Below are 72,089 nucleotides of genomic sequence, written 5' to 3'. Positions count from 1 at the left end.
AGCCATCTGTATGAACATGGAAATATCTACACCGCTATCTGTATGAACATGGAAATATCTACACCGCTATCTGTATGAACATGGAAATATCTTCACCGCCATCTGTATGAACATGGATATGTCTACACAGCCATCTGAATGAACATTTAAATATCTACACCGCCATCTGTATTAAGATGGAGATATCTACACAACTATCTGCATAAACATGGAAATATCTACACCGCTATCTGTATAAACATGGAAATATCTACACCGCTATGTGTATAAACATGGAAATATCTACACCGCTATCTGAATAAACATGGAAATATCTACACCGGTACCTGTATAAACATGGAAATACCAGCACCGCTATCAGTATGAACATGGAAGTTTCTACACCGCCATCTGTATGAACATGGAAATATCTTCACCGCCATCCGTATGAACATGGAAATATCTGCACCGCCATCTGTATGAACATATGAATATCTACACCGCCATCTGTATTAAGATGGAGATATCTTCACCGCTATCTGTATAAACCTGGAAATTTCTACACCGCTATCTGTATAAACATGGAAATATCTACACTGCTATCTGTATAAACATGGAAATATGTACACCGATACCTGTATAAACGTGGAAATATCAGCACCGCTATCTGTATGAACATGGAAATATCTACACCGCCATCTGTATGAACATGGAAATATCGTCACCGGCATCTGTATGAACATGGATATATCTACACAGCCATCTGTATGAACATGGAAATATCTTCACCGCCATCTGTATGAACATGGATATGTCAACACAGCCGTCTGGATGAACATGGAAATATCTACACGGCTATCTGTATGAACATGGAAATATCTACACCGCTATCTGTGTAAACATGCATACATCTTCACCGCTATCTGTATAAACATGGAAATATCTACACCGCTATCTGTATGAACATAGAAATAGCTACACCGATATCTGTATGAACATGGATATATCTACACCACTATCTGTATGAACATGGAAATATCTACACCGCCATCTGTATGAACATGGAAATATCTTCACCGCCATCTGTATGAACATGGATATATCTACACAGCCATCTGGATGAACATGGAAATATCTACACCGCTATCTGTATGAACATGGAAATGGCTACACTGCTATCTGTATGAACATGGAAATATCTACACCGCTATCTCTATGAACATGGAAATATCTACACCGCTATATGTATGAACATGGAAATATCTTCACCGCCATCTGTATGAACATGGATATATCTACACAGCCATGTGGATGAACATGGAAATATCTACACCGCTATCTGTGTAAACATGCATACATCTTCATCGCTATCTGTATAAACATGGAAATATCTACACCGCTATCTTTATGAACATGGAAATATCTACACCGCTAACTGTTTGAACAGGGAAATATATACACCGCTATCTGCATGAAAATGGAAATATCTACACCACTATCTGTATGAACATGGAAATACATACACCACTATCTGTATGAACATGGAAATATCAACACCGCTATCTGTATGAACATGGAAATATCTGCACCGCTATCTGTATGAACATGGAAATATCTACACCACTATCTGTATGAACATGGATATATCTACACCGCTATCTGTATGAACAGGGAAGTATATACACCACTATCTGCTTGAAAATGGAAATATCTACACAGCTATCTGCATATACATGGGAATATCTACACAGTTATCTCTTTACACATGGAAATAACTACACCGCTATCTGTATGAACATGGAAATATCTACACCGCCATCAGTATGAACATGGAAATATCTGCAGCGCCATCTGTATGAACATTTAAATATCTACACCGCCATCTGTATTAAGATGGAGATATCTACACCACTATCTGCATAAACATGGAAATATCCACACCGCTATCTGTATAGACATGGAAATATCTACACCGCTATGTGTATAAACATGGAAATATCTACACCGCTACCTGTATAAATATGGAAATATCAGCACCGCTATCAGTATGAACATGGAAGTTTCTACACCGCCATCTGTATGAACATGGAAATATCTTCACCGCCATCCGTATGAACATGGAAATAACTGCACCGCCATCTGTATGAACATATAAATATCTACACCGCCATCTGTATTAAGATGGAGATATCTACACCGCTATCTGTATGAACATGGAAATAACTTCACCGCCATCTGTATGAACATGGATATATCTACACAGCCATCTGGATGAACGTGGAAATATCTACACCGGTATCCGTGTAAACATGCACACAACTTCACCGCTATCTGTATAAACATGGACATATCTACACCGCTATCTTTATGAACATGGAAATATCTACACCGCTAACTGTTTGAACAGGGAAATATATACACCGCTATCTGCAAGAAAATGGAAATATCTTCACCGCTATCTGTATGAACATGGAAATACATACACCGCTATCTGTATGAACATGGAAATATCTACACCGCTATGTGTATAAACATGGAAATATCTACACCGCTATATGTATAAACATGGAAATATCTACACCGCTACATGTATAAACATGGAAATATCAGCCCCGCTATCTGTATGAACATGGAAATATCTACACCGCCATCTGTATGAACATGGAAATATCTTCACCGCCATCTGTAGGAACATGGATATATCTACACAGCCATCTGTATGAACATGGAAATATCTACACCGCTATCTGTATGAACATGGAAATATCTACACCGCTATCTGTATGAACATGGAAATATCTTCACCGCCATCTGTATGAACATGGATATGTCTACACAGCCATCTGAATGAACATTAAAATATCTACACCGCCATCTGTATTAAGATGGAGATATCTACACAACTATCTGCATAAACATGGTAATATCTACACCGCTATCTGTATAAACATGGAAATATCTACACCGCTATGTGTATAAACATGGAAATATCTACACCGCTATCTGTATAAACATGGAAATATCTACACCGCTACCTGTATAAACATGGAAATATCAGCACCGCTATCAGTATGAACATGGAAGTTTCTACACCGCCATCTGTATGAACATGGAAATATCGTCACCGCCATCCGTATGAACATGGAAATATCTGCACCGCCATCTGTAAGAACATAGATATATCTACACAGCCATCTGTATGAACATGGAAATATCTACGCCGCTATCTGTATGAACTTGGAAATATCTACACCGCTATCTGTGTAAACATGTATACATCTTCACCGCTATCTGCATGAAAATGGAAATATCTACACAGCTATCTGCATATACATGGAAATATCTACAAAGCTATCTCTTTACACATGGAAATAACTAGACTGCTATCACTATAAACATGGAAATATCTACACCGCCATCTGTATGAACATGGAAATTTCTGCACCGACATCTGTATGAACATATAAATATCTACACCGCCATCTGTATTAAGATGGAGATACCTACACCGCTATCTGTATAAACTTGGAAATATCTACACTGCTATCTGTATAAACATGGAAATATCTATGCCGCTTTCTGTATAAACAAGGAAATATCTACACTGCTACCTGTATAAACATGGAAATATCAGCCCCGCTATCTGTATGAACATGGAAATATCTACACCGCCATCTGTATGAACATGGAAATATCTTCACCGCCATCTGTAGGAACATGGATATATCTACAAAGCCATCTGTATGAACATGGAAATATCTACACCACCGTCTGTATGAACATGGAAATATCGTCACCGCCATCTGTATGAACATGGATATATCTACACAGCCATCTGTATGAACATGGAAATATCTTCACCGCCATCTGTATGAACATGGATATGTCTACACAGCCGTCTGGATGAACATGGAAATATCTACACCGCTATCTGTGTAAACATGCATACATCTTCACCGCTATCTGTATAAACATGGAAATATCTACACCGTTATCTTTCTGAACATGGAAATATCTACACCGATATCTGTTTGAACATGGATATATCTACACCGCCATCTGTATTAAGATGGAGATATCTACACCACTATCTGCATAAACATGAAAATATCTTCACCACTATCTGTATAAACATGGAAATATCTACACCGCTATCTGTATGAACATGGAAATATCTACAGCACTATCTGGTTGAACATGGAAATATCTACACCGCTATCTGCATGAAAATGGAAATATCTAAACAACTATCTGCATATAAATGGAAATATCTACACAGCTATCTCTTTGCACATGGAAATAACTACACCGCTATCTCTATAAACATGGAAATATCTACACCGCCATCTGTATGAACATGGAAATATCTACACCGCCATCTGTATTAAGAAGGAGATATCTACACCGCTATCTGTATAAACATGGAAATATCTACACCGCTATCTGTATGAACATGGAAATATCTACACCGCTATCTGTATAAACACGGAAATATGTACACCGCTACCTGTATAAACATGGAAGTATCAGCACCGCTATCGGTATGAACATGGCAATATCTACACGGCTATCTGTATGAACATGGAAATATCTACACCGCTATCTGTATAAACATGGAAATATCTACACTGCTATCTTTATGAACATGGAAATATCTACACCGCTAACTGTTTGAACAGGGAAATATATACACCGCTATCTGCATGAAAACGGAAATATCTACACAGCTATCTGCTTATACATGGAAATATCTACACAGCTATCTCTTTACACATGGAAATAACTACACCGCTATCTGTATGAACATGGAAATATCTACACCGCCATCTGTATGAACATGGAAATATCTGCACAGCCATCTGTATGAACATTTAAATATCTACACGGCCATCTGTATTAATATGGAGATATGTACACCACTATCTGCATAAACATGAAAATATCTACACCACTATCTGTATAAACATGGAAATATCTACACCGCTATGTGTATAAACATGGAAATATCTACACTGCTATCTGTATAAACATGGAAATATCTACACCGCTACCATTATAAACATGGAAATGTCAGCACCGCTATCAGTATGAACATGGAAGTTTCTACACCGCCATCTGTATGAACATGGAAATATCTTCACCGCCATCCATATGAACATGGAAATGTCTGCACCGCCATCTGTATGAACATATAAATATCTACACCGCCATCTGTATTAAGATGGAGATATCTACACCGCTGTCTGTATAAGCATGGAAATATCTACACCGCTATGTGTATAAACATGGAAATATCTACACCGCTACCTGTATAAACATGGAAGTATCAGCACCGCTATCGGTATGAACTTGGCAATATCTACACGGTTATCTGTATGAACATGGAAATATCTACACCGCTATCTGTATGAACATGGAAATGTCTTCACCGCCATCTGTATGAACATGGATATATCTACACAGCCATCTGGATGAACATGGAAATATATACACCGCTAACTGTATAAACATTGAAATATCTACACCGCTACCTGTATAAACATGGAAATATCAGCACCGCTATCAGTATGAACATGGAAATATCTACACCGCCGTCTGTATGAACATGGAAATATCTTCACCGCCATCTGTATGAACATGGATATATCTACACATCCATCTGTATGAACATGGAGATATCTTCACCGCCATCTGTATGAACATGGATATGTCTACACAGCCGTCTGGATGAACATGGAAATATCTACACCGCTATCTGTGTAAACATGCATAAATCTTCACCGCTATCTGTATAAACATGGAAATATCTACAGCGCTATCTGTATGGACATGGAAATATCTACACCGCTATCTGTTTCAACATGGAAATGTCTACACCGCTATCTGCATGAAAATGGAAATATCTACACCGCTAACTGTTTGAACAGGGAAATATATACACCGCTATCTGCATGAAAATGGAAATATCTACACAGGTATCTGCATATACATGGAAATATCTACACAGCTATCTCTTTACACATGGAAATAACTACACCACTATCTGTATGAACATGGAAATATCTACACCGCCGTCTGTATGAACATGGAAATATCTGCACAGCCATCTGTATGAACATATAAATATCTACACCGCCATCTGTATTAAGATGGAGATATCTACACCGCTATCTGTACAAACATGGAAATATCTACACCGCTATCTGTATGAACATGGAAATATCTACACCGCTCTCTGTATGAACATGGAAATATCTTCACCGCCATCTGTATGAACATGGATATGTCTACACAGCCATCTGGATGAACATGGAAATATTTACACCGCTATCTGCATGAACATGGAAATATCTACACCGCTAACTGTGTAAACATGCATACATCTTCACCGCTATCTGTATAAACATGGAAATATCTACACCGCTATCTGTATAAACATGGAAATATCTACACTGCTACCTGTATAAACATGGAAATATCAGCACCGCTATCTGTATGAAAATAGAAATATCTACACCACTATCTGTATGAACATGGAAATACATACACCCCAATCTATATGAACATGGAAATATCTTCACCGCCATCTGTATGAACATGGATATATCTACACAGCCATCTGGATGAACATGGAAATATCTGCACCGCTATCTGTATGAACATGGAAATATCTACACCTCTATCTGTATGAACATGGATATATCAACACAGCCATCTGGATGAACATGGAAATATCTACACCGCTATCTGTGTAAACATGCATACATCTTCACCGCTATCTGTATAAACATGGAAATATCTACACCGCTATCTTTCTGAACATGGAAATATCTACACCGCTAACTGTTTGAACAGGGAAATATATACACCGCTATCTGCATGAAAACGGAAATATCTACACAGCTATCTGCTTATACATGGAAATATCTACACAGCTATCTCTTTACACATGGAAATAACTACACCGCTATCTGTATGAACATGGAAATATCTACACCGCCATCTGTATGAACATGGAAATATCTGCAGCGCCATCTGTATGAACATTTAAATATCTACACCGCCATCTGTATTAAGATGGAGATATCTACACCACTATCTGCATAAACATGGAAATATCCACACCGCTATCTGTATAAACATGGAAATATCTATGCCGCTTTCTGTATAAACAAGGAAATATCTACACTGCTACCTGTGTAAACATGGAAATATCAGCCCCGCTATCTGTATGAACATGGAAATATCTACACCGCTACCTGTATAAACATGGAAATATCAGCACCGCAATCAGTATGAACATGGAAGTTTCTACACCGCCATCTGTATGAACATGGAAATATCTTCACCGACATCCATATGAACATGGAAATATCTGCACCGCCATCTGTAAGAACATAGATATATCTACACAGCCATCTGTATGAACATGGAAATATCTACGCCGCTATCTGTATGAACTTGGAAATATCTACACCGCTATCTGTGTAAACATGTATACATCTTCACCGCTATCTGCATGAAAATGGAAATATCTACACAGCTATCTGCATATACATGGAAATATCTACAAAGCTATCTCTTTACACATGGAAATAACTACACTGCTATCTCTATAAACATGGAAATATCTACACCGCCATCTGTATGAAAATGGAAATATCTGCACCGACATCTGTATGAACATATAAATATCTACACCGCCATCTGTATTAAGATGGAGATATCTACACCGCTATCTGTATAAACTTGGAAATATCTACACTGCTATCTGTATAAACATGGAAATATCTATGCCGCTTTCTGTATAAACAAGGAAATATCTACACTGCTACCTGTATAAACATGGAAATATCAGCCCCGCTATCTGTATGAACATGGAAATATCTACACCGCCATCTGTATGAACATGGAAATATCTTCACCGCCATCTGTAGGAACATGGATATATCTACAAAGCCATCTGTATGAACATGGAAATATCTACACCGCTATCTGTATGAACATGGAAATATCTACACCGCTATCTGTATGAACATGGAAATATCTTCACCGCCATCTGTATGAACATGGATATGTCTACACAGCCATCTGTATGAACATTTAAATATCTACACCGCCATCTGTATTAAGATGGAGATGTCTACACAACTATCTGCATAAACATGGAAATATTTTTCCGCTATCTGTATAAACATGGAAATATCTACACCGCTATGTGTATAAACATGGAAATATCTACACCGCTATCTGCATAAACATGGAAATATCTACACCGCTACCTGTATAAACATGGAAATATCAGCACCGCTATCAGTATGAACATGGAAGTTTCTACACCGCCATCTGTATGAACATGGAAATATCTTCACCGCAATACGTATGAACATGGAAATATCTGCACCGCCAACTGTATGGACTTATAAATATCTACACCGCCGTCTGTATTATGATGGAGATATCTACACCGCTATCTGTATAAACATGGAAATATCTACACCGCTATCTGTATAATCATGGAAATATCTACACCGCTATCTGTATAAACATGGAAATATCTACACCGCTACCTGTATAAACATGGAAATTTCAGCACCGCTATCTGTATGAACATGGAAATATCTACACCACCGTCTGTATGAACATGGAAATATCGTCACCGCCATCTGTATGAACATGGATATATCTACACAGCCATCTGTATGAACATGGATATATCTTCACCGCCATCTGTATGAACATGGATATGTCTACACAGCCGTCTGGATGAACATGGAAATATCTACACCGCTATCTGTGTAAACATGCATACATCTTCACCGATATTTGTATAAACATGGAAATATCTACACCGCTATCTGTATGAACATGGAAATATCTACAGCACTATCTGGTTGAACATGGAAATATCTACACCGCTATCTGCATGAAAATGGAAATATCTAAACAACTATCTGCATATAAATGGAAATATCTACACAGCTATCTCTTTGCACATGGAAATAACTACACCGCTATCTCTATAAACATGGAAATATCTACACCGCCATCTGTATGAACATGGAAATATCTACACCGCCATCTGTATTAAGAAGGAGATATCTACACCGCTATCTGAATAAACAAGGAAATATCTACACCGCTATCTGTATGAACATGGAAATATCTACACCGCTATCTGTATAAACACGGAAATATGTACACCGCTACCTGTATAAACATGGAAGTATCAGCACCGCTATCGGTATGAACATGGCAATATCTACACGGCTATCTGTATGAACATGGAAATATCTACACCGCTATCTGTATAAACATGGAAATATCTACACTGCTATCTTTATGAACATGGAAATATCTACACCGCTAACTGTTTGAACAGGGAAATATATACACCGCTATCTGCATGAAAACGGAAATATCTACACAGCTATCTGCTTATACATGGAAATATCTACACAGCTATCTCTTTACACATGGAAATAACTACACCGCTATCTGTATGAACATGGAAATATCTACACCGCCATCTGTATGAACATGGAAATATCTGCACAGCCATCTGTATGAACATTTAAATATCTACACGGCCATCTGTATTAATATGGAGATATCTACACCACTATCTGCATAAACATGAAAATATCTACACCACTATCTGTATAAACATGGAAATATCTACACCGCTATGTGTATAAACATGGAAATATCTACACTGCTATCTGTATAAACATGGAAATATCTACACCGCTACCATTATAAACTTGGAAATGTCAGCACCGCTATCAGTATGAACATGGAAGTTTCTACACCGCCATCTGTATGAACATGGAAATATCTTCACCGCCATCCATATGAACATGGAAATGTCTGCACCGCCATCTGTATGAACATATAAATATCTACACCGCCATCTGTATTAAGATGGAGATATCTACACCGCTGTCTGTATAAGCATGGAAATATCTACACCGCTATGTGTATAAACATGGAAATATCTACACCGCTACCTGTATAAACATGGAAGTATCAGCACCGCTATCGGTATGAACTTGGCAATATCTACACGGTTATCTGTATGAACATGGAAATATCTACACCGCTATCTGTATGAACATGGAAATGTCTTCACCGCCATCTGTATGAACATGGATATATCTACACAGCCATCTGGATGAACATGGAAATATATACACCGCTAACTGTATAAACATTGAAATATCTACACCGCTACCTGTATAAACATGGAAATATCAGCACCGCTATCAGTATGAACATGGAAATATCTACACCGCCGTCTGTATGAACATGGAAATATCTTCACCGCCATCTGTATGAACATGGATATGTCTACACAGCCGTCTGGATGAACATGGAAATATCTACACCGCTATCTGTGTAAACATGCATACATCTTCACCGCTATCTGTATAAACATGGAAATATCTACAGCGCTATCTGTATGGACATGGAAATATCTACACCGCTATCTGTTTCAACATGGAAATATCTACACCGCTATCTGCATGAAAATGGAAATATCTACACAACTATCTGCATATAAATGGAAATATCTACACAGCTATCTCTTTGCACATGGAAATAACTACACCTCTATCACTATAAACATGGAAATATCTACACCGCCATCTGTATGAACATGGAAATATCTACACCGCCATCTGTATTAAGAAGGAGATATCTACACCGCTATCTGCATAAACATGGAAATATCTACACCGCTATCTGTATGAACATGGAAATATCTACACCGCTATCTGTATAAACACGGAAATATGTACACCGCTACCTGTATAAACATGGAAGTATCAGCACCGCTATCGGTATGAACATGGCAATATCTACACGGCTATATGTATGAACATGGAAATATCTACACCACTATCTGTATGAACATGGAAATATCTTCACAGCCATCTGTATGAACATGGATATATCTACACAGCCATCTGGATGAACATGGAAATATCTACATTGCTATCTGTATGAACATGGAAATATCTGCACCGCTATCTGTATTAACATGGATATATCTACACAGCCATCTGGGTGAACATGGAAATATCTACACCGCTATCTGTATGAACATGGAAATAGCTACACCGCTATCTGTATGAACATGGAAATATCTACACCGTTATCTGTATGAACATGGAAATATTTACACCGCTATCTGTATGAACATGGAAATATCTTCACCGCCATCTCTATGAACATGGATATATCTACACAGCCATGTGGATGAACATGGAAATATCTACACCGCTATCTGTGTAAACATGCATACATTTTCACCGCTATCTGTATAAACATGGAAATATCTACACCGCTATCTTTATGAACATGGAAATATCTACACCGCTATCTGTTTGAACATGGAAATATATACAGCGCTATCTGCTTGAAAATGGAAATATCTACACTGCTATCTGTATGAACGTGGAAATATATACACCGCTATCTGTATGAACATGGAAATATCTACACCGCTTTCTGTATGAACATGGAAATATCTACACCACTATCTGTATGAACATGGAAATATCTTCACCGCCATCTGTATTAACTTGGATATATCTACACAGCAATCTGGATGAACATGGAAATATCTACACCGCTACATGTATAAACATGGAAATATCAGCCCCGCTATCTGTATGAACATGGAAATATCTACACTGCCATCTGTATGAACATGGAAATATCTTCACCGCCATCTGTAGGAACATGCATATATCTACACAGCCATCTGTATGAACATGGAAATATCTACACCGCTATCTGTATGAACATGGAAATATCTACACTGCTATCTGTATGAACATGGAAATATCTTCACCGCCATCTGTATGAACATGGATATGTCTACACAGCCATCTGAATGAACATTTAAATATCTACACCGCCATCTGTATTAAGATGGAGATATCTACACAACTATCTGCATAAACATGGAAATATCTACACCGCTATCTGTATAAACATGGAAATATCTACACCGCTATGTGTATAAACATGGAAATATCTACACCGCTATCTGCATAAACATGGAAATATCTACACCGGTACCTGTATAAACATGGAAATACCAGCACCGCTATCAGTATGAACATGGAAATATCTACACCGCTATCTGTATGAACATGGAAATAGCTACACTGCTATCTGTATGAACATGGAAATATCTACACCGCTATCTGTATGAACATGGAAATATCTACACCGCTATCTGTATAAACATGGAAATATCTACACCGCTATATGTATGAACATGGAAATATCTTCACCGCCATCTGTATGAACATGGATATATCTACACAGCCATGTGGATGAACATGGAAATATCTACACCGCTATCTGTGTAAACATGCATACATCTTCACCGCTATCTGTATAAACATGGAAATATCTACACCGCTATCTTTATGAACATGGAAATATCTACACCGCTAACTGTTTGAACAGGGAAATATATACACCGCTATCTGCATGAAAATGGAAATATCTACACCACTATCTGTATGAACATGGAAATACATACACCACTATCTGTATGAACATGGAAATATCTACACCGCTATCTGTATGAACATGGAAATATCTGCACCGCTATCTGTATGAACATGGAAATATCTACACCACTATCTGAATGAACATGGATATATCTACACCGCTATCTGTATGAACAGGGAAGTATATACACCGCTATCTGCTTGAAAATGGAAATATCAACACAGCTATCTGCATATACATGGGAATATCTACACAGCTATCTCTTTACACATGCAAATAACTACACCGCTATCTGTATGAACATGGAAATATCTACACCGCCATCTGTATGAACATGGAAATATCTGCACCGCCATCTGAATGAACATATAAATGTCTACACCGCCATCTGTATTAAGATGGAGATATCTACACCGCTATCTGTATAAACATGGAAATATCTACACCGCTATGTGTATAAACATGGTAATATCTACACCACTATCTGTATGAACATGGAAATACATACACCTCTATCTGTATGAACATGGAAATATCTAAACCGCTATCTGCATGAACATGGAAATATCTGCACCGCTATCTGTATGAACATGGAAATATCTACACCACTATCTGTATGAACATGGATATATTTACACCGCTATCTGTATGAATATGGAAATATCTTCACCTCCATCTGTATGAACATGGATATATCTACACAGCCATCTGGATGAACATGGAAATATCTACCCCGCTATCTATAGGAACATGGAAATAGCTACACTGCTATCTGTATGAACATGGAAATATCTACACGGCTATCTGTATAAACATGGAAATATCTACACCGCTATCTGTATGAACATGCAAATACCTTCACCGCCATCTGTATGAACATGGATATATCTACACAGCCATCTAGATGAACATGGAAATATCTACGCCGCTATCTGTATGAACATGGAAATATCTACACAGCCATCTCGATGAACATGAAAATATCTACACCGCTATCTGTGTATACATGCATACACCTTCACCGCTATCTGTATAAACATGGAAATATCTACACCGCTACCCGTATAAACATGGAAATATCTACACCGCTATCTCTATGAACATGGAAATATCCACACCGCTATCTGTATGAACATGGAAATAGCTACACCGCTATCTGTATGAACATCGAAATATCTACACCGCTATCTGTTTGAACAGGGAAGTATATACACCGCTATCTGCTTGAAAATGGAAGTATCTACACAGCTATCTGCATATACATGGGAATATCTACACAGCTATCTCTTTACACATGGAAATAACTACACCGCTATCTGTATGAACATGGAAATATCTACACCGCCATCTGTATTAAGATGGAGATATCTACACCGCTATCTGTATAAACATGGAAATATCTACACCGCTATGTGTATAAACATGGTAATATCTACACCACTATCTGTATGAACATGGAAATATCTACACCGCTACCTGTATAAACATGGAAATATCAGCACTGCTATCAGTATGAACATGGAAGTATCTACACCGCCATCTGTATAAACATGGAAATATCTTCACCGCCATCTGTATGAACATGGAAATATCTGCACCGCCATCTGTGTGAACATATAAATATCTACACCGCAATCTGTATTAAGATGGAGATATCTACACCGCTATCTGTATAAACATGGAAATATCTACACCGCTATGTGTATAAACATGGAAATATCTACACCGCTATCTGCATAAACATGGAAATATCTACACTGCTACCTGTATAAACATGGAAATATCAGCACCGCTATCTGTATGAACATGGAAATATCTACACCGCCATCTGTATGAACATGGAAAAATCTTCACCGTCATCTGTATGAACATGGATATATCTACACAGCCATCTGTATGAACATGGAAATATCTTCACCGCCATCAGTATGAACATGGATATGTCTAGACAGCCGTCTGGATGAACATGGAAATATCTACACCGCTATCTGAATGAACATGGAAATATCTACACCGCTATCTGTGTAAACATGCATACATCTTCACCGCTATCTATATAAACATGGAAATATCCACACCGCTATCTGTATGAACATGGAAATATCTGCACCGCTATCTGTTTGAACATGGAAATATCTACACCGCTATCTGCATGAAAATGGAAATAACTACACTGCTATCTGCATTTACATGGAAATATCTACACAGCTATCTCTTTGCACATGGAAATAACTACACCGCTATCTCTATAAACATGGAAATATCTACACCACCATCTGTATGAACATGGAAATATCTGCACCGCCATCTGTATGAACATATAAATATCTACACCGCCATCTGTATTATAAAGGAGATATCTACACCGCTATCTGTATAAACATGGAAATATCTACACCACTATCTGTATGAACATGGAAATACCTACACCGTTACCTGTATAAACACGGAAATATGTACACCGCTACCTGTATAAACATGGAAGTATCAGCACCGATATCGGTATGAACATGGCAATATCTACACGGCTATCTGTATGAACATGGAAATATCTACAACGCCATCAGTATGAACATGGAAATATCTTCACCGCCATCTGTATGAACATGGATAAATCTATACAGCCATCTGGATGAACATGGAAATATCTACACCGCTATCTGTATGAGCATGGAAATATTTACACCGCTATCTGTATGAACATGGAAATATCTACACAGCCATCAGGATGAACATGGAAATATCTACACCGCTATCTGTATGAACATGGAAATACATACACCGCTATCTGTATGAACATGGAAATATCTACACCGCTATCTGTATGAACATGGAAATATCTACACCGCTATCTGTATGAACATGGAAATATCTTCACCACCATCTGTATGAACATGGATATATCTACACAGCCATGTGGATGAACATGGAAATATCTACACCGATATCTGTGAAAACATGCATACATCTTCACCGCTATCTGTATAAACATGGAAATATCTACACCGCTATCTTTAGGAACATGGAAATATCTACACCGCTAACTGAACAGGGAAATATATACACCGCTATCTGCATGAAAATAGAAATATCTACACCACTATCTGTATGAACATGGAAATACATACACCCCTATCTGTATGAACATGGAAATATCTACACCGCTATCTGTATGAACATGGAAATATCTACACCGCTATCTGTGAACATGGAAATATCTTCACCGACATCTGTATGAACATGGATATATCTACACAGCCATCTGGATGAACATGGAAATATCTGCACCGCTATCTGTATGAACATGGAAGTATCTACACCTCTATCTGTATGAACATGGATATATCTACACAGCCATCTGGATGAACATGGAAATATCTACACCGCTATCTGTGTAAACATGCATACATCTTCACCGCTATCTGTATAAACATGGAAATATCTACACCGCTCTCTTTATGATCATGGAAATATCTACACCGCTAACTGTTTGAACAGGGAAATTTATACACCGCTATCTGCATGAAAACGGAAATATCTACACAGCAATCTGCTTATACATGGAAATATCTACACAGCTATCTCTTTACACATGGAAATAACTACACCGCTATCTGTATGAACATGGAAATATCTACACCGCCATCTGTATGAACATGGAAATATCTGCAGCGCCATCTGTATGAACATTTATATATCTACACCGCCATCTGTATTAAGATGGAGATATCTACACCACTATCTGCATAAACATGGAAATATCCACACCGCTCTCTGTATAGACATGGAAATATCTACACCGCTATGTGTATAAACATGGAAATATCTACACTGCTATCTGTATAAACATGGAAATATCTACACCGCTACCTGTATAAACATGGAAATATCAGCACCGCTATCAGTATGAACATGGAAGTTTCTACACCGCCATCTGTATGAACATGGAAATATCTTCACCGCCATCCGTATGAACATGGAAATATCTGCACCGCCATCTGTATGAACATATAAATATCTACACCGCCATCTGTATTAAGATGGAGATATCTACCCCGCTATCTGTATGAACATGGAAATATCTTCACCTCCATCTGTATGAACATGGATATATCTACACAGCCATCTGGATGAACGTGGAAATATCTACACCGGTATCTGTGTAAACATGCATACAACTTCACCGCTATGTGTATAAACATGGAAATATCCACACCGCTATCTTTATGAACATGGAAATATCTACACCGCTAACTGTTTGAACAGGGAAATATATACACCGCTATCTGCATGAAAATGGAAATATCTACACCGCTATCTGTATGATCATGGAAATACATACACCGCTATCTGTATGAACATGGAAATATCTACACCGCTATGTGTATAAACATGGAAATATCTACACCGCTATCTGTATAAACATGGAAATATCTACACCGCTACATGTATAAACATGGAAATATCAGCCCCGCTATCTGTATGAACATGGAAATATCTACACCGCCATCTGTATGAACATGGAAATATCTTCACCGCCATCTGTAGGAACATGGATATATCTACACAGCCATCTGTATGAACATGGAAATATCTACACCGCTATCTGTATGAACATGGAAATATCTACACCGCTATCTGTATGAACATGGAAATATCTTCACCGCCATCTGTATGAACATGGATATGTCTACACAGCCATCTGAATGAACATTTAAATATCTACACCGCCATCTGTATTAAGATGGAGATATCTACACAACTATCTGCATAAACATGGAAATATCTACACCGCTATCTGTATAAACATGGAAATATCTACACCGCTATGTGTATAAACATGGAAATATCTACACCGCTATCTGTATAAACATGGAAATATCTACACCGCTACCTGTATAAACATGGAAATATCAGCACCGCTATCAGTATGAACATGGAAGTTTCTACACCGCCATCTGTATGAACATGGAAATATCTTCACCGCCATCCGTATGAACATGGAAATATCTGCACCGCCATCTGTAAGAACATAGATATATCTACACAGCCATCTGTATGAACATGGAAATATCTACGCCGCTATCAGTATGAACATGGAAATATCTACACCGCTATCTGTGTAAACATGTATACATCTTCACCGCTATCTGCATGAAAATGGAAATATCTACACAGCTATCTGCATATACATGGAAATATCTACAAAGCTATCTCTTTACACACGGAAATAACTACACTGCTATCTCTATAAACATGGAAATATCTACACCGCCATCTGTATGAACATGGAAATATCTGCACCGCCGTCTGTATGAACATATAAATATCTACACCGCCATCTGTATTTAGATGGAGATATCTACACCGCTATCTGTATAAACTTGGAAATATCTACACTGCTATCTGTATAAACATGGAAATATCTATGCCGCTTTCTGTATAAACAAGGAAATATCTACACTGCTACCTGTATAAACATGGAAATATCAGCCCCGCTATCTGTGTGAACATGGAAATATCTACACCGCCATCTGTATGAACATGGAAATATCTTCACCGCCATCTGTAGGAACATGGATATATCTACAAAGCCATCTGTATGAACATGGAAATATCTACACCGCTATCTGTATGAACATGGAAATATCTACACCGCTATCTGTATGAACATGGAAATATCTTCACCGCCATCTGTATGAACATGGATATGTCTACACAGCCAAATGTATGAACATTTAAATATCTACACCGCCATCTGTATTAAGATGGAGATATCTACACAACTATCTGCATAAACATGGAAATATCTACACCGCTTTCTGTATAAACATGGAAATATCTACACCGCTATCTGTATAAACATGGAAATATCTACACCGCTACCTGTATAAACATGGAAATATCAGCACCGCTATCAGTATGAACATGGAAGTTTCTACACCGCCATCTGTATGAACATGGAAATATCTTCACCGCCATCCGTATGAACATGGAAATATCTGCACCGCCATCTGTAAGAACATAGATATATCTACACAGCCATCTGTATGAACATGGAAATATCTACGCCGCTATCTGTATGAACATGGAAATATCTACACCGCTATCTGTGTAAACATGTATACATCTTCACCGCTATCTGCATGAAAATGGAAATATCTACTCAGCTATCTGCATATACATGGAAATATCTACAAAGCTATCTCTTTACACACGGAAATAACTACACTGCTATCTCTATAAACATGGAAATATCTACACCGCCATCTGTATGAACATGGAAATATCTGCACCGCCGTCTGTATAAACATATAAATATCTACACGGCCATCTGTATTTAGATGGAGATATCTACACCGCTATCTGTATAAACTTGGAAATATCTACACCGCTAAGTGTATAAACATGGAAATATCTACACCGCTAAGTGTATAAACATGGAAATATCTACACCGTTATCTGTATAAACATGGAAATATCTACACTGCTACCTGTATAAACATGGAAATATCAGCACCGCTATCAGTATGAACATGGAAGTTTCTACACCGCCATCTGTATGAACATGGAAATATCTTCACCGCCATCTGTATGAACATGGAAATATCTGCACCGCCAACTGTATGAACTTATAAATATCTACACCGCCATCTGTATTAAGATGGAGATATCTACACCGCTATCTGTATAAACATGGAAATATCTACACCGCTATCTGTATAATCATGGAAATATCTACACCGCTATCTGTATAAACATGGAAATATCTACACCGCTACCTGTATAAACATGGAAATATCAGCACCGCTATCTGTATGAACATGGAAATATCTACACCACCGACTGTATGAACATGGAAATATCGTCACCGCCATCTGTATGAACATGGATATATCTACACAGCCATCTGTATGAACATGGAAATATCTTCACCACCATCTGTATGAACATGGATATGTCTACACAGCCGTCTGGATGAACATGGAAATATCTACACCGCTATCTGTGTAAACATGCATACATCTTTACCGCTATCTGTATAAACATGGAAATATCTACACTGCTATCTGTATGAACATGGAAATATCTACACCGCTATCTGTTTGAACATGGAAATATCTACACCGCTATCTACATGAAAATGGAAATATCTACACAACTATCTGCATATAAATGGAAATATCTACACAGCTATCTCTTTGCACATGGAAATAACTACACCGCTATCTCTATAAACATGGAAATATCTACACCGCCATCTGTATGAACATGGAAATATCTACACCGCCATCTGTATTAAGAAGGAGATATCTACACCGCTATCTGTATAAACAAGGAAATATCTACACCGCTATCTGTATGAACATGGAAATATCTACACCGCTATCTGTATAAACATGGAAATATGTACACCGCTACCTGTATAAACATGGAAGTATCAGCACCGCTATCGGTATGAACATGGCAATATCTACACGGCTATCTGTATGAACATGGGAATATCTACACCGCTATCTGTATAAACATGGAAATATCTACACCGCTACCTTTATGAACATGGAAATATCTACACCGCTAACTGTTTGAACAGGGAAATATATACACCGCTATCTGCATGAAAACGGAAATATCTACACAGCTATCTGCTTATACATGGAAATATCTACACAGCTATCTCTTTACACATGGAAATAACTACACCGCTATCTGTATGAACATGGAAATATCTACACCGCCATCTGTATGAACATGGAAATATCTGCACCGCCATCTGTATGAACATTTAAATATCTACACCGCCATCTGTATAAAGATGGAGATATCTACACCACTATCTGCATAAACATGAAAATATCTACACCACTATCTGTATAAACATGGAAATATCTACACCGCTATGTGTATAAACATGGAAATATCTACACTGCTATCTGTATAAACATGGAAATATCTACACCGCTACCAGTATAAACATGGAAATGTCAGCACCGCTATCAGTATGAACAAGGAAGTTTCTACACCGCCATCTGTATGAACATGGAAATATCTTCACCGCCATCCGTATGAACATGGAAATATCTGCACCGCCATCTGTATGAACATATAAATATCTACACCGCCATCTGTATTAAGATGGAGATATCTACACCGCTGTCTGTATAAACATGGAAATATCTACACCGCTATGTGTATAAACATGGAAATATCTACACTGCTACCTGTATAAACATGGAAGTATCAGCACCGCTATTGGTATGAACTTGGCAGTATTTACACGGTTATCTGTATGAACATGGAAATATCTACACCGCTATCTGTATGAACATGGAAATGTCTTCACCGCCATCTGTATGAACATGGATATATCTACACAGCCATCTGGATGAACATGGAAATATATACACCGCTATCTGTATAAACATTGAAATATCTACACCGCTACCTGTATAAACATGGAAATATCAGCACCGCTATCAGTATGAACATGGAAATATCTACACCGCTATCTGTATGAACATGGAAATATCTACACCGCTATCTGTATGAACATGGAAATATCTACACCACTATCTGTATGAACATGGAAATATCTACACAGCCATCTGGGTGAACATGGAAATATCTACACCGCTATCTGTATGAACATGGAAATATCTACACCGCTATCTGTATGAACATGGAAATATCTACACCGCTATCTGTATGAACATGGAAATATCTTCACCGCCATCTCTATTAACATGGATATATCTACACAGCCATCTGGATGAACATGGAAATATCTACACCGCTATCTGTGTAAACATGCATACATTTTCACCGCTATCTGTATAAACATGGAAATATCTGCACCGCTATCTTTATGAACATGGAAATATCTACACCGCTATCTTTTTGAACATGGAAATATATACAGCGCTATCTGCTTGAAAATGGAAATATCTACACTGCTATCTGTATGAACGTGGAAATATATACACGGCTATCTGTATGAACATGGAAATATCTACACCGCTTTCTGTATGAACATGGAAATATCTACACCGCTATCTGTATGAACATGGAAATATCTTCACCGCCATCTGTATGAACTTGGATATACCTACACAGCCTTCTGGATGAACATGGAAATATCTGCACTGCTATCTGTATGAAGATGGTAATATCTACACCGCTATCTGTATGAACATGGATATATCTACACAGCCATCTGGATGAACATGGAAATATCTACACCGCTATCTGTGTAAACATGCATACATCTTCACCGCTATCTGTATAAACATGGAAATATCTACACCTCTATCTTTCTGAACATGGAAATATCTACACCGCTAACTGTTTGAACACGGAAATATATACACCGCTATCTGCATGAAAATGGAAATATCTACAGAGGTATCTGCATATACATGGAAATATCTACACAGCTATCTCTTTACACATGGAAATAACTACACCACTATCTGTATGAACATGGAAATATCTACACCGCCGTCTGTATGAACATGGAAATATCTGAACAGCCATCTGTATGAACCTATAAATATCTACACCGCCATCTGTATTAAGATGGAGATATCTACACCGCTATCTGTACAAACATGGAAATATCTACACCGCTATCTGTATGAACATGGAAATATCTACACCGCTCTCTGTATGAGCATGGAAATATCTGCACCGCTAACTGTGTAAACATGCATACATCTTCACCGCTATCTGTATAAACATGGAAATATCTACACCGCTATCTTTATAAACATGGAAATATCTACACTGCTACCTGTATAAACATGGAAATATCAGCACCGCTATCTGTATGAACATGGAAATATCTACACCGCTATCTGTATGAACATGGAAATATCTACACAGCCATCTGGATGAACATGAAAATATCTACACCGCTATATGTGTAAACATGCATACATCTTCACCGCTATCTGTAAAAACATGGAAATATCTACACCGCTACCTGTATAAACATGGAAATATCAGCACCGCTATCTGTATGAACATGGAAATATCTACAACGCTATCTCTATGAACATGGAAATATCCACACCGCTATCTGTATGAACAAGGAAATAGCTACACCGCTATCTGTATGAACATGGAAATATCTACACCACTATCTGTATGAACATGGAAATATCTACACCGCTATCTGTTTGAACAGGGAAATATATACACCGCTATCTGCATGAAAATGGAAATATCCACACAGGTATCTGAATATACATGGGAATATCTACACAGCTATCTCTTTACACATGGAAATAACTACACCGCTATCTGCATGAACATGGAAATATCTACACCGCCATCTGTATGAACATGGAAATATCTGCACCGCCATCTGTATGAACATATAAATATCTACACCGCCATCTGCATTAAGAAGGAGATATCTACACCGATATCTGTATAAACATGGAAATATCTACACTGCTATCTGTATAAACAAGGAAATATCTACACCGCTATCTGTACAAACATGGAAATATCTACATCTCTACCTGTATAAACATGGAAATATCAGCACCGCTATCGGTATGAACACGGAAATATCTCCACCGCTATCTGTATGAACATGGAAATATCTACACCGCTATCTGTATGAACATGGAAATATCTTCACTGCCATCTGTATGAACATGGATATATCTACAATGCCATCTGGATGAACATGGAAATATCTACACCGCTCTCTGCATGAACATGGAAACATCTACACTGCTATCTTTGTAAACATGCATACATCTTCACCGCTATCTGTATAAACATGGAAATATCTACACCGCTATCTGTATGAACATGGAAACAGCTACACCGCTATCTGTATGAACATGGAAATATCTACACCACTATCTGTATGAACATGGAATTATCTACACCGCTATCTGTATGAACATGGATATATCTACACAGCCATCTGGATGAACATGGAAATATCTACACCGCTATCTGTATGAACATGGAAATATCTACACCACTATCTGTATGAACATGGAAATATCTACACCGCTATCTGTTTGAACAGGGAAATATATACACCGCTATCTGCATGAAAATGGAAATATGTAAACAGCTATCTGCATATACATGGAAATATCTATACAGCTATCTCTTTACACATGGAAATAACTACACCGCTATCTGTATGAACATGGAAATATCTACACCGCCACCTGTATGAACATGGAAATATCTGCACCGCCATCTCTATGAACATATAAATATCTACACTGCCATCTGTATTAAGAAAGAGATATCTTCACCGCTATCTGTATAAACATGGAAATATCTACACTGCTATCTGTATAAACATGGAAATATCTACACCGCTATCTGTATAAACATGGAAATATCTACACCGCTACCTGTATAAACATGGAAATATCAGCACCGCTATCGGTATGAACACGGAAATATCTACACCGCTATCTGTATGAACATGGAAATATCTACACCGCTATCTGTATGAACATGGAAATATCTTCACTGCCATCTGTATGAACATGGATATATCTACACAGCCATCTGGATGAACATGGAAATATCTACACCGCTATCGGTATGAACATGGAAATATCTACACAGCCATCTGGATGAACATGAAAATATGTACACCGCTATATGTGTAAACATGCATACATCTTCACCGCTATCTGTATAAACATGGAAATATCTACACCGCTACCTGTATAAACATGGAAATATCAGCACCGCTATCTGTATGAACAAGGTAATATCTACACCGCTATTTCTATGAACATGGAAATATCCACACCGCTATCTGTATGAACATGGAAATAGCTACACCGCTATCTGTATGAATATGGAAATATCTACACCACTATCTGTATGAACATGGAAATATCTACACCGCTATCTGTTTGAACAGGGAAATATATACACCGCTATCTGCATGAAAATGGAAATATCTACACAGCTATCTGAATATACATGGGAAGATCTACACAGCTATCTCTTTACACATGGAAATAACTACACCGCTATCTGTATGAACATGGAAATATCTACACCGCCATCTGAATGAAGAAGGAGATATCTACACCGCTATCTGTATAAACATGGAAATATCTACACCGCTATCTGTATCAACATGGAAATATCTACACCGCTATCTGTATAAACACGGAAATATGTACACCGGTATCGGTATGAACATGGCAATATCTACACGGCTATCTGTATGAACATGGAAATATCTACACCGCTATCTGTATGAACATGGAAATATCTTCACCGCCATCTGTATGAACATGGATATATCTACACAGCCATCTGGATGAACATGGAATTATCTACACCGCTATCTGTATGAACATGGAAATATCTACACCGCTATCTGCATGAACATGGAAATATCTACACAGCCATCTGGATGAACATGGAAATATCTACACCGCTATATGTATGAACATGGAAATACATACACCGCTATCTGTATGAACATGGAAATATCTACACCGCTATCTGGATGAACATGGAAATATCTACACCGCTATCTGTATGAACATGGAAATATCTTCACCGCCATCTGTATGAACATGGATATATCTACACAGCCATCTGGATGAACATGGAAATATCTACACCGCTATCTGTATGAACATGGAAATAGCTACACCGCTATCTGTATGAACATGGAAATATCTACACCGATATCTGTATAAACATGGAAATATCTACACCGCTATCTGTATGAACATGGAAATATCTTCACCGCCATCTGTATGAACATGGATATATCTACACAGACATCTGGATGAACATGGAAATATCTACACCGCTATCTGTATGAACATGGAAATATCTACACAGCCATCTGGAGGAACATGAAAATATCTACACCGCTATCTGTGTAAACATGCATACATCTTCACCGCTATCTGTATAAACATGGAAATATCTACACCGCTACCTGTATAAACATGGAAATATCTACACCGCTATCTCTATGAACATGGAAATATCCACTCCGCTCTCTGTATGAACATGGAAATAGCTACACCGCTATCTGTATGAACATGGAAATATCTACACCACTATCTGTATGAACATGGAAATATCTACACCGGTATCTGTATGAACAGGGAAGTATATACACCGCTATCTGCTTGAAAATGGAAATATCTACACAGCTATCTGCATATACATGGGAAAATCTACACAGCTATCTCTTTACACATGGAAATAACTACACCGCTATCTGTATGAACATGGAAATATATACACTGCCATCTGTATGAACATGGAAATATCTGCACCGCCATCTGTATGAACTTATATATATCTACACCGCCATCTGTATTAAGATGGAGATATCTACACCGCTATCTGTATAAACTTGGAAATATCTACACCGCTATCTGTATAAACATGGAAATATCTACACCACTATCTGTATAAACATGGAAATGTCTACACCGCTACCTGTATAAACATGGAAATATCAGCACCGCTATCTGTATGAACAAGTAAATATCTACACCGCTATGTCTATGAACATGGAATTATCTACACCGCTATCTGTATGAACATGGAAATATCTACACCGCTATCTGTGTAAACATGGAAATATGTACACCGCTACCTGTATAAACATGGAAGTATCAGCACCGCTATCGGTATAAACATGGCAATATCTACACGGCTATCTGTATGAACATGGAAATATCTGCACCGCTACCTGTATGAACATGGAAATATCTTCACCGCCATCTGTATGAACATGGATATGTCTACACAGCCATCTGGATGAACATGGAAATATCTTCTCCGCCATCTGTAAGAACATAGATATATCTACACAGCCATCTGTATGAACATGGAAATATCTACACCGCTATCTGTATGAACATGGAAATATCTACACCGCTATCTGTGTAAACATGTATACATCTTCACCGCTATCTGCATGAAAATGGAAGTATCTACACAGCTATCTGCATATACATGGAAATATCTGCAAAGCTATCTCTTTACACATGGAAATAACTACACTGCTATCTCTATAAAGATGGAAATATCTACACCGCCATCTGTATGAACATGGAAATATCTGCACCGACATCTGTATGAACATATAAATATCTACACCGCCATCTGTATTAAGGTGGAGATATCTACACCGCTATCTGTATAAACTTGGAAATATCTACACAGCTATCTGTATAAACATGGAAATATCTATGCCGCTTTCTGTATAAACAAGGAAATATCTACACTGCTACCTGTATAAACATGGAAATATCAGCACCGATATCTGTATGAACATGTAAATAGCTACACAGCCATCTGGATGAACATGGATATATCTACACCGCTATCTGTATGAAAATGGAAATAGCTACACCGCTATCTTTATGAAGATGGAAATATCTATACCACTATCTGTATGAACATGGAAATATCTACACCGCTATCTGTATGAACATGGAAATATCTTCACCACAATCTGTATGAACATGGATATATCTACACAGACATCTGGATGAACATGGAAATATCTACACCACTATCTGTATGAACATGGAAATAGCTACACTGCTATCCGTATGAACATGGAAATATCTACACCGCTATCTGTATAAACATGGAAATATCTACAAAGCTATCTGTATGAACATGGAAATATCTTCACCGCCATCTGTATGAACATGGAAATATCTACACAGCCATCTGGATGAACATGAAAGTATCTACACCGCTATCTGTGGAAACATGCATACATCTTCACCGCTATCCGTATAAACATGGAAATATCTACACCGCTACCTGTATAAACATGGAAATATCTACACCGCTATCACTATGAACATGTAAATATCCACACCGCAATCTGTATGAACATGGAAATAGGTACACCGCTATCTGTATGAACATGGAAATATCTACACCGCTATCTGCTTGAACAGGGAAGTATATACACCGCTATCTGCTTGAAAATGGAAATATCTACACAGCTATCTGCATATACATGGGAATATCTACACAGCCATCTCTTTACACTTGGAAATAACTACACCGCTATCTGTATGAACATGGAAATATCTACACCGCCATCTGTATGAACATGGAAATATCTGCACCGCCATCTCTATGAACTTATAAATATCTACACTGCCATCTGTATTAAGAAAGAGATATCTTCACCGCTATCTGTATAAACATGGAAATATCTACACCGCTATCTGTATGAACATGGAAACAGCTACACCGCTATCTGTATGAACATGGAAATATCTACACCACTATCTGTATGAACATGGAATTATCTACACCGCTATCTGTATGAACATGGATATATCTACACAGCCATCTGGATGAACATGGAAATATCTACACCGCTATCTGTATGAACATGGAAATATCTACACCACTATCTGTATGAACATGGAAATATCTACACCGCTATCTGTTTGAACAGGGAAATATATACACCGCTATCTGCATGAAAATGGAAATATGTAAACAGCTATCTGCATATACATGGAAATATCTATACAGCTATCTCTTTACACATGGAAATAACTACACCGATATCTGTATGAACATGGAAATATCTACACCGCCAACTGTATGAACATGGAAATATCTGCACCGCCATCTCTATGAACATATAAATATCTACACTGCCATCTGTATTAAGAAAGAGATATCTTCACCGCTATCTGTATAAACATGGAAATATCTACACTGCTATCTGTATAAACATGGAAATATCTACACCGCTATCTGTATAAACATGGAAATATCTACACCGCTACCTGTATAAACATGGAAATATCAGCACCGCTATCGGTATGAACACGGAAATATCTACACCGCTATCTGTATGAACATGGAAATATCTACACCGCTATCTGTATGAACATGGAAATATCTTCACTGCCATCTGTATGAACATGGATATATCTACACAGCCATCTGGATGAACATGGAAATATCTACACCGCTATCGGTATGAACATGGAAATATCTACACAGCCATCTGGATGAACATGAAAATATGTACACCGCTATATGTGTAAACATGCATACATCTTCACCGCTATCTGTATAAACATGGAAATATCTACACCGCTACCTGTATAAACATGGAAATATCAGCACCGCTATCTGTATGAACAAGGAAATATCTACACCGCTATTTCTATGAACATGGAAATATCCACACCGCTATCTGTATGAACATGGAAATAGCTACACCGCTATCTGTATGAATATGGAAATATCTACACCACTATCTGTATGAACATGGAAATATCTACACCGCTATCTGTTTGAACAGGGAAATATATACACCGCTATCTGCATGAAAATGGAAATATCTACACAGCTATCTGAATATACATGGGAAGATCTACACAGCTATCTCTTTACACATGGAAATAACTACACCGCTATCTGTATGAACATGGAAATATCTACACCGCCATCTGTATGAAGAAGGAGATATCTACACCGCTATCTGTATAAACATGGAAATATCTACACCGCTATCTGTATCAACATGGAAATATCTACACCGCTATCTGTATAAACACGGAAATATGTACACCGCTATCGGTATGAACATGGCAATATCTACACGGCTATCGGTATGAACATGGAAATATCTACACCGCTATCTGTATGAACATGGAAATATCTTCACCGCCATCTGTATGAACATGGATATATCTACACAGCCATCTGGATGAACATGGAATTATCTACTCCGCTATCTGTATGAACATGGAAATATCTACACCGCTATCTGCATGAACATGGGAATATCTACACAGCCATCTGGATGAACATGGAAATATCTACACCGCTATATGTATGAACATGGAAATACATACACCGCTATCTGTATGAACATGGAAATATCTACACCGCTATCTGGATGAACATGGAAATATCTACACCGCTATCTGTATGAACATGGAAATATCTTCACCGCCATCTGTATGAACATGGATATATCTACACAGCCATCTGGATGAACATGGAAATATCTACACCGCTATCTGTATGAACATGGAAATAGCTACACTGCTATCTGTATGAACATGGAAATATCTACACCGCTATCTGTATAAACATGGAAATATCTACACCGCTATCTGTATGAACATGGAAATATCTTCACCGCCATCTGTATGAACATGGATATATCTACACAGACATCTGGATGAACATGGAAATATCTACACCGCTATCTGTATGAACATGGAAATATCTACACAGCCATCTGGAGGAACATGAAAATATCTACACCGCTATCTGTGTAAACATGCATACATCTTCACCGCTATCTGTATAAACATGGAAATATCTACACCGCTACCTGTATAAACATGGAAATATCTACACCGCTATCTCTATGAACATGGAAATATCCACTCCGCTATCTGTATGAACATGGAAATAGCTACACCGCTATCTGTATGAACATGGAAATATCTACACCACTATCTGTATGAACATGGAAATATCTACACCGGTATCTGTATGAACAGGGAAGTATATACACCGCTATCTGCTTGAAAATGGAAATATCTACACAGCTATCTGCATATACATGGGAAAATCTACACAGCTATCTCTTTACACATGGAAATAACTACACCGCTATCTGTATGAACATGGAAATATATACACTGCCATCTGTATGAACATGGAAATATCTGCATCGCCATCTGTATGAACTTATATATATCTACACCGCCATCTGTATTAAGATGGAGATATCTACACCGCTATCTGTATAAACTTGGAAATATCTACACCGCTATCTGTATAAACATGGAAATATCTACACCACTATCTGTATAAACATGGAAATGTCTACACCGCTACCTGTATAAACATGGAAATATCAGCACCGCTATCTGTATGAACAAGTAAATATCTACACCGCTATGTCTATGAACATGGAATTATCTACACCGCTATCTGTATGAACATGGAAATATCTACACCGCTATCTGTATAAACATGGAAATATGTACACCGCTACCTGTATAAACATGGAAGTATCAGCACCGCTATCGGTATAAACATGGCAATATCTACACGGCTATCTGTATGAACATGGAAATATCTGCACCGCTACCTGTATGAACATGGAAATATCTTCACCGCCATCTGTATGAACATGGATATGTCTACACAGCCATCTGGATGAACATGGAAATATCTTCTCCGCCATCTGTAAGAACATAGATATATCTACACAGCCATCTGTATGAACATGGAAATATCTACACCGCTATCTGTATGAACATGGAAATATCTACACCGCTATCTGTGTAAACATGTATACATCTTCACCGCTATCTGCATGAAAATGGAAGTATCTACACAGCTATCTGCATATACATGGAAATATCTGCAAAGCTATCTCTTTACACATGGAAATAACTACACTGCTATCTCTATAAACATGGAAATATCTACACCGCCATCTGTATGAACATGGAAATATCTGAACCGACATCTGTATGAACATATAAATATCTACACCGCCATCTGTATTAAGGTGGAGATATCTACACCGCTATCTGTATAAACTTGGAAATATCTACACCGCTATCTGTATAAACATGGAAATATCTATGCCGCTTTCTGTATAAACAAGGAAATATCTACACTGCTACCTGTATAAACATGGAAATATCAGCACCGATATCTGTATGAACATGTAAATAGCTACACAGCCATCTGGATGAACATGGAAATATCTACACCGCTATCTGTATGAACATGGAAATAGCTACACCGCTATCTTTATGAAGATGGAAATATCTATACCACTATCTGTATGAACATGGAAATATCTACACCGCTATCTGTATGAACATGGAAATATCTTCACCGCCATCTGTATGAACATGGATATATCTACACAGCCATCTGGATGAACATGGAAATATCTACACCACTATCTGTATGAACATGGAAATAGCTACACTGCTATCCGTATGAACATGGAAATATCTACACCGCTATCTGTATAAACATGGAAATATCTACAAAGCTATCTGTATGAACATGGAAATATCTTCACCGCCATCTGTATGAACATGGAAATATCTACACAGCCATCTGGATGAACATGAAAGTATCTACACCGCTATCTGTGGAAACATGCATACACCTTCACCGCTATCCGTATAAACATGGAAATATCTACACCGCTATCTGCATGAAAATGGAAATATCTACACAGCTATCTGCATATACATGGAAATATCTATACAGCTAACTCTTTACACATGGAAATAACTACACGGCTATCTGTATGAACATGGAAATATCTACACCGCCATCCGTATGAACATGGAAATATCTGCACCGCTATCTCTATGAAAATATAAATATCTGCACTGCCATCTGTATTAAGAAGGAGATATCTACACCGCTATCTGTATAAACATGGAAATATCTACACCGCTATCTGTATAAACATGGAAATATCTACACCGCTATCTGTATGAACATGGAAATAGCTACACTGCTATCCGTATGAACATGGAAATATCTACACCGCTATCTGTATAAACATAGAAATATCTACACCGCTATCTGTATGAACATGGAAATATCTTCACCGCCATTTGTATGAACATGGAAATGTCTACACAGCCATCTGGATGAACATGAAAATATCTACACCGCTATCTGTGTAAACATGCATACATCTTCACCGCTATCCGTTTAAACATGGAAATATCTACACCACTACCTGTATAAACATGGAAATATCTACACCGCTATCTCTATGAACATGGAAATATCCACACCGCTATCTGTATGAACATGGAAATAGGTACACCGCTATCTGTATGAACATGGAAATATCTACACCACTATCTGTATGAACATGGAAATATCTACACCGCTATCTTTTTGAACAGGGAAGTATATACACCGCTATCTGCTTGAAAATGGAAATATCTACACAGCTATCTGCATATACATGGGAATATCTACACAGCCATCTCTTTACACATGGAAATAACTACACCGCTATCTGTATGAACATGGAAATATCTACACCGCCATCTGTATGAACATGGAAATATCTTCACCGCCATCTGTATGAACATGGATATATCTACACAGACATCTGGATGAACATGGAAATATCTACACCGCTGTCTGTATGAACATGGAAATATCTACACAGCCATCTGGATGAACATGAAAATATCTACACCGCTATCTGTGTAAACATGCATACATCATCACCGCTATCTGTATAAACATGGAAATATCTACACCGCTACCTGTATAAACATGGAAATATCTACACCGCTATCTCTATGAACATGGAAATATCCACTCCGCTATCTGTATGAACATGGAAATAGCTACACCGCTATCTGTATGAACATGGAAATATCTACACCACTATCTGTATGAACATGGAAATATCTACACCGGTATCTGTATGAACAGAGAAGTATATACACCGCTATCTGCTTGAAAATGGAAATATCTACACAGCTATCTGCATATACATGGGAAAATCTACACAGCTATCTCTTTACACATGGAAATAACTACACCGCTATCTGTATGAACATGGAAATATATACACTGCCATCTGTATGAACATGGAAATATCTGCACCGCCATCTGTATGAACATATATATATCTACACCGCCATCTGTATTAAGATGGAGATATCTACACCGCTATCTGTATAAACTTGGAAATATCTACACCGCTATCTGTATAAACATGGAAATATCTACACCACTATCTGTATAAACATGGAAATGTCTACACCGCTACCTGTATAAACATGGAAATATCAGCACCGCTATCTGTATGAACAAGTAAATATCTACACCGCTATGTCTATGAACATGGAATTATCTACACCGCTATCTGTATGAACATGGAAATATCTACACCGCTATCTGTATAAACATGGAAATATGTACACCGCTACCTGTATAAACATGGAAGTATCAGCACCGCTATCGGTATAAACATGGCAATATCTACACGGCTATCTGTATGAACATGGAAATATCTGCACCGCTACCTGTATGAACATGGAAATATCTTCACCGCCATCTGTACGAACATGGATATGTCTACACAGCCATCTGGATGAACATGGAAATATCTTCTCCGCCATCTGTAAGAACATAGATATATCTACACAGCCATCTGTATGAACATGGAAATATCTACACCGCTATCTGTATGAACATGGAAATATCTACACCGCTATCTGTGTAAACATGTATACATCTTCACCGCTATCTGCATGAAAATGGAAGTATCTACACAGCTATCTGCATATACATGGAAATATCTGCAAAGCTATCTCTTTACACATGGAAATAACTACACTGCTATCTCTATAAACATGGAAATATCTACACCGCCATCTGTATGAACATGGAAATATCTGCACCGACATCTGTATGAACATATAAATATCTACACCGCCATCTGTATTAAGGTGGAGATATCTACACCACTATCTGTATAAACTTGGAAATATCTACACCGCTATCTGTATAAACATGGAAATATCTATGCCGCTTTCTGTATAAACAAGGAAATATCTACACTGCTTCCTGTATAAACATGGAAATATCAGCACCGATATCTGTATGAACATGTAAATAGCTACACAGCCATCTGGATGAACATGGAAATATCTACACCGCTATCTGTATGAACATGGAAATAGCTACACCGCTATCTTTATGAAGATGGAAATATCTATACCACTATCTGTATGAACATGGAAATATCTACACCGCTATCTGTATAAACATGGAAATATCTACAAAGCTATCTGTATGAACATGGAAATATCTTCACCGCCATCTGTATGAACATGGAAATATCTACACAGCCATCTGGATGAACATGAAAGTATCTACACCGCTATCTGTGGAAACATGCATACATCTTCACCGCTATCCGTATAAACATGGAAATATCTACACCGCTACCTGTATAAACATGGAAATATCTACACCGCTATCACTATGAACATGGAAATATCCACACCGCAATCTGTATGAACATGGAAATAGGTACACCGCTATCTGTATGAACATGGAAATATCTACACCGCTATCTGCTTGAACAGGGAAGTATATACACCGCTATCTGCTTGAAAATGGAAATATCTACACAGCTATCTGCATATACATGGGAATATCTACACAGCCATCTCTTTACACTTGGAAATAACTACACCGCTATCTGTATGAACATGGAAATATCTACACCGCCATCTGTATGAACATGGAAATATCTGCACCGCCATCTCTATGAACATATAAATATCTACACCGCCATCTGTATTAAGATGGAGATTTCTACACCGCTATCTGTATAAACTTGGGAATATCTACACCGCAATCTGTATAAAGATGGAAATATCTACACCACTATCTGTATAAACATGGAAATATCTACACCGCTACCTGTATAAACATGGAAATATCAGCACCGCTATCTGTATGAACATGTAAATATCTACACCGCTATCTCTATGAACATGGAAATATCTACACCGCTATCTGTATGAACATGGAAATAGCTACACCGCTATCTGTATAAACATGGAAATATCTACACCAGTATCTGTATGAACATGGAAATATCTACACCGCTATCTGTATGAACATGGATATATCTACACAGCCATCTGGATGAACATGGAAATATCTACACTGCCATCTGTATGAACATGGAAATATCTACACCACTATCTGTATGAACATGGAAATATCTACACTGCTATCTGTTTGAACAGGGAAATATATACACCGCTATCTGCATGAAAATGGAAATATCTACACAGCTATCTGCATATACATGGAAATATCTATACAGCTATCTCTTTACACATGGAAATAACTACACGGCTATCTGTATGAACATGGAAATATCTACACCGCCATCCGTATGAACATGGAAATATCTGCACCGCTATCTCTATGAAAATATAAATATCTGCACTGCCATCTGTATTAAGAAGGAGATATCTACACCGCTATCTGTATAAACATGGAAATATCTACACCGCTATCTGTATAAACATGGAAATATCTACACCGCTATCTGTATGAACATGGAAATATCTACACCGCTATCTGTATGAACATGGAAATAGCTACACTGCTATCCGTATGAACATGGAAATATCTACACCGCTATCCGTATAAACATGGAAATATCTACACCACTACCTGTATAAACATGGAAATATCTACACCGCTATCTCTATGAACATGGAAATATCCACACCGCTATCTGTATGAACATGGAAATAGGTACACCGCTATCTGTATGAACATGGAAATATCTACACCACTATCTGTATGAACATGGAAATATCTACACCGCTATCTGTTTGAACAGGGAAGTATATACACCGCTATCTGTTTGAAAATGGAAATATCTACACAGCTATCTGCATATACATGGGAATATCTACACAGCCATCACTTTACACATGGAAATAACTACACCGCTATCTGTATGAACATGGAAATATCTACACCGCCATCTGTATGAACATGGAAATATCTTCACCGCCATCTGTATGAACATGGATATATCTACACAGACATCTGGATGAACATGGAAATATCTACACCGCTATCTGTATGAACATGGAAATATCCACACAGCCATCTGGATGAACATGAAAATATCTACACCGCTATCTGTGTAAACATGCATACATCATCACCGCTATCTGTATAAACATGGAAATATCTACACCGCTACCTGTATAAACTTGGAAATATCTACACCGCTATCTCTATGAACATGGAAATATCCACTCCGCTATCTGTATGAACATGGAAATAGCTACACCGCTATCTGTATGAACATGGAAATATCTGCACCGCTATCTCTATGAAAATATAAATATCTGCACTGCCATCTGTATTAAGAAGGAGATATCTACACCGCTATCTGTATAAACATGGAAATATCTACACCGCTATCTGTATAAACATGGAAATATCTACACCGCTATCTGTATGAACATGGAAATAGCTACACTGCTATCCGTATGAACATGGAAATATCTACACCGCTATCTGTATAAACATGGAAATATCTACACCGCTATCTGTATGAACATGGAAATATCTTCACCGCCAATTGTATGAACATGGAAATATCTACACAGCCATCTGGATGAACATGAAAATATCTACACCGCTATCTGTGTAAACATGCATACATCTTCACCGCTATCCGTATAAACATGGAAATATCTACACCACTACCTGTATAAACATGGAAATAGCTACACTGCTATCTCTATGAACATGGAAATATCCGCACCGCTATCTGTATGAACATGGAAATAGGTACACCGCTATCTGTATGAACATGGAAATATCTACACCACTATCTGTATGAACATGGAAATATCTACACCGCTATCTGTTTGAACAGGGAAGTATATACACCGCTATCTGCTTGAAAATGGAAATATCTACACAGCTATCTGCATATACATGGGAATATCTACACAGCCATCTCTTTACACATGGAAATAACTACACCGCTATCTGTATGAACATGGAAATATCTACACCGCCATCTGTATGAACATGGAAATATCTGCACCGCCATCTGTATGAACATATAAATATCTACACCGCCATCTGTATTAAGATGGAGATATCTACACCGCTATCTGTATAAACTTGGAAATATCTACACCGCAATCTGTATAAACATGGAAATATCTACACCACTATCTGTATAAACATGGAAATATCTACACCGCTACCTGTATAAACATGGAAATGTCAGCACCGCTATCTGTATGAACATGTAAATATCTACACCGCTATCTCTATGAACATGGAAATATCTACACCGCTATCTGTATGAACATGGAAATAGCTACACCGCTATCTGTATGAACATGGAAATATCTACACCACTATCTGTATGAACATGGAAATATCTACACCGCTATCTGTATGAACATGGATATATCTACACAGCCATCTGGATGAACATGGAAATATCTACACCTCTATCTGTATGAACATGGAAATATCTACACCACTATCTGTATGAACATGGAAATATCTACACCGCTATCTGTTTGAACAGGGAAAAATATACACCGCTATCTGCATGAAAATGGAAATATCTACACAGCTATCTGCATATACATGGAAATATCTATACAGCTATCTCTTTACACATGGAAATAACTACACCGCTATCTGTATGAACATGGAAATATCTGCACCGCCATCTGTATGAACATGGAAATATCTGCACCGCCATCTCTATGAACATATAAATATCTACACTGCCATCTCTATTAAGAAGGAGATATCTACACCGCTATCTGTATAAACATGGAAATATCTACACTGCTATCTGTATAAACATGGAAATATCCACACCGCTATCTGTATAAACATGGAAATATCTACACCGCTACCTGTATAAACATGGAAATATCAGCACCGCTATCGGTATGAACACGGAAATATCTACACCGCTATCTGTATGAACATGCAAATATCTACACCGCTATCTGTATGAACATGGAAATATCTTCACTGCCATCTGTATGAACATGGATATATCTACACAGGCATCTGGATGAACATGGAAATATCTACACCGCTATCTGTATGAACATGGAAATATCTACACAGCCATCTGGATGAACATGAAAATATCTACACCGCTATATGTATAAACATGCATACATCTTCACCGCTATCTGTATAAACATGGAAATATCTACACCGCTACCTGTATAAACATGGAAATATCAGCACCGCTATATGTATGAACATGGAAATATCTACACCGCTATCTCTATGAACATGGAAATATCCACACCGCTATCTGTATGAACATGGAAATAGCTACACTGCTATCTGTATGAACATGGAAATATCTACACCACTATCTGTATGAACATGGAAATATCTACACCGCTATCTGTTAGAACAGGGAAATTTATACACCACTATCTGCATGAAAATGGAAATATCTACACAGCAATCTGAATATACATGGGAATATCTTCACAGCTACCTCTTTACACATGGAAATAACTACACCGCTATCTGCATGAACATGGAAATATCTACACCGCCATCTGTATGAACATGGAAATATCTGCACCGCCATCTGTATGAACATATAAATATCTACACCGCCATCTGAATTAAGAAGGAGATATCTACACCGATATCTGTATAAACATGTAAATATCTACACTGCTATCTGTATAAACATGGAAATATCTACATCGCTACCTGTATAAACATGGAAATATCAGCACCGCTATCGGTATGAACACGGAAATATCTCCACCGCTATCTGTATGAACATGGAAATATCTACACCGCTATCTGTATGAACATGGAAATATCTTCACTGCCATCTGTATGAACATGGATATATCTACAATGCCATCTGGATGAACATGGAAATATCTACACCGCTATCTGCATGAACATGGAAACATCTACACTGCTATCCTTGTAAACATGCATACATCTTCACCGCTATCTGTATAAACATGGAAATAACTACACCGCTATCTGTATGAACATGGAAACAGCTACACCGCTATCTGTATGAACATGGAAATATCTACACCACTATCTGTATGAGCATGGAATTATCTACACCACTATCTGTATGAACATGGATATATCTACACAGCCATCTGGATGAACATGGAAATATCTACACTGCTATCTGTATGAACATGGAAATATCTACACCACTATCTGTATGAACATGGAAACATCTACACCGCTATCTGTTTGAACAGGGAAATATATACACCGCTATCTCCATGAAAATGGAAATATCTAAACAGCTATCTGCATATACATGGAAATATCTATACATCTATCTCTTTACACATGGAAATAACTACACCGCTATCTGTATGAACATGGAAATATCTACACCGCCACCTGTATGAACATGGAAATATCTGCACCGCCATCTCTATGAACATATAAATATCTACACTGCCATCTGTATTAAGAAAGAGATATCTTCACCGCTATCTGTATAAACATGGAAATATCTACACTGCTATCTGTATAAACATGGAAATATCTACACCGCTATCTGTATAAACATGGAAATATCTACACCGCTACCTGTATAAACATGGAAATATCAGCACCGTTATCGGTATGAACACGGAAAAATCTACACCGCTATCTGTATGAACATGGAAATATCTACACCGCTATCTGTATGAACATGGAAATATCTTCACTGCCATCTGTATGAACTTGGATATATCTACACAGCCATCTGGATGAACATGGAAATATCTACACCGCTATCGGTATGAACATGGAAATATCTACACAGCCATCTGGATGAACATGAAAATATCTACACCACTATCTGAATAAAGATGGAAATATCTACATCAGTATCTGTATAAACATGGAAATATCTACACCGCTACCTGTATAAACATGGAAATATCAGCACCGCTATCTGTATAAACATGTAAATATCTACACAGCTATCTCTGTGAACATGGAAATATCTACACTGCTATCTGTATGAACATGGAAATAGCTACACCGCTATCTGTATGAACATGGAAATATCTACACCGCTATCTGTTTGAACAGGGAAATATATACACCGCTATCTGCATGAAAATGGAAATATCTACACAGCTATCTGCATATACATGGAAATGTCTACACAGCTATCTCTTTTCACATGGAAATAAATACACCGCTATCTGTATGAACATGGAAATATCTACACCGCCATCTGTATGAACATGGAAATATCTGCACCGCCATCTGTATGAACATATAAATATCTACACCGCCATCTGTATTAAGATGGAGATATCTACACCGCTATCTGTATAAACATGGAAATATCTACACCGCTATGTGTATAAACATGGAAATATCTACACCGCTATCTGTATAAACATGGAAATATCTACACTGCTACCTGTATAAACATGGAAATATCAGCACCGCTATCTGCATGAACATAGAAATATCTACACCGCCATCTGTATGAACATGGAAATATCTTCACCGCCATCTGTATGAACATGGATATGTCTACACAGCCGTCTGGATGAACATGGAAATATCTACACCGCTATCTGTATGAACATGGAAATATCTACTCCACAATCTGTGTAAACATGCATACATATTCACCGCTATCTGCATAAACATGGAAATTTCCACACCGCTATCTGTATGAACATGGAAATATCTACACCGCTATCTGTTTGAACATGGAAATATCTACACCGCTATTTGCATGAAAATGGAAATATCTACACAGCTATCTGCATTTACATGGAAATATCAACACAGCTATCTCTTTGCACATGGAAATAACTACACCACTATCTCTATAAACATGGAAATATCTACACCACCATCTGTATGAACATGGAAATATCTGCACCGCCATCTGTATGAACATATAAATATCTACACCGCCATCTGTATTAAGAAGGAGATATCTACACCGCTATCTGTATAAACATGGAAATATCTACACCGCTATCTGTATGAACATGGAAATATCTACACCGCTACCTATATAAACACGGAAATATGTACACCGCTACCTGTATAAACATGGAAGGATCAGCACCGCTATCGGTATGAACATGGCAATATCTACAGGGCTATCTGTATGAACATGGAAATATCTACACCGCTATCTGTATGAACATGGAAATATCTACACCACTATCTGTATAAAAATGGAAATAGCTACACAGCCATGTGGATGAACATGGAAATATCTACACCGCGATCTGAATGAACATGGATATATCTACACAGCCATCTGGATGAACATGGAAATACCTACACCGCTATCTGTATGAACATGGAAATACATACACCGCTATCTGTATGAACATGGAAATATCTACACTGCTATCTGTATGAACATGGAAATATCTACACCGCCATCTGTATGAACATGGAAATATCTTCTCCGCCATCTGTATGAACATGGATATATCTACACAGCCATCTGGATGAACATGGAAATATCTGCACCGCTATCTGTATGAACATGGAAATATCTACACCGCTATCTGTATGAACATGGATATATCTACACAGCCATGTGGATAAACATGGAAATATCTACACCGCTATCTGTGTAAACATGCATACATCTTCACCGCTATCTGTATAAACATGGAAATATCTACACTGATATCTTTATGAACATGGAAATATCTACACCGCTAACTGTTTGAACAGGGAAATATATACACCGCTATCTGCATGAAAATGGAAATGTCTACACAGCTATCTGCATATACATGGAAAAATCTACACAGCTATCTCTTTACACATGGAAATAACTACACCGCTATCTGTATGAACATGGACATATCTACACCGCCATCTGTATGAACATGGAAATATCTGCACCGCCATCTGAATGAACATATAAATATCTACACCGCCATCTGTATTAAGATGGACATATCTACACCGCTATCTGTATAAACATGGAAATATCTACACCGCTATGTGTATAAACATGGAAATATCTACACCACTATCTGTATAAACATGGAAATATCTACACCGCTACCTGTATAAACATGGAAATATCAGCACCGCTATCAGTATGAACATGGAAGTATCTACACCGCCATCTGTATGAACATGGAAATATCTTCACCACCATCTGAATGAACATGGAAATACCTGCACCGCCATCTGTATGAACATATAAATATCTACACCGCCATCTGTATTAAGATGGAGATATTTACACCGCTATCTGTATAAACATGGAAATATCTACACCGCTATGTGTATATACATGGAAATATCTACACCGCTATCTGTATAAACATAGAAATATCTACACTGCTACCTGTATAAACATGGAAATATCAGCCCCGCTATCTGTATGAACATGAAAATATCTACACCGCCATCTGTATGAACATGGAAAAATCTTCACCGCCATCTGTATGAACATTGATATATCTACACAGACATCTGTATGAACATGGAAATATCTTCACGGCCATCTGTATGAACATGGATATGTCTACACAGCCGTCTGGATGAACATGGAAATATCTACACCGCTATCTGTATGAACATGAAAATATCTACACCGCTATCTGTGTAAACATGCATACATCTTCACCGCTATCTGTAAAAACATGGAAATATCCACACCGCTATCTGTATGAACATGGAAATATCTACACCGCTATCTGTATGAACATGGAAATATCTACACCGCTATCTGTATGAACATGGAAATATCTTCACCGCCATCTGTATGAACATGGATATGTCTACACAGCCATCTGTATGAACATTTAAATATCTACACCGCCATCTGCATTAAGATGGAGATATCTACACAACTATCTGCATAAACATGGAAATATCTACACCGCTATCTGTATAAACATGGAAATATCTACACCGCTATATGTATAAACATGGAAATATCTACACCGCTATCTGTATAAACATGGAAATATCTACACCGCTACCTGTATAAACATGGAAATATCAGCACCGCTATCAGTATGAACATGGAAGTTTCTACACCGCTTTCTGTATGAACATGGAAATATCTTCACCGCCATACGTATGAACATGGAAATATCTGCACCGCCAACTGTATGAACTTATAAATATCTACACCGCCATCTGTATTAAGATGGAGATATCTACACCACTATCTGTATAAACTTGGAAATATCTACACCGCTATCTGTATAAACATGGAAATATCTACAGTGCTATCTGTATAAACATGGAAATATCTACACCGCTACCTGTATAAACATGGAAATATCAGCACCGCTATCTGTATGAACATGGAAATATCTACACCACCGTCTGTATGAACATGGAAATATCGTCACCGCCATCTGTATGAACATGGATATATCTACACAGCCATCTGTATGAACATGGAAATATCTTCACCACTATGTGTATGAACATGGATATGTCTACACAGCCGTCTGGATGAACATGGAAATATCTACACCGCTATCTGTGTAAACATGCATACATCTTCACCGCTATCTGTATAAACATGGAAATATCTACACCGCTATCTGTATGAACATGGAAATATCTACACCGCTATCTGTTTGAACATGGAAATATCTACACGGCTATCTGCATGAAAATGGAAATATCTACACAACTATCTGCATATAAATGGAAATATCTACACAGCTATCTCTTTGCACATGGAAATAACTACACCGCTATCTCTATAAACATGGAAATATCTACACGGCCATCTGTATGAACATGGAAATATCTACACCGCCATCTGTATTAAGAAGGAGATATCTACACCGCTATCTGTATAAACATGGAAATATCTACACCGTTATCTGTATGAACATGGAAATATCTACACCGCTAACTGTTTGAACAGGGAAATATATACACCGCTATCTGCATGAAAACGGAAATATCTACACAGCTATCTGCTTATACATGGAAATATCTACACAGCTATCTCTTTACACATGGAAATAACTACACCGCTATCTGTATGAACATGGAAATATCTACACCGCCATCTGTATGAACATGGAAATATCTGCACCGCCATCTGTATGAACATTTAAATATCTACACCGCCATCTGTATTAAGATGGAGATATCTACACCACTATCTGCATGAACATGAAAATATCTACACCACTATCTGTATAAACATGGAAATATCTACACCGCTATGTGTATAAACATGGCAATATCTACACTGCTATCTGTATAAACATGGAAATATGTACACCACTACCAGTATAAACATGGAAATGTCAGCACCGCTATCAGTATGAACATGGAAGTTTCTACACCGCCATCTGTATGAACATGGAAATATCTACACCGCCATCCGTATGAACATGGAAATATCTGCACCGCCATCTGTATGAACATATAAATATCTACACCGCCATCTGTATTAAGATGGAGATATCTAAACCGCTATCTGTATAAACATGGAAATATCTACACCGCTATGTGTATAAACATGGAAATATCTACACCGCTACCACTATAAACATGGAAGTATCAGCACCGCTATCGGTATGAACATGGCAATATCTACACGGTTATCTGTATGAACATGGAAATATCTACACCGCTATCTGTACGAACATGGAAATGACTTCACCGCCATCTGTATGAACATGGATATATCTACACAGCCATCTGGATGAACATGGAAATATATACACCGCTATCTGTATAAACATTGAAATATCTACACCGCAACCTGTATAAACATGGAAATATCAGCACCGCTATCAGTATGAACATGGAAATATCTACACCGCCGTCTGTATGAACATGGAAATATCTTCACCGCCATCTGTATGAACATGGATATATCTACACAGCCATCTGTATGAACATGGAAATATCTTCACCGCCATCTGTATGAACATGGATATGTCTACACAGCCGTGTGTATGAACATGGAAATATCTACACCGCTATCTGTGTAAACATGCATACATCTTCACCGCTATCTGTATAAACATGGAAATATCTACACCGCTATCTGTATGGACATGGAAATATCTACACCGCTATCTGTTTGAACATGGAAATATGTAAACCGCTATCTGCATGAAAATGGAAATATCTACACAACTATCTGCATATAAATGGAAATATCTACACAGCTATCTCTTTGCACATGGAAATAACTACACCTCTATCTCTATAAACATGGAAATATCTACACCGCCATCTGTATGAACATGGAAATATCTACACAGCCATCTGTATTAAGAAGGAGATATCTACACCGCTATCTGCATAAACATGGAAATATCTACACCGCTATCTGTATGAACATGGAAATATCTACACCGCTATCTGTATAAACACGGAAATATGTACACCGCTACCTGTATAAACATGGAAGTATCAGCACCGCTATCGGTATGAACATGGCAATATCTACACGGCTATCTGTATGAACATGGAAATATCTACACCGCTATCTGTATGAACATGGGAATATCTTCACAGCCATCTGTATGAACATGGATATATCTACACAGCCATCTGGATGAACATGGAAATATCTACACCGCTATCTGTATGAACATGGAAATATCTACACCGCTATCTGTATGAAAATGGAAATATCTACACAGCCATCTGGGTGAACATGGAAATATCTACACCGCTATCTGTATGAACATGGAAATAGCTACACCGCTATCTGTATGAACATGGAAATATCTACACCGCTATCTGTATGAACATGGAAGTATCTACACCGCTATCTGTATGAACATGGAAATATCTTCACCGTCATCTCTATGAACATGGATATATCTACACAGCCATCTGGATGAACATGGAAATATCTACACCGCTATATGTGTAAACATGGATACATTTTCACCGCTTTCTGTATAAACATGGAAATATCTACACCGCTATCTTTATGAACATGGAAATATCTACACCGCTATCTGTTTGAACATGGAAATATATACAGCGCTATCTGCTTGAAAATGGAAATATCTACACTGCTATCTGTATGAACGTGGAAATATATACACCGCTATCTGTATGAACATGGAAATATCTACACCGCTTTCTGTATGAACATGGAAATATCTACACCGCTATCTGTATGAACATGGAAATATCTTCACCGCCATCTGTATGAACTTGGATATATCTACACAGCCATCTGGATGAACATGGAAATATCTGCACTGCTATCTGTATGAAGACGGTAATATATACACCGCTATCTGTATGAACATGGATATATCTACACAGCCATCTGGATGAACATGGAAATATCTACACCGCTATCTGTGTAAACATGCATACATCTTCACCGCTATCTGTATAAACATGGAAATATCTACACCGCTATCTTTCTGAACATGGAAATATCTACACCGCTAACTGTTTGAACAGGGAAATATATACACCGCTATCTGCATGAAAATGGAAATATCTACACAGGTATCTGCATATACATGGAAATATCTACACAGCTATCTCTTTACACATGGAAATAACTACACCACTATCTGTATGAACATGGAAATATCTACACCGCCGTCTGTATGAACATGGAAATATCTGCACAGCCATCTGTATGAACATATAAATATCTACACCGCCATCTGTATTAAGATGGAGATATCTACACCGCTATCTGTACAAACATGGAAATATCTTCACCGCCATCTGTATGAACATGGATATATCTACACAGACATCTGGATGATCATGGAAATATCTACACAGCTATCTGTATGAACATGGAAATATCTAAACCGCTATCTGTGTAAACATGCATACATCTTCACCGCTATCTGTATAAACATGGAAATATGTACACCGCTACCTGTATAAACATGGAAGTATCAGCACCACTATCGGTATAAGCATGGCAATATCTACACGGCTATCTGTATGAACATGGAAACATCTGCACCGCTATCTGTATGAACATGGAAATATCTTCACCGCCCTCTGTATGAACATGGATATATCTACACAGCCATCTGTATGAACATGGAAATATCTACCCCGCTATCTGTATGAACATGGAAATATCTACACCGCTACCTGTATGAACATGGAAATATCTTCAACGCCATCTTTCTGAACATGGATATGTCTACACAGCCATCTGGATGAACATGGAAATATTTACACCGCTATCTGTATGAACATGGAAATATCTACACCGCTAACTGTGTAAACATGCATACATCTTCACCGCTATCTGTATAAACATGGAAATATCTACACCGCTATCTGCATAAACATGGAAATATCTACACTGCTACCTGTATAAACATGGAAATATCAGCACCGCTATCTGTATGAACATGGAAATATCTTCACCGCCATCTGTATGAACATGGATATATCTACATAGACATCTCGATGAACATGAAAATATCTACACCGCTATCTGTATGAACATGGAAATATCTACACCAAAATCTGTGTAAAGATGCACACAACTTCACCGCTATCTGTGTAAAGATGGAAATATCTAAACTGCTATCTGTATGAACATGGAAATATCTACACCGCTATCTGTTTGAACATGGAAATATCTACGCCGCTATCTGCATGAAAATGGAAATATCTACACACCTATCTGCATATACATGGAAATATCTACAAAGCTATTTCTTTACACATGGAAATAACTACACCGCTATCTCTATTAACATGGAAATATCTACACCGCCATCTGTATGAACATGGAAATATCTGCACCGCCATCTGTATGAACATATAAATATCTACACCGCCATCTGTATTAAGATGGAGATATCTACACCGCTATCTGTATAAACATGGAAATAACTACACCGCTATCTGTATAAACATGGAAATATCTACACCGCAATCTGCATAAACATGGAAATATCTACACCGCTACCTGTATAAACATGGAAATATCAGCACCGCTATCTGTATAAACATGGAAATATTTACGCAGCCATCTGGATGAACATGGAAATATCTACACCGCTATCTGTATGAACATGGAAATAGCTACACCGCTATCTGTATGAACATGGAAATATCTACACCACTATCTGTATGAACATGGAAATATTTACACCGCTATCTGTATGAACATGGAAATATCTACACCACTATCTGTGCAAACATGCATACATCTTCACCGCTATCTGTATAAACATGGAAATATCTACACCGCTATCTGAATGAACATGGAAATATCTACACCGCTATCTGTTTGAACATGGAAATATCTACACCGCTATCTGCATGAAAATGGAAATATCTACACAGCTATCTGCATATACACGGAAATATCTACAAAGCTATTTCTTTACACATGGAAATAACTACACCGCTATCTCTATAAACATGGAAATATCTACACCACCATCTGTATGAACATGGAAAAATCTGCACCGCCATCTGTATGAACATATAAATATCTACAGAGCCATCTGTATTAAGATGGACATATCTACACCGCTACCTATATAAACATGGAAATATCAGCACCGCTATCTGTATGAACATGGAAATATCTACACCGCTATCTGTATGAACATGGAAATATCTACACCGCTATCTGCATGAAAATCAAAATATCTACACAGCTATCTGCATATACATGGAAATATCTACAAAGCTATCTCTTTACACATGGAAATAACTACACCGCTATCTCTATAAACATGGAAATATCTACACCACTATCTGTATAAACATGGAAATATCTACACCGCTATCTGTATAAAGATGGAAATATCTACACCGCTGTCAGTATAAACATGGAAATATCTACACCGCTATCTGTATAAACATTTAATTATCTACACCGCTACCTGTATAAACATGGAAATATCAGCACCGCTATCTGTATGACCATGGAAATATCTGCACCGCTATCTCTATGAACATGGAAACATCTACACCGCTATCTGTATGAACATGGAAATAGCTACACCGCTATCTGTATGAACATGGAAATATCTACACCGCTGTCTGTATGAACATGGAAATATCTACACCGCTATCTGTATGAACAAGGATATATCTACACCGCTATCTGTATGAACATGGATATAACTACACAGCCATCTGGATGAACATGGAAATATCTACACCGCTATATGTATGAACATGGAAATATCTACACCGCTGTCTCTATGAACATGGAAATATCTACACCGCCATCTGAATGAACATGGATATATCTACATAGCCATCTGGATGAACATGGAAATATCTACACCGCTATCTGTATGAACATGGAAATATCTACACCACTATCTGTGTAAACATGCATACATCTTCACCGCTATCTGTATAAACATGGAAATATCTACACCGCTATCTTTCTGAACATGGAAATATCTACACCGCTAACTGTTTGAACAGGGAAATATATACACCGCTATCTGCATGAAAATGGAAATATCTATACAGGTATCTGCATATACATGGAAATATCTACACAGCTATCTCTTTACACATGGAAATAACTACACCACTATCTGTATGAACATGGAAATATCTGCACAGCCATCTGTATGAACATATAAATATCTACACCGCCTTCTGTATTAAGATGGAGATATCTACACCGCTATCTGTACAAACATGGAAATATCTACACCGCTATCTGTATGAACATGGAAATATCTTCACCGCCATCTGTATGAACATGGATATATCTACACAGCCATCTGGATGAACATGGAAATATCTACACCGCTATCTGTATGAACATGGAAATATCTAAACCGCTATCTGTGTAAACATGCATACATCTTCACCGCTATCTGTATAAACATGGAAATATGTACACCGCTACCTGTATAAACATGGAAGTATCAGCACCGCTATCGGTATAAACATGGCAATATCTACACTGCTATCTGTATGAACATGGAAATATCTGCACCGCTATCTGTATGAACATGGAAATATCTTCACCGCCATCTGTATGAACATGGATATATCTACACAGCCATCTGTATGAACATGGAAATATCTACCCCGCTATCTGTATGAACATGGAAATATCTACACCGCTACCTGTATGAACATGGAAATATCTTCAACGCCATCTTTCTGAACATGGATATGTCTACACAGCCATCTGGATGAACATGGAAATATTTACACCGCTATCTGTATGAACATGGAAATATCTACACCGCTAACTGTGTAAACATGCATCCATCTTCACCGCTATCTGTATAAACATGGAAATATCTACACCGCTATCTGCATAAACATGGAAATATCTACACTGCTACCTGTATAAACATGGAAATATCAGCACCGCTATCTGTATGAACATGGAAATATCTTCACCGCCATCTGTATGAACATGGATATATCTACATAGACATCTCGATGAACATGAAAATATCTACACCGCTATCTGTATGAACATGGAAATATCTACACCAAAATCTGTGTAAACATGCATACAACTTCACCGCTATCTGTGTAAAGATGGAAATATCTACACCGCTATCTGTATGAACATGGAAATATCTACACCGCTATCTGTTTGAACATGGAAATATGTACTCCGCTATCTGCATGAAAATGGAAATATCTACACACCTATCTGCATATACATGGAAATATCTACAAAGCTATTTCTTTACACATGGAAATAACTACACCGCTATCTCTATTAACATGGAAATATCTACACCGCCATCTGTGTGAACATGGAAATATCTGCACCACCATCTGTATGAACATATAAATATCTACACCGCCATCTGTATTAAGATGGAGATATCTACACCGCTATCTGTATAAACATGGAAATATCTACACCGCTATCTGTATAAACATAGAAATATCTACACAGCTATCTGCATAAACATGGAAATATCTACACCGCTACCTGTATAAAGATGGAAATATCAGCACAGCTATCTGTATAAACATGGAAATATCTACGCAGCCATCTGGATGAACATGGAAATATCTACACCGCTATCTGTATGAACATGGAAATAGCTACACCGCTATCTGTATGAACATGGAAATATCTACACCACTATCTGTATGAACATAGATATATCTACACCGCTATCTGTATGAACATGGAAATATCTTCACCGCCATCTGTATGAACATGGATATATCTACACAGCCATCTGGATGAACATGGAAATATCTACACCGCTACCTGAATGAACATGGAAATATCTACTCCGCTATCTGTGTAAACATGTGTACATCTTCACCACTATCTGTTTAAACATGGAAATATCTACACTGCTATCTGTATGAACATGGAAATATCTACACCGCTATCTGTGTAAACATAGAAATATCTACACCGCTATCTGTATAAACATGGAAATATCTACACCGCTATCTGTATGAACATGGAAATATCTACACCGCTATCTGTTTGTACATGGAAATATCTACACCGCTATCTGCATGAAAATGGAAATATCTACACAGCTATCTGCATATACATGGAAATATCTACAAAGCTATTTCTTTACACATGGAAATAACTACACCGCTATCTCTATAAACATGGAAATATCTACACCGCCATCTGTATGAACATAGAAATATCTGCACCGCTATTTGTATGAACATGGAAATAGCTAAACCGCTATCTGTATGAACATGGAAATATCTACACTGCTATCTGTATGAACATGGAAATATCTACACCGCTATCTGTATGAACATGGAAATATCTACACCGCTATCTGTATGAACATGGAAATATCTTCACCGCCATCCTTATGAACATGGATATATCTACACAGCCTTCTGGATGAACATGGAAATATCTACACCGCTATCTGTATGAACATGGAAATATCTACACCGCTATCTGTATGAACATGGAAATATCTACACCACTATCTGTATGAACATGGAAATATTTTCACCGCTATCTGTATGAACATGGAAATAGCTACACCACTATCTGTGCAAACATGCATACATCTTCACCGCTATCTGTATAAACATGGAAATATCTACACCGCTATCTGTATGAACATATAAATATCTACAGAGCCATCTGTATTAAGATGGAGATATCTACACCGCTACCTGTATAAACGTGGAAATATCAGCACCGCTATCTGTATGAACATGGAAATATCTACACCGCTATCTGTATGAACATGGAAATATCTACACCGCTATCGGCATGAAAATGGAAATATCTACACAGCAATCTGCATATACATGGAAATATCTACAAAGCTATCTCTTTACACATGGAAATAACTACACCGCTATCTCTATAAACATGGAAATATCTACACCACTATCTGTATAAACATGGAAATATCTACACCGCTATCTGTATAAAGATGGAAATATCTACACCGCTGTCAGTATAAACATGGAAATATCTACACCGCTATCTGTATAAACATTTAATTATCTACACCGCTACCTGTATAAACATGGAAATATCAGCACCGCTATCTGTATGACCATGGAAATATCTGCACCGCTATCTCTATGAACATGGAAACATCTACACCGCTATCTGTATGAACATGGAAATAGCTACACCGCTATCTGTATGAACATGGAAATGTCTACACCGCTGTCTGTATGAACATGGAAATATCTACACCGCTATCTGTATGAACAAGGATATATCTACACCGCTATCTGTATGAACATGGATATAACTACACAGCCATCTGGATGAACATGGAAATATCTGCACCGCTATATGTATGAACATGGAAATATCTACACCGCTGTCTCTATGAACATGGAAATATCTACACCGCCATCTGAATGAACATGGATATATCTACATAGCCATCTGGATGAACATGGAAATATCTACACCGCTATCTGTATGAACATGGAAATATCTACACCACTATCTGTGTAAACATGCATACATCTTCACCGCTATCTGTATAAACATGGAAATATCTACACCGCTATCTGTATGAACATGGAAATCTCTACACCGCTATCTGTTTGAACATGGAAATATCTACTCCGCTATCTGCATGAAAATGGAAATATCTACATAGCTATCTCCATATACATGGAAATATCTACAAAGCTATTTGTTTACACATGGAAATAACTACACTGCTATCTCTATTAACATGGAAATATCTACACCGCCATCTGTATGAACATGGAAATATCTGCACCGCCATCTGTATGAACATATAAATATCTACACCGCCATCTGTATTAAGATGGAGATATCTACACCGCTATCTGTATAAACATGGAAATATCTACACCGCTATGTGTATATACATGGAAATATCTACACCGCTATCTGTATAAACATAGAAATATCTACACTGCTACCTGTATAAACATGGAAATATCAGCCCCGCTATCTGTATGAACATGGAAATATCTACACCGCCATCTGTATGAACATGGAAAAATCTTCACCGCCATCTGTATGAACATTGATATATCTACACAGACATCTGTATGAACATGGAAATATCTTCACGGCCATCTGTATGAACATGGATATGTCTACACAGCCGTCTGGATGAACATGGAAATATCTACACCGCTATCTGTATGAACATGAAAATATCTACACCGCTATCTGTGTAAACATGCATACATCTTCACCGCTATCTGTAAAAACATGGAAATATCCACACCGCTATCTGTATGAACATGGAAATATCTACACCGCTATCTGTATGAACATGGAAATATCTACACCGCTATCTGTATGAACATGGAAATATCTTCACCGCCATCTGTATGAACATGGATATGTCTACACAGCCATCTGTATGAACATTTAAATATCTACACCGCCATCTGCATTAAGATGGAGATATCTACTCAACTATCTGCATAAACATGGAAATATCTACACCGCTATCTGTATAAACATGGAAATATCTACACCGCTATATGTATAAACATGGAAATATCTACACCGCTATCTGTATAAACATGGAAATATCTACACCGCTACCTGTATAAACATGGAAATATCAGCACCGCTATCAGTATGAACATGGAAATTTCTACACCGCCATCTGTATGAACATGGAAATATCTTCACCGCCATACGTATGAACATGGAAATATCTGCACCGCCAACTGTATGAACTTATAAATATCTACACCGCCATCTGTATTAAGATGGAGATATCTACACCACTATCTGTATAAACATGGAAATATCTACACCGCTATCTGTATAAACATGGAAATATCTACACTGCTATCTGTATAAACATGGAAATATCTACACCGCTACCTGTATAAACATGGAAATATCAGCACCGCTATCTGTATGAACATGGAAATATCTACACCACCGTCTGTATGAACATGGAAATATCGTCACCGCCATCTGTATGAACATGGATATATCTACACAGCCATCTGTATGAACATGGAAATATCTTCACCACTATGTGTATGAACATGGATATGTCTACACAGCCGTCTGGATGAACATGGAAATATCTACACCGCTATCTGTGTAAACATGCATACATCTTCACCGCTATCTGTATAAACATGGAAATATCTACACCGCTATCTGTCTGAACATGGAAATATCTACACCGCTATCTGTTTGAACATGGAAATATCTACACCGCTATCTACATGAAAATGGAAATATCTACACAACTATCTGCATATAAATGGAAATATCTACACAGCTATCTCTTTGCACATGGAAATAAGTACACCGCTATCTCTATAAACATGGAAATATCTACACGGCCATCTGTATGAACATGGAAATATCTATACCGCCATCTGTATTAAGAAGGAGATATCTACACTGCTATCTGTATAAACATGGAAATATCTACACCGTTATCTGTATGAACATGGAAATATCTACACCGCTATCTGTATAAACACGGAAATATGTGCACCGCTACCTGTATAAACATGGAAGTATCAGCACCGCTATCGGTATGAACATGGCAATATCTACACGGCTATCTGTATGAACATGGAAATATCTACACCGCTATCTGTATAAACATGGAAATATCTACACCGCTATCTTTATGAACATGGAAATATCTACACCGCTAACTGTTTGAACAGGGAAATATATACACCGCTATCTGCATGAAAACGGAAATATCTACACAGCTATCTGCTTATACATGGAAATATCTACACAGCTATCTCTTTACACATGGAAATAACTACACCGCTATCTGTATGAACATGGAAATATCTACACCGCCATCTGTATGAACATGGAAATATCTGCACCGCCATCAGTATGAACATTTAAATATCTACACCGCCATCTGTATTAAGATGGAGATATCTACACCACTATCTGCATGAACATGAAAATATCTACACCACTATCTGTATAAACATGGAAATATCTACACCGCTATGTGTATAAACATGGCAATATCTACACTGCTATCTGTATAAACATGGAAATATCTACACCACTACCAGTATAAACATGGAAATGTCAGCACCGCTATCAGTATGAACATGGAAGTTTCTACACCGCCATCTGTATGAACATGGAAATATCTACACCGCCATCCGTATGAACATGGAAATATCTGCACCGCCATCTGTATGAACATATAAATATCTACACCGCCATCTGTATTAAGATGGAGATATCTACACCGCTATCTGTATAAACATGGAAATATCTACACCGCTATGTGTATAAACATGGAAATATCTACACCGCTACCAGTATAAACATGGAAGTATCAGCACCGCTATCGGTATGAACATGGCAATATCTACACGGTTATCTGTATGAACATGGAAATATCTACACCGCTATCTGTATGAACATGGAAATGACTTCACCGCCATCTGTATGAACATGGATATATCTACACAGCCATCTGGATGAACATGGAAATATATACACCGCTATCTGTATAAACATTGAAATATCTACACCGCAACCTGTATAAACATGGAAATATCAGCACCGCTATCAGTATGAACATGGAAATATCTACACCGCCGTCTGTATGAACATGGAAATATCTTCACCGCCATCTGTATGAACATGGATATATCTACACAGCCATCTGTATGAACATGGAAATATCTTCACCGCCATCTGTATGAACATGGATATGTCTACACAGCCGTGTGTATGAACATGGAAATATCTACACCGCTATCTGTGTAAACATGCATACATCTTCACCGCTATCTGTATAAACATGGAAATATCTACACCGCTGTCTGTATGGACATGGAAATATCTACACCGCTATCTGTTTGAACATGGAAATATGTACACCGCTATCTGCATGAAAATGGAAATATCTACACAACTATCTGCATATAAATGGAAATATCTACACAGCTATCTCTTTGCACATGGAAATAACTACACCTCTATCTCTATAAACATGGAAATATCTACACCGCCATCTGTATGAACATGGAAATATCTACACAGCCATCTGTATTAAGAAGGAGATATCTACACCGCTATCTGCATAAACATGGAAATACCTACACCGCTATCTGTATGAACATGTAAATATCTACACCGCTATCTGTATAAACACGGAAATATGTACACCGCTACCTGTATAAACATGGAAGTATCAGCACCGCTATCGGTATGAACATGGCAATATCTACACGGCTATCTGTATGAACATGGAAATATCTACACCGCTATCTGTATGAACATGGGAATATCTTCACAGCCATCTGTATGAACATGGATATATCTACACAGCCATCTGGATGAACATGGAAATATCTACACCGCTATCTGTATGAACATGGAAATATCTACACCGCTATCTGTATGAACATGGAAATATCTACACAGCCATCTGGGTGAACATGGAAATATCTACACCGCTATCTGTATGAACATGGAAATAGCTACACCGCTATCTGTATGAACATGGAAATATCTACACCGCTATCTGTATGAACATGGAAGTATCTACACCGCTATCTGTATGAACATGGAAATATCTACACCGCTATCTGTTTGAACATGGAAATATCTACACCGCTATCTGCATGAAAATGGAAATATCTACACAGCTATCTGAATATACATGGAAATATCTACAAAGCTATCTCTTTACACATGGAAATAACTACACTGCTATCTCTATAAACATGGAAATATCTACACCGCCATCTGTATGAACAGGGAAATATCTGCACCGACATCTGTATGAACATATAAATATCTACACTGCCATCTGTATTAAGATGGAGATATCTACACCGCTATCTGTATAAACTTGGAAATATCTACACCGCTATCTGTATAAACATGGAAATATCTATGCCGCTTTCTGTATAAACAAGGAAATATCTACACTGCTACCTGTATAAACATGGAAATATCAGCACCGCTATCTGTATGAACATGGAAATATCTTCACCGCCATCTGTATGAACATGGATATATCTACACCGCTACCTGTTTGAACAGGGAAGTATATACACCGCTATCTGCTTGAAAATGGAAATATCTACACAGCCATCTGGATGAACATGAAAATATCTACACCGCTATCTGTGTAAACATGCATACATCTTCACCGCTATCCGTATAAACATGGAAATATCTACACCACTACCTGTATAAACATGGAAATATCTACACCGCTATCTCTATGAACATGGAAATATCCACACCGCTATCTGTATGAACATGGAAATAGGTACACCGCTATCTGTATGAACATGGAAATATCTACACCACTATCTGTATCAACATGGAAATATCTACACCGCTACCTGTTTGAACAGGGAAGTATATACACCGCTATCTGCTTGAAAATGGAAATATCTACAAAGCTATCTGCATATACCTGGGAATATCTACACAGCCATCTCTTTACACATGGAAATAACTACACTGCTATCTGTATGAACATGGAAATATCTACACCGCCATCTGTATGAACATGGAAATATCTGCACCGCCATCTGTATGAACATATAAATATCTACACCGCCATCTGTATTAAGATGGAGATATCTACACCGCTATCTGTATAAACTTGGAAATATCTACACCGCAATCTGTATAAACATGGAAATATCTACACCACTATCTGTATAAACATGGAAATATCTATACCGCAACCTGTATGAACATGGAAATATCAGCACCGCTATCTGAATGAACATGTAAATATCTACACAGCTATCTCTATGAACATGGAAATATCTACACCGCTATCTGTATGAACATGGAAATAGCTACACCGCTATCTGTATGAACATGGAAATATCTACACCACTATCTGTATGAACATGGAAATATCTACACCGCTATCTGTATAAACCTGGATATATCTACACAGCCATCTGGATGAACATGGAAATATCTACACCGCTATCTGTATGAACATGGAAATATCTACACCACTATCTGTATGAACATGGAAATATCTACACCGCTATCTGTTTGAACAGGGAAATATATACACCGCTATCTGCAGGAAAATGGAAATATCTACCCAGCTATCTGCATATACATGGAAATATATATACAGCTATCTCTTTACACATGGAAATAACTACACCGCTATCTGTATGAACATGGAAATATCTACACCGCCATCTGTATGAACATGGAAATATCTGCACCGCCATATCTATGAACATATAAATATCTACACTGCCATCTGTATTAAGAAGGAGATATCTACACCGCTATCTGTATAAACATGGAAATATCTACACTGCAATCTGTATAAACATGGAAATATCCACACCGCTGTCTGTATAAACATGGAAATATCTACACCGCTACCTGTATAAACATGGAAATATCAGCACCGCTATCGGTATGAACACGGAAATATCTACACCGCTATCTGTATGAGCATGCAAATATCTACACCGCTATCTGTATGAACATGGAAATATCTTCACTGCCATCTGTATGAACATGGATATATCTACACATCCATCTGGATGAACATGGAAATATCTACACCGCTATCTGTATGAACATGGAAATATCTACACAGCCATCTGGATGAACATGAAAATATCTACACCGCTATATGTGTAAACATGCATACACCTTCACCGCTATCTGTATAAACATGGAAATATCTACACCGCTACCTGTATAAACATGGAAATATCAGCACCGCTATCTGTATGAACATGGAAATATCTACACCGCTATCTCTATGAACATGGAAATATCCACACCGCTATCTGTATGAACATGGAAACAGCTACACCGCTATCTGTATGAACATGGAAATATCTACACCGCTATCTGTATGAACATGGAAATCTCTACACCGCTATCTGTTTGAACAGGGAAATTTATACACCGCTATCTGCATGAAAATGGAAATATCTACACAGCTATCTGAATATACATGGGAATATCTACACAGGTATCTCTTTACACATGGAAATAACTACACCGCTATCTGCATGAACATGGAAATATCTACACCGCCATCTGTATGAACATGGAAATATCTGCATCGCCATCTGTATGAACATATAAATATCTACACCGCCATCTGCATTAAAAAGGAGATATCTACACCGATATCTGTATAAACATGGAAATATCTGCACTGCTATCTGTATAAACATGGAAATATCTACACCGGTATCTGTACAAACATGGAAATATCTACATCGCTACCTGTATAAACATGGAAATATCAGCACCGCTATTGGTATGAACACGGAAATATCTCCACCGCTATCTGTATGAACATGGAAATATCTACACCGCTATCTGTATGAACATGGAAATATCTTCACTGCCATCTGTATGAACATGGATATATCTACAATGCCATCTGGATGAACATGGAAATATCTACACCACTATCTGCATGAACATGGAAACATCTACACTGCTATCCTTGTAAACATGCATACATCTTCACCGCTATCTGTATAAACATGGAAATATCTACACCGCTATCTGTATGAACATGGAAATATCTACACCACTATCTGTATGAACATGGAATTCTCTGCACCGCTATCAGTATGAACATGGATATATCTACACAGCCATCTGGATGAACATGGAAATATCTACACCGCTATCTGTATGAACATGGAAATATCTACACCACTATCTGTATGAACATGGAAATATCTACACCGCTATCTGTTTGAACAGGGAAATATATACACCGCTATCTGTGTAAACATGCATACATCTTCACAGCTATCTGTATGAACATGGAAATATCTGCACCGCCATCTGTATGAACATATAAACATCTACACCGCCATCTGTATTAAGAAGGAGATATCTACACCGCTATCTCTATAAACATGGAAATATCTACACCGCCATCTGTATGAACATGGAAATATCTGCACCACCATCTGTATGAACATATAAACATCTACACCGCCGTCTGTATTAAGGAGATATCTACACCGCTATCTGTATAAACAAGGAAATATCTACACTGCTGTCTGTATAAACATGGAAATATCTACACCGCTATCTGTGTGAACATGGAAATATCTACACCGCTTTGTGTAGGAACATGGAAATATCTACACCGCCATCTATGTGAACATGGAAATATCTTCACCGCCATCTGTATGAACATGGATATATCTACACAGCCATCTGGATGAACATGGAAATATCTACACCGCTATCTGTATGAACATGGAAATATCTACACTGCTATCCTTGTAAACATGCATACATCTTCACCGCTATCTGTATAAACATGGAAACATCTACACCGCTATCTGTATGAACATGGAAATATCTACACCGCTATCTGTTTGAACATGGAAATATCTACACCGCTATCCGCATGAAAATGGAAATATCTACACAGCTATCTGCATACACATGGAAATATCTACAAAGCTATCTCTTTGCACATGGAAATAACTACACCGCTATCTCTATAAACATGGATATATCTACACGGCCATCTATATGAACACGGAAATATCTGCCCCGCCATCTGTATGAACATATAAATATCTACAAAACCATCTGTATTAAGATGGAGATATCTACACATCTATCTGTATAAACTTGGAAATATCTACACCGCTATCTGTATAAACATGGAAATATCTACACCACTATCTGTATAAACATGGAAATATCTACACCGCTACCTGTATAAATATGGAAATATCAGCACAGCTATCTCTATGAACATGGAAATATCTACACCGCTATCTCCTTGAACATGGAAATATCTACACCGCTATCTATATGAACATGGAAATAGCTACACCGCTATCTTTATGAACATGGAAATATCTATACCACTATCTGTATGAACATGGAAATATCTACACCGCTATCTGTATGAACATGGATATATCTATACAGCCATCTGGATGAACATGGAAATATCTACACCGCTATCTGTATGAACATAGAAATATCTACACCGCTATCTGTGTAAACATGCATACATCTTCACCGCTATCTGTATAAACATGGAAATATCTACACCGCTATCTGCATGAACATGGAAATATCTACACTGCTATCAAATTGAACATGGAAATATCTACACCGCTATCTGCATGAAAATGGAAATATCTACACAGATATCTGCATATACATGGAAATATCTACACAGCCATCTCTTTACACATGGAAATATCTACACCGCTATCTCTATAAACATGGAAATATCTACACCGCCATCTGTATGAACGTGGAAATATCTGCACCACCATCTGTATGAACATATAAATATCTCAACCGCCATCTGTATAAAGAAGGAGATATCTACACCGCTATCTGTATATACATGGAAATATCTACACCGATATCTGTATGAACATGGAAATATCTACACCGCTATCTGTATGAACATGGAAATATTTACACCGCTATGTGTATGAACATGGAAATAGCTTCACCGCCATCTGTATGAACATGGATATATCTACACAGCCATCTGGATGAACATGGAAATATCTACACCGCTATCTGTATGCACATGGAAATATCTACACCTCTATCTGTATGAACATGGAAATATCTGCACCGCTATCTGTATGAACATATAAACATCTACACCACCGTCAGTATTAAGAAGGAGAAATCTACACCGCTATCTGTATAAACAAGGAAATATCTACACTGCTGTCTGTATAAACATGGAAATATCTACACTGCTATCTGTATGAACATGGAAATATCTGCACCGCTACCTGTATAAACATGGAAATATCTACACCGCTATCGGTATGAACATGGAAATATCTACACCGCTATCTGTATGAACATGGAAATATCTACACCACTATCTGTGCAAACATGCATACATCTTCACCGCTATCTGTATAAACATGGAAATATCTACACCGCTATCTGTATGAACATGGAAATACCTTCACCGCCATCTGTATGAACATGGATATATCTACACAGCCATCTGTATGAACATGGAAATATCTAACCCGCTATCTGTATGAACATGGAAATATCTTCACCGCTATCTGTATGAACATGGAAATATCTTCAACGCCATCTGTATGAAAATGGATATGTCTACACAGCCATCTGGATGAACATGGAAATATCTACACCGCTATCTGTGTAAACATGCATACATCTTCACCGCTATCTGTATAAACATGGAAATATCTGCACCGCTATCTGTATGAACATGGAAATAACTACACGGCTATCTATTTGAACATGGAAATAACTACACCGCTATCTGCAGGAAAATGGAAATATCTACACAGATATCTGCATATACATGGAAATATCTACACAGCTATCTCTTTACACATGGAAATATCTACACCGCTATCTCTAAAAACATGGAAATATCTACACCACTATCTGTATAAACATGGAAATATCTACACGGCTACCTTTATAAATATGGAAATATCAGCACAGCTATCTGTATGAACATGGAAATATCTACACCGCTATCTCCTTGAACATGGAAATATCTACACCGCTATCTGTATGAACATGGAAATAGCTACACCGCTATCTTTATGAACATGGAAATATCTACACTGCTATCTGTATGAACATGGATATATCTATACAGCCATCTGGATGAACATGGAAATATCTACACTGCTATCTGTGTAGACATGCATACATCTTCACCGATATCTGTATAAACATGGAAATATCTACACCGCTATCTGTTTGAACATGGAAATATATACACCGCTATCTGCATGAAAATGGAAATATCTACACAGCTATCTGCATATACATGGAAATATCTACACAGCTATCTCTTTACACATGGAAAAAACTACACCGCTATCTGTATGAGCATGGAAATATCTACACCGCCATCTGTATTAACATGGGAATATCTGCACCGCCATCTGTATGAACATATAAATATCTACACCGCCATCTCTATTAAGATGGAGATATCTACACCGCTATCTGTATAAACATGGAAATATCTACACCGCTACCTGTATAAACATGGAAATATCAGCACCGCTATCTGCATGAACATGGAAATATCTACACCACTATCTGTATGAACATGGAAATATCTACACCTCTATCTGTATGAACATGGAAATATCTACACCTCTATCTGTATGACCATGGAAATATCTGCACCGCCATCTGTATGAATATATAAACATCTACACCTGCGTCTGTATTAAGAAGGAGAAATCTACACCGCTCTCAGTATAAACAAGGAAATATCTACACTGCTCTCTGTATAAACCTGGAAGTATCTACTCCGCTATCTGTATGAACATGGAAATATCTACACCGCTACCTGTATAAACATGGAAATAAGAGCACCGCTATCGGTATGAACATGGAAATATCTACACCGCTATCTGTATGCACATATAAATATCTACACCGCCATCTGTATTAAGATGGAGATATCTTCACCGCTATATGTATAAACCTGGAAATATCTACGCCGCTATCTGTATAAACATGGACATATCTACACCGCTATCTGTATAAACATGATAATATCTGCACCGCTACCTGTATAATCATGGAAATATCAGCACCGCTATCAGTATGAACATGGAAGTATCTACACCGCCATCTGTATGAACTTGGAAATATCTTCACCGTCATCTGTATGAACATGGAAATATCTGCACCGCCATCTGTATGAACATATAAATATCTACACCGCCATCTGTATTAAGATGGAGATATCTACACCGCTATCTGTATAAACATGGAAATATCTACACCGCTATGTGTATAAACATGGAAATATCTACACCGCTATCTGTATAAACATGGAAATATCTACACTGCTACCTGTATAAACATGGAAATATCTACACCGCTATCGGTATGAACATGGAAATATCTACACCGCTATCTGTATGAACATGGAAATATCTACACCACTATCTGTGCAAACATGCATACATCTTCACCGCTATCTGTATAAACATGGAAATATCTACACCGCTATCTGTATGAACATGGAAATACCTTCACCGCCATCTGTATGAACATGGATATATCTACACAGCCATCTGTATGAACATGGAAATATCTAACCCGCTATCTGTATGAACATGGAAATATCTACACCGCTATCTGTATGAACATGGAAATATCTTCAACGCCATCTGTATGAAAATGGATATGTCTACACAGCCATCTGGATGAACATGGAAATATCTACACCGCTATCTGTGTAAACATGCATACATCTTCACCGCTATCTGTATAAACATGGAAATATCTGCACCGCTATCTGTATGAACATGGAAATAACTACACGGCTATCTATTTGAACATGGAAATAACTACACCGCTATCTGCATGAAAATGGAAATATCTACACAGATATCTGCATATACATGGAAATATCTACACAGCTATCTCTTTACACATGGAAATATCTACACCGCTATCTCTAAAAACATGGAAATATCTACACCACTATCTGTATAAACATGGAAATATCTACACGGCTACCTTTATAAATATGGAAATATCAGCACAGCTATCTGTATGAACATGGAAATATCTACACCTCTATCTCCTTGAACATGGAAATATCTACACCGCTATCTGTATGAACATGGAAATAGCTACACCGCTATCTTTATGAACATGGAAATATCTACACCGCTATCTGTATGAACATGGATATATCTATACAGCCATCTGGATGAACATGGAAATATCTACACTTCTATCTGTGTAGACATGCATACATCTTCACCGATATCTGTATAAACATGGAAATATCTACACCGCTATCTGTTTGAACATGGAAATATATACACCGCTATCTGCATGAAAATGGAAATATCTACACAGCTATCTGCATATACATGGAAATATCTACACAGATATCTCTTTACACATGGAAAAAACTACACCGCTATCTGTATGAGCATGGAAATATCTACACCGCCATCTGTATTAACATGGGAATATCTGCACCGCCATCTGTATGAACATATAAATATCTACACCGCCATCTCTATTAAGATGTAGATATCTACACCGCTATCTGTATAAACATGGAAATATCCACACCGCTGTCTGTATAAACATGGAAATATCTACACCGCTACCTGTATAAACATGGAAATATCAGCACCGCTATCGGTATGAACACGGAAATATCTACACCGCTATCTGTATGAGCATGCAAATATCTACACCGCTATCTGTATGAACATGGAAATATCTTCACTGCCATCTGTATGAACATGGATATATCTACACATCCATCTGGATGAACATGGAAATATCTACACCGCTATCTGTATGAACATGGAAATATCTACACAGCCATCTGGATGAACATGAAAATATCTACACCGCTATATGTGTAAACATGCATACACCTTCACCGCTATCTGTATAAACATGGAAATATCTACACCGCTACCTGTATAAACATGGAAATATCAGCACCGCTATCTGTATGAACATGGAAATATCTACACCGCTATCTCTATGAACATGGAAATATCCACACCGCTATCTGTATGAACATGGAAACAGCTACACCGCTATCTGTATGAACATGGAAATATCTACACCGCTATCTGTATGAACATGGAAATCTCTACACCGCTATCTGTTTGAACAGGGAAATTTATACACCGCTATCTGCATGAAAATGGAAATATCTACACAGCTATCTGAATATACATGGGAATATCTACACAGGTATCTCTTTACACATGGAAATAACTACACCGCTATCTGCATGAACATGGAAATATCTACACCGCCATCTGTATGAACATGGAAATATCTGCATCGCCATCTGTATGAACATATAAATATCTACACCGCCATCTGCATTAAAAAGGAGATATCTACACCGATATCTGTATAAACATGGAAATATCTGCACTGCTATCTGTATAAACATGGAAATATCTACACCGGTATCTGTACAAACATGGAAATATCTACATCGCTACCTGTATAAACATGGAAATATCAGCACCGCTATTGGTATGAACACGGAAATATCTCCACCGCTATCTGTATGAACATGGAAATATCTACACCGCTATCTGTATGAACATGGAAATATCTTCACTGCCATCTGTATGAACATGGATATATCTACAATGCCATCTGGATGAACATGGAAATATCTACACCACTATCTGCATGAACATGGAAACATCTACACTGCTATCCTTGTAAACATGCATACATCTTCACCGCTATCTGTATAAACATGGAAATATCTACACCGCTATCTGTATGAACATGGAAATATCTACACCACTATCTGTATGAACATGGAATTCTCTGCACCGCTATCAGTATGAACATGGATATATCTACACAGCCATCTGGATGAACATGGAAATATCTACACCGCTATCTGTATGAACATGGAAATATCTACACCACTATCTGTATGAACATGGAAATATCTACACCGCTATCTGTTTGAACAGGGAAATATATACACCGCTATCTGTGTAAACATGCATACATCTTCACAGCTATCTGTATGAACATGGAAATATCTGCACCGCCATCTGTATGAACATATAAACATCTACACCGCCATCTGTATTAAGAAGGAGATATCTACACCGCTATCTCTATAAACATGGAAATATCTACACCGCCATCTGTATGAACATGGAAATATCTGCACCACCATCTGTATGAACATATAAACATCTACACCGCCGTCTGTATTAAGGAGATATCTACACCGCTATCTGTATAAACAAGGAAATATCTACACTGCTGTCTGTATAAACATGGAAATATCTACACCGCTATCTGTGTGAACATGGAAATATCTACACCGCTTTGTGTAGGAACATGGAAATATCTACACCGCCATCTATGTGAACATGGAAATATCTTCACCGCCATCTGTATGAACATGGATATATCTACACAGCCATCTGGATGAACATGGAAATATCTACACCGCTATCTGTATGAACATGGAAATATCTACACTGCTATCCTTGTAAACATGCATACATCTTCACCGCTATCTGTATAAACATGGAAACATCTACACCGCTATCTGTATGAACATGGAAATATCTACACCGCTATCTGTTTGAACATGGAAATATCTACACCGCTATCCGCATGAAAATGGAAATATCTACACAGCTATCTGCATACACATGGAAATATCTACAAAGCTATCTCTTTGCACATGGAAATAACTACACCGCTATCTCTATAAACATGGATATATCTACACGGCCATCTATATGAACACGGAAATATCTGCCCCGCCATCTGTATGAACATATAAATATCTACAAAACCATCTGTATTAAGATGGAGATATCTACACATCTATCTGTATAAACTTGGAAATATCTACACCGCTATCTGTATAAACATGGAAATATCTACACCACTATCTGTATAAACATGGAAATATCTACACCGCTACCTGTATAAATATGGAAATATCAGCACAGCTATCTCTATGAACATGGAAATATCTACACCGCTATCTCCTTGAACATGGAAATATCTACACCGCTATCTATATGAACATGGAAATAGCTACACCGCTATCTTTATGAACATGGAAATATCTATACCACTATCTGTATGAACATGGAAATATCTACACCGCTATCTGTATGAACATGGATATATCTATACAGCCATCTGGATGAACATGGAAATATCTACACCGCTATCTGTATGAACATAGAAATATCTACACCGCTATCTGTGTAAACATGCATACATCTTCACCGCTATCTGTATAAACATGGAAATATCTACACCGCTATCTGCATGAACATGGAAATATCTACACTGCTATCAAATTGAACATGGAAATATCTACACCGCTATCTGCATGAAAATGGAAATATCTACACAGATATCTGCATATACATGGAAATATCTACACAGCCATCTCTTTACACATGGAAATATCTACACCGCTATCTCTATAAACATGGAAATATCTACACCGCCATCTGTATGAACGTGGAAATATCTGCACCACCATCTGTATGAACATATAAATATCTCAACCGCCATCTGTATAAAGAAGGAGATATCTACACCGCTATCTGTATATACATGGAAATATCTACACCGATATCTGTATGAACATGGAAATATCTACACCGCTATCTGTATGAACATGGAAATATTTACACCGCTATGTGTATGAACATGGAAATAGCTTCACCGCCATCTGTATGAACATGGATATATCTACACAGCCATCTGGATGAACATGGAAATATCTACACCGCTATCTGTATGCACATGGAAATATCTACACCTCTATCTGTATGAACATGGAAATATCTGCACCGCTATCTGTATGAACATATAAACATCTACACCACCGTCAGTATTAAGAAGGAGAAATCTACACCGCTATCTGTATAAACAAGGAAATATCTACACTGCTGTCTGTATAAACATGGAAATATCTACACTGCTATCTGTATGAACATGGAAATATCTGCACCGCTACCTGTATAAACATGGAAATATCTACACCGCTATCGGTATGAACATGGAAATATCTACACCGCTATCTGTATGAACATGGAAATATCTACACCACTATCTGTGCAAACATGCATACATCTTCACCGCTATCTGTATAAACATGGAAATATCTACACCGCTATCTGTATGAACATGGAAATACCTTCACCGCCATCTGTATGAACATGGATATATCTACACAGCCATCTGTATGAACATGGAAATATCTAACCCGCTATCTGTATGAACATGGAAATATCTTCACCGCTATCTGTATGAACATGGAAATATCTTCAACGCCATCTGTATGAAAATGGATATGTCTACACAGCCATCTGGATGAACATGGAAATATCTACACCGCTATCTGTGTAAACATGCATACATCTTCACCGCTATCTGTATAAACATGGAAATATCTGCACCGCTATCTGTATGAACATGGAAATAACTACACGGCTATCTATTTGAACATGGAAATAACTACACCGCTATCTGCAGGAAAATGGAAATATCTACACAGATATCTGCATATACATGGAAATATCTACACAGCTATCTCTTTACACATGGAAATATCTACACCGCTATCTCTAAAAACATGGAAATATCTACACCACTATCTGTATAAACATGGAAATATCTACACGGCTACCTTTATAAATATGGAAATATCAGCACAGCTATCTGTATGAACATGGAAATATCTACACCGCTATCTCCTTGAACATGGAAATATCTACACCGCTATCTGTATGAACATGGAAATAGCTACACCGCTATCTTTATGAACATGGAAATATCTACACTGCTATCTGTATGAACATGGATATATCTATACAGCCATCTGGATGAACATGGAAATATCTACACTGCTATCTGTGTAGACATGCATACATCTTCACCGATATCTGTATAAACATGGAAATATCTACACCGCTATCTGTTTGAACATGGAAATATATACACCGCTATCTGCATGAAAATGGAAATATCTACACAGCTATCTGCATATACATGGAAATATCTACACAGCTATCTCTTTACACATGGAAAAAACTACACCGCTATCTGTATGAGCATGGAAATATCTACACCGCCATCTGTATTAACATGGGAATATCTGCACCGCCATCTGTATGAACATATAAATATCTACACCGCCATCTCTATTAAGATGGAGATATCTACACCGCTATCTGTATAAACATGGAAATATCTACACCGCTACCTGTATAAACATGGAAATATCAGCACCGCTATCTGCATGAACATGGAAATATCTACACCACTATCTGTATGAACATGGAAATATCTACACCTCTATCTGTATGAACATGGAAATATCTACACCTCTATCTGTATGACCATGGAAATATCTGCACCGCCATCTGTATGAATATATAAACATCTACACCTGCGTCTGTATTAAGAAGGAGAAATCTACACCGCTCTCAGTATAAACAAGGAAATATCTACACTGCTCTCTGTATAAACCTGGAAGTATCTACTCCGCTATCTGTATGAACATGGAAATATCTACACCGCTACCTGTATAAACATGGAAATAAGAGCACCGCTATCGGTATGAACATGGAAATATCTACACCGCTATCTGTATGCACATATAAATATCTACACCGCCATCTGTATTAAGATGGAGATATCTTCACCGCTATATGTATAAACCTGGAAATATCTACGCCGCTATCTGTATAAACATGGACATATCTACACCGCTATCTGTATAAACATGATAATATCTGCACCGCTACCTGTATAATCATGGAAATATCAGCACCGCTATCAGTATGAACATGGAAGTATCTACACCGCCATCTGTATGAACTTGGAAATATCTTCACCGTCATCTGTATGAACATGGAAATATCTGCACCGCCATCTGTATGAACATATAAATATCTACACCGCCATCTGTATTAAGATGGAGATATCTACACCGCTATCTGTATAAACATGGAAATATCTACACCGCTATGTGTATAAACATGGAAATATCTACACCGCTATCTGTATAAACATGGAAATATCTACACTGCTACCTGTATAAACATGGAAATATCTACACCGCTATCGGTATGAACATGGAAATATCTACACCGCTATCTGTATGAACATGGAAATATCTACACCACTATCTGTGCAAACATGCATACATCTTCACCGCTATCTGTATAAACATGGAAATATCTACACCGCTATCTGTATGAACATGGAAATACCTTCACCGCCATCTGTATGAACATGGATATATCTACACAGCCATCTGTATGAACATGGAAATATCTAACCCGCTATCTGTATGAACATGGAAATATCTACACCGCTATCTGTATGAACATGGAAATATCTTCAACGCCATCTGTATGAAAATGGATATGTCTACACAGCCATCTGGATGAACATGGAAATATCTACACCGCTATCTGTGTAAACATGCATACATCTTCACCGCTATCTGTATAAACATGGAAATATCTGCACCGCTATCTGTATGAACATGGAAATAACTACACGGCTATCTATTTGAACATGGAAATAACTACACCGCTATCTGCATGAAAATGGAAATATCTACACAGATATCTGCATATACATGGAAATATCTACACAGCTATCTCTTTACACATGGAAATATCTACACCGCTATCTCTAAAAACATGGAAATATCTACACCACTATCTGTATAAACATGGAAATATCTACACGGCTACCTTTATAAATATGGAAATATCAGCACAGCTATCTGTATGAACATGGAAATATCTACACCTCTATCTCCTTGAACATGGAAATATCTACACCGCTATCTGTATGAACATGGAAATAGCTACACCGCTATCTTTATGAACATGGAAATATCTACACCGCTATCTGTATGAACATGGATATATCTATACAGCCATCTGGATGAACATGGAAATATCTACACTTCTATCTGTGTAGACATGCATACATCTTCACCGATATCTGTATAAACATGGAAATATCTACACCGCTATCTGTTTGAACATGGAAATATATACACCGCTAT

Source organism: Gorilla gorilla, chromosome 4 (assembly GCF_029281585.2).
Source record: "Gorilla gorilla gorilla isolate KB3781 chromosome 4, NHGRI_mGorGor1-v2.1_pri, whole genome shotgun sequence".
NCBI lineage: Eukaryota > Metazoa > Chordata > Mammalia > Primates > Hominidae > Gorilla > Gorilla gorilla.
This window is presented reverse-complemented; position numbering follows the sequence as displayed.